General features: G+C 43.9%; 1 protein-coding gene across 1 annotated transcript; it reads right to left on the bottom strand.

Annotated features, from left to right (window-relative positions):
* Positions 1–22,444: 22,444 nt before the first annotated feature.
* Positions 22,445–71,248, bottom strand: baz1a (bromodomain adjacent to zinc finger domain, 1A). Its single transcript, XM_075448350.1, has 30 exons — positions 71,074–71,248; positions 70,627–70,760; positions 63,927–64,205; positions 63,549–63,707; positions 60,375–60,473; positions 55,906–55,993; positions 55,697–55,819; positions 54,180–54,422; positions 54,002–54,097; positions 49,756–49,894; positions 49,119–49,250; positions 47,721–48,041; positions 47,166–47,331; positions 41,083–41,190; positions 40,721–40,800; positions 36,556–36,659; positions 36,036–36,274; positions 35,708–35,925; positions 31,600–31,730; positions 31,345–31,499; positions 31,012–31,163; positions 30,504–30,575; positions 30,237–30,322; positions 29,965–30,129; positions 28,844–29,091; positions 28,649–28,768; positions 28,404–28,579; positions 27,857–28,044; positions 26,146–26,233; positions 22,445–25,740 (listed from the first exon to the last, which is right to left on the bottom strand). The coding sequence occupies exons 2-30, from the start codon at positions 70,737–70,739 to the stop codon at positions 25,565–25,567; spliced, it is 4,464 nt and encodes a 1,487-aa protein (XP_075304465.1). The 5' UTR covers positions 70,740–70,760; positions 71,074–71,248; the 3' UTR covers positions 22,445–25,564.
* Between the last annotated feature and the right edge of the window lie 653 nt (positions 71,249–71,901).

Raw genomic sequence — 71,901 nt, 5'->3', positions numbered from 1 at the left:
AAGATGTTTGTGCTTGTTGGGGTCCTCCATAGAGAGACCAGGTTAAAGCATTAAGATGTTTGTGCTTGTTGGGGTCTTCCATACAGAGACCAGGTTAAAGTATTAAGATGTTTGTGCTTGTTGGGGTCTTCCATACAGAGACCAGGTTAAAGCATTAAGATGTTTGTGCTTGTTGGGGTCTTCCATACAGAGCCCAGGTTAAAGCATTAAGATGTTTGTGCTTGTTGGGGTCTTCCATACAGAGACCAGGTTAAAGCATTAAGATGTTTGTGCTTGTTGGGGTCTTCCATACAGACCCCAGGTTAAAGTATTAAGATGTTTGTGCTTGTTGGGGTCTTCCATACAGAGACCAGGTTAAAGTATTAAGATGTTTGTGCTTGTTGGGGTCTTCCATACAGACCCCAGGTTAAAGCATTAAGATGTTTGTGCTTATTGGGGTCTTCCATACAGAGACCAGGTTAAAGTATTAAGATGTTTGTGCTTGTTGGGGTCTTCCATACAGAGACCAGGTTAAAGTATTAAGATTTTTGTGCTTGTTGGGTCTTCCATACAGAGACCAAGTCAAAGTGTGAAGATGTTTGTGCTTGTTGTGGTCTTCCATACAGAGACCAGGTTAAAGCATTAAGATGTTTGTGCTTGTTGGGGTCTTCCATACAGAGACCAGGTTAAAGTATTAAGATGTTTGTGCTTGTTGGGGTCTTCCATACAGAGACCAGGTTAAAGCATTAAGATGTTTGTGCTTGTTGGGGTCCTCCATACAGACCCCAGGTTAAAGCATTAAGATGTTTGTGCTTGTTGGGGTCCTCCATACAGAGACCAGGTTAAAGCATTAAGATGTTTGTGCTTGTTGGGGTCTTCCATACAGACCCCAGGTTAAAGCATTAAGATGTTTGTGCTTGTTGGGGTCTTCCATACAGAGACCAGGTTAAAGCATTAAGATGTTTGTGCTTGTTGGGGTCCTCCATAGAGAGACCAGGTTAAAGCATTAAGATGTTTGTGCTTGTTGGGGTCTTCCATACAGAGACCAGGTTAAAGTATTAAGATGTTTGTGCTTGTTGGGGTCTTCCATACAGAGACCAGGTTAAAGCATTAAGATGTTTGTGCTTGTTGGGGTCTTCCATACAGAGCCCAGGTTAAAGCATTAAGATGTTTGTGCTTGTTGGGGTCTTCCATACAGAGACCAGGTTAAAGCATTAAGATGTTTGTGCTTGTTGGGGTCTTCCATACAGACCCCAGGTTAAAGTATTAAGATGTTTGTGCTTGTTGGGGTCTTCCATACAGAGACCAGGTTAAAGTATTAAGATGTTTGTGCTTGTTGGGGTCTTCCATACAGACCCCAGGTTAAAGCATTAAGATGTTTGTGCTTATTGGGGTCTTCCATACAGAGACCAGGTTAAAGTATTAAGATGTTTGTGCTTGTTGGGGTCTTCCATACAGAGACCAGGTTAAAGTATTAAGATGTTTGTGCTTGTTGGGGTCTTCCATACGGAGCCCAGGTTGAAGCATTAAGATGTTTGTGCTTATTGGGGTCTTCCATACAGAGACCAGGTTAAAGTATGAAGATGTTTGTGCTTGTTGGGGTCTTCCATACAGAGACCAGGTTAAAGTATTAAGATTTTTGTGCTTGTTGGGTCTTCCATACAGAGACCAAGTCAAAGTGTGAAGATGTTTGTGCTTGTTGGGGTCTTCCATACAGACCCCAGGTTAAAGTATTAAGATTTTTGTGCTTGTTGGGTCTTCCATACAGAGACCAAGTCAAAGTGTGAAGATGTTTGTGCTTGTTGGGGTCCTCCATACAGAGACCAGGTTAAAGCATTAAGATGTTTGTGCTTGTTGGGGTCCTCCATACAGAGCCCAGGTTAAAGTATTAAGATTTTTGTGCTTGTTGGGTCTTCCATACAGAGACCAAGTCAAAGTGTGAAGATGTTTGTGCTTGTTGGGGTCCTCCATACAGAGACCAGGTTAAAGTATTAAGATTTTTGTGCTTGTTGGGTCTTCCATACAGAGACCAAGTCAAAGTGTGAAGATGTTTGTGCTTGTTGGGGTCCTCCATACAGAGACCAGGTTAAAGCATTAAGATGTTTGTGCTTGTTGGGGTCTTCCATACAGAGACCAGGTTAAAGCATTAAGATGTTTGTGCTTGTTGGGGTCCTCCATACAGAGCCCAGGTTAAAGCATTAAGATGTTTGTGCTTGTTGGGGTCCTCCATACAGAGACCAGGTTAAAGCATTAAGATGTTTGTGCTTGTTGGGGTCTTCCATACAGAGACCAGGTTAAAGCATTAAGATGTTTGTGCTTGTTGGGGTCTTCCATACAGAGACCAGGTTAAAGTATTAAGATGTTTGTGCTTGTTGGGGTCCTCCATACAGACCCCAGGTTAAAGCATTAAGATGTTTGTGCTTGTTGGGGTCCTCCATACAGAGCCCAGGTTAAAGCATTAAGATGTTTGTGCTTGTTGGGGTCTTCCATACAGAGCCCAGGTTAAAGTATTAAGATGTTTGTGCTTGTTGGGGTCTTCCATACAGAGACCAGGTTAAAGCATTAAGATGTTTGTGCTTGTTGGGGTCTTCCATACAGAGCCCAGGTTAAAGCATTAAGATGTTTGTGCTTGTTGGGGTCTTCCATACAGAGACCAGGTTAAAGCATTAAGATGTTTGTGCTTGTTGGGGTCTTCCATACAGAGACCAGGTTAAAGTATTAAGATGTTTGTGCTTCTTGGGGTCTTCCATACAGAGACCAGGTTAAAGTATTAAGATGTTTGTGCTTGTTGGGGTCTTCCATACAGACCCCAGGTTAAAGCATTAAGATGTTTGTGCTTATTGGGGTCTTCCATACAGAGACCAGGTTAAAGTATTAAGATGTTTGTGCTTGTTGGGGTCTTCCATACAGAGACCAGGTTAAAGCATTAAGATGTTTGTGCTTGTTGGGGTCTTCCATACAGAGCCCAGGTTAAAGCATTAAGATGTTTGTGCTTGTTGGGGTCTTCCATACGGAGACCAGGTTAAAGCATTAAGATGTTTGTGCTTGTTGGGGTCTTCCATACAGAGACCAGGTTAAAGTATTAAGATGTTTGTGCTTCTTGGGGTCTTCCATACAGAGACCAGGTTAAAGTATTAAGATGTTTGTGCTTGTTGGGGTCTTCCATACAGACCCCAGGTTAAAGCATTAAGATGTTTGTGCTTATTGGGGTCTTCCATACAGAGACCAGGTTAAAGTATTAAGATGTTTGTGCTTGTTGGGGTCTTCCATACAGAGACCAGGTTAAAGTATTAAGATGTTTGTGCTTGTTGGGGTCTTCCATACGGAGCCCAGGTTGAAGCATTAAGATGTTTGTGCTTATTGGGGTCTTCCATACAGAGCCCAGGTTAAAGTATGAAGATGTTTGTGCTTGTTGGGGTCTTCCATACAGAGACCAGGTTAAAGTATTAAGATTTTTGTGCTTGTTGGGTCTTCCATACAGAGACCAAGTCAAAGTGTGAAGATGTTTGTGCTTGTTGTGGTCTTCCATACAGAGACCAGGTTAAAGCATTAAGATGTTTGTGCTTGTTGGGGTCTTCCATACAGAGACCAGGTTAAAGTATTAAGATGTTTGTGCTTGTTGGGGTCTTCCATACAGAGACCAGGTTAAAGCATTAAGATGTTTGTGCTTGTTGGGGTCCTCCATACAGACCCCAGGTTAAAGCATTAAGATGTTTGTGCTTGTTGGGGTCCTCCATACAGAGACCAGGTTAAAGCATTAAGATGTTTGTGCTTGTTGGGGTCTTCCATACAGACCCCAGGTTAAAGCATTAAGATGTTTGTGCTTGTTGGGGTCTTCCATACAGAGACCAGGTTAAAGCATTAAGATGTTTGTGCTTGTTGGGGTCCTCCATACAGAGACCAGGTTAAAGCATTAAGATGTTTGTGCTTGTTGGGGTCTTCCATACAGAGCCCAGGTTAAAGTATTAAGATGTTTGTGCTTGTTGGGGTCTTCCATACAGAGACCAGGTTAAAGCATTAAGATGTTTGTGCTTGTTGGGGTCTTCCATACAGAGCCCAGGTTAAAGCATTAAGATGTTTGTGCTTGTTGGGGTCTTCCATACAGAGACCAGGTTAAAGCATTAAGATGTTTGTGCTTGTTGGGGTCTTCCATACAGACCCCAGGTTAAAGTATTAAGATGTTTGTGCTTGTTGGGGTCTTCCATACAGAGACCAGGTTAAAGTATTAAGATGTTTGTGCTTGTTGGGGTCTTCCATACAGACCCCAGGTTAAAGCATTAAGATGTTTGTGCTTATTGGGGTCTTCCATACAGAGACCAGGTTAAAGTATTAAGATGTTTGTGCTTGTTGGGGTCTTCCATACAGAGACCAGGTTAAAGTATTAAGATGTTTGTGCTTGTTGGGGTCTTCCATACAGAGACCAGGTTGAAGCATTAAGATGTTTGTGCTTATTGGGGTCTTCCATACAGAGTCCAGGTTAAAGTATGAAGATGTTTGTGCTTGTTGGGGTCTTCCATACAGAGACCAGGTTAAAGTATTAAGATTTTTGTGCTTGTTGGGTCTTCCATACAGAGACCAAGTCAAAGTGTGAAGATGTTTGTGCTTGTTGTGGTCTTCCATACAGAGACCAGGTTAAAGCATTAAGATGTTTGTGCTTGTTGGGGTCTTCCATACAGAGACCAGGTTAAAGTATTAAGATGTTTGTGCTTGTTGGGGTCTTCAATACAGAGCCCAGGTTAAAGCATTAAGATGTTTGTGCTTGTTGGGGTCCTCCATACAGACCCCAGGTTAAAGCATTAAGATGTTTGTGCTTGTTGGGGTCCTCCATACAGAGACCAGGTTAAAGCATTAAGATGTTTGTGCTTGTTGGGGTCTTCCATACAGAGACCAGGTTAAAGTATTAAGATGTTTGTGCTTGTTGGGTCTTCCATACAGAGACCAAGTCAAAGTGTGAAGATGTTTGTGCTTGTTGGGGTCCTCCATACAGAGACCAGGTTAAAGTATTAAGATTTTTGTGCTTGTTGGGTCTTCCATACAGAGACCAAGTCAAAGTGTGAAGATGTTTGTGCTTGTTGGGGTCCTCCATACAGAGACCAGGTTAAAGCATTAAGATGTTTGTGCTTGTTGGGGTCTTCCATACAGAGACCAGGTTAAAGTATTAAGATGTTTGTGCATGTTGGGGTCTTCCATACAGAGCCCAGGTTAAAGCATTAAGATGTTTGTGCTTGTTGGGGTCTTCCATACAGAGACCAGGTTAAAGTATTAAGATGTTTGTGCATGTTGGGGTCTTCCTTACAGAGCCCAGGTTAAAGCATTAAGATGTTTGTGCTTGTTGGGGTCTTCCATACAGAGACCAGGTTAAAGCATTAAGATGTTTGTGCTTGTTGGGGTCCTCCATACAGAGCCCAGGTTAAAGCATTAAGATGTTTGTGCTTGTTGGGGTCTTCCATACAGAGACCAGGTTAAAGCATTAAGATGTTTGTGCTTGTTGGGGTCTTCCATACAGACCCCAGGTTAAAGCATTAAGATGTTTGTGCTTGTTGGGGTCTTCCATACAGAGCCCAGGTTAAAGCATTAAGATGTTTGTGCTTGTTGGGGTCTTCCATACAGAGACCAGGTTAAAGCATTAAGATGTTTGTGCTTGTTGGGGTCTTCCATACAGAGCCCAGGTTAAAGCATTAAGATGTTTGTGCTTGTTGGGGTCTTCCATACAGAGCCCAGGTTAAAGCATTAAGATGTTTGTGCTTGTTGGGGTCTTCCATACAGAGACCAGGTTAAAGCATTAAGATGTTTGTGCTTGTTGGGGTCTTCCATACAGAGACCAGGTTAAAGCATTAAGATGTTTGTGCTTGTTGGGGTCTTCCATACAGAGACCAGGTTAAAGCATTAAGATGTTTGTGCTTGTTGGGGTCTTCCATACAGAGCCCAGGTTAAAGTATTAAGATTTTTGTGCTTGTTGGGTCTTCCATACAGAGACCAAGTCAAAGTGTGAAGATGTTTGTGCTTGTTGGGGTCCTCCATACAGAGACCAGGTTAAAGCATTAAGATGTTTGTGCTTGTTGGGGTCTTCCATACAGAGACCAGGTTAAAGTATTAAGATGTTTGTGCATGTTGGGGTCTTCCATACAGAGACCAGGTTAAAGCATTAAGATGTTTGTGCTTGTTGGGGTCTTCCATACAGAGACCAGGTTAAAGCATTAAGATGTTTGTGCTTGTTGGGGTCCTCCATACAGAGACCAGGTTAAAGCATTAAGATGTTTGTGCTTGTTGGGGTCTTCCATACAGAGACCAGGTTAAAGCATTAAGATGTTTGTGCTTGTTGGGGTCTTCCATACAGACCCCAGGTTAAAGCATTAAGATGTTTGTGCTTGTTGGGGTCTTCCATACAGAGCCCAGGTTAAAGCATTAAGATGTTTGTGCTTGTTGGGGTCTTCCATACAGAGACCAGGTTAAAGCATTAAGATGTTTGTGCTTGTTGGGGTCTTCCATACAGAGACCAGGTTAAAGCATTAAGATGTTTGTGCTTGTTGGGGTCTTCCATACAGAGCCCAGGTTAAAGCATTAAGATGTTTGTGCTTGTTGGGGTCTTCCATACAGAGACCAGGTTAAAGCATTAAGATGTTTGTGCTTGTTGGGGTCTTCCATACAGAGACCAGGTTAAAGCATTAAGATGTTTGTGCTTGTTGGGGTCTTCCATACAGAGACCAGGTTAAAGCATTAAGATGTTTGTGCTTGTTGGGGTCTTCCATACAGAGCCCAGGTTAAAGTATTAAGATTTTTGTGCTTGTTGGGTCTTCCATACAGAGACCAAGTCAAAGTGTGAAGATGTTTGTGCTTGTTGGGGTCCTCCATACAGAGACCAGGTTAAAGCATTAAGATGTTTGTGCTTGTTGGGGTCTTCCATACAGAGACCAGGTTAAAGTATTAAGATGTTTGTGCATGTTGGGGTCTTCCATACAGAGACCAGGTTAAAGCATTAAGATGTTTGTGCTTGTTGGGGTCTTCCATACAGAGACCAGGTTAAAGTATTAAGATGTTTGTGCATGTTGGGGTCTTCCATACAGAGCCCAGGTTAAAGCATTAAGATGTTTGTGCTTGTTGGGGTCTTCCATACAGAGACCAAGTTAAAGCATTAAGATGTTTGTGCTTGTTGGGGTCTTCCATACAGAGCCCAGGTTAAAGCATTAAGATGTTTGTGCTTGTTGGGGTCCTCCATACAGAGACCAGGTTAAAGCATTAAGATGTTTGTGCTTGTTGGGGTCTTCCATACAGAGCACAGGTTAAAGCATTAAGATGTTTGTGCTTGTTGGGGTCCTCCATACAGAGACCAGGTTAAAGCATTAAGATGTTTGTGCTTGTTGGGGTCCTCCATACAGAGACCAGGTTAAAGCATTAAGATGTTTGTGCTTGTTGGGGTCTTCCATACAGAGACCAGGTTAAAGCATTAAGATGTTTGTGCTTGTTGGGGTCTTCCATACAGAGACCAGGTTAAAGTATTAAGATGTTTGTGCTTGTTGGGGTCCTCCATACAGACCCCAGGTTAAAGCATTAAGATGTTTGTGCTTGTTGGGGTCTTCCATACAGACCCCAGGTTAAAGCATTAAGATGTTTGTGCTTGTTGGGGTCTTCCATACAGACCCCAGGTTAAAGCATTAAGATGTTTGTGCTTGTTGGGGTCTTCCATACAGAGACCAGGTTAAAGCATTAAGATGTTTGTGCTTGTTGGGGTCCTCCATACAGAGACCAGGTTAAAGCATTAAGATGTTTGTGCTTGTTGGGGTCTTCCATACAGAGCCCAGGTTAAAGTATTAAGATGTTTGTGCTTGTTGGGGTCTTCCATACAGAGACCAGGTTAAAGCATTAAGATGTTTGTGCTTGTTGGGGTCTTCCATACAGAGCCCAGGTTAAAGCATTAAGATGTTTGTGCTTGTTGGGGTCTTCCATACAGAGACCAGGTTAAAGCATTAAGATATTTGTGCTTGTTGGGGTCTTCCATACAGAGACCAGGTTAAAGTATTAAGATGTTTGTGCTTGTTGGGGTCTTCCATACAGAGACCAGGTTAAAGCATTAAGATGTTTGTGCTTGTTGGGGTCCTCCATACAGAGACCAGGTTAAAGCATTAAGATGTTTGTGCTTGTTGGGGTCCTCCATACAGAGACCAGGTTAAAGCATTAAGATGTTTGTGCTTGTTGGGGTCTTCCATACAGAGACCAGGTTAAAGTATTAAGATGTTTGTGCTTGTTGGGGTCTTCCATACAGAGACCAGGTTAAAGTATTAAGATGTTTGTGCTTGTTGGGGTCTTCAATACAGAGCCCAGGTTAAAGCATTAAGATGTTTGTGCTTGTTGGGGTCCTCCATACAGACCCCAGGTTAAAGCATTAAGATGTTTGTGCTTGTTGGGGTCCTCCATACAGAGACCAGGTTAAAGCATTAAGATGTTTGTGCTTGTTGGGGTCTTCCATACAGAGACCAGGTTAAAGTATTAAGATGTTTGTGCTTGTTGGGTCTTCCATACAGAGACCAAGTCAAAGTGTGAAGATGTTTGTGCTTGTTGGGGTCCTCCATACAGAGACCAGGTTAAAGTATTAAGATTTTTGTGCTTGTTGGGTCTTCCATACAGAGACCAAGTCAAAGTGTGAAGATGTTTGTGCTTGTTGGGGTCCTCCATACAGAGACCAGGTTAAAGCATTAAGATGTTTGTGCTTGTTGGGGTCTTCCATACAGAGACCAGGTTAAAGTATTAAGATGTTTGTGCATGTTGGGGTCTTCCATACAGAGCCCAGGTTAAAGCATTAAGATGTTTGTGCTTGTTGGGGTCTTCCATACAGAGACCAGGTTAAAGTATTAAGATGTTTGTGCATGTTGGGGTCTTCCTTACAGAGCCCAGGTTAAAGCATTAAGATGTTTGTGCTTGTTGGGGTCTTCCATACAGAGACCAGGTTAAAGCATTAAGATGTTTGTGCTTGTTGGGGTCCTCCATACAGAGCCCAGGTTAAAGCATTAAGATGTTTGTGCTTGTTGGGGTCTTCCATACAGAGACCAGGTTAAAGCATTAAGATGTTTGTGCTTGTTGGGGTCTTCCATACAGACCCCAGGTTAAAGCATTAAGATGTTTGTGCTTGTTGGGGTCTTCCATACAGAGCCCAGGTTAAAGCATTAAGATGTTTGTGCTTGTTGGGGTCTTCCATACAGAGACCAGGTTAAAGCATTAAGATGTTTGTGCTTGTTGGGGTCTTCCATACAGAGCCCAGGTTAAAGCATTAAGATGTTTGTGCTTGTTGGGGTCTTCCATACAGAGCCCAGGTTAAAGCATTAAGATGTTTGTGCTTGTTGGGGTCTTCCATACAGAGACCAGGTTAAAGCATTAAGATGTTTGTGCTTGTTGGGGTCTTCCATACAGAGACCAGGTTAAAGCATTAAGATGTTTGTGCTTGTTGGGGTCTTCCATACAGAGACCAGGTTAAAGCATTAAGATGTTTGTGCTTGTTGGGGTCTTCCATACAGAGCCCAGGTTAAAGTATTAAGATTTTTGTGCTTGTTGGGTCTTCCATACAGAGACCAAGTCAAAGTGTGAAGATGTTTGTGCTTGTTGGGGTCCTCCATACAGAGACCAGGTTAAAGCATTAAGATGTTTGTGCTTGTTGGGGTCTTCCATACAGAGACCAGGTTAAAGTATTAAGATGTTTGTGCATGTTGGGGTCTTCCATACAGAGACCAGGTTAAAGCATTAAGATGTTTGTGCTTGTTGGGGTCTTCCATACAGAGACCAGGTTAAAGCATTAAGATGTTTGTGCTTGTTGGGGTCCTCCATACAGAGACCAGGTTAAAGCATTAAGATGTTTGTGCTTGTTGGGGTCTTCCATACAGAGACCAGGTTAAAGCATTAAGATGTTTGTGCTTGTTGGGGTCTTCCATACAGACCCCAGGTTAAAGCATTAAGATGTTTGTGCTTGTTGGGGTCTTCCATACAGAGCCCAGGTTAAAGCATTAAGATGTTTGTGCTTGTTGGGGTCTTCCATACAGAGACCAGGTTAAAGCATTAAGATGTTTGTGCTTGTTGGGGTCTTCCATACAGAGACCAGGTTAAAGCATTAAGATGTTTGTGCTTGTTGGGGTCTTCCATACAGAGCCCAGGTTAAAGCATTAAGATGTTTGTGCTTGTTGGGGTCTTCCATACAGAGACCAGGTTAAAGCATTAAGATGTTTGTGCTTGTTGGGGTCTTCCATACAGAGACCAGGTTAAAGCATTAAGATGTTTGTGCTTGTTGGGGTCTTCCATACAGAGACCAGGTTAAAGCATTAAGATGTTTGTGCTTGTTGGGGTCTTCCATACAGAGCCCAGGTTAAAGTATTAAGATTTTTGTGCTTGTTGGGTCTTCCATACAGAGACCAAGTCAAAGTGTGAAGATGTTTGTGCTTGTTGGGGTCCTCCATACAGAGACCAGGTTAAAGCATTAAGATGTTTGTGCTTGTTGGGGTCTTCCATACAGAGACCAGGTTAAAGTATTAAGATGTTTGTGCATGTTGGGGTCTTCCATACAGAGACCAGGTTAAAGCATTAAGATGTTTGTGCTTGTTGGGGTCTTCCATACAGAGACCAGGTTAAAGTATTAAGATGTTTGTGCATGTTGGGGTCTTCCATACAGAGCCCAGGTTAAAGCATTAAGATGTTTGTGCTTGTTGGGGTCTTCCATACAGAGACCAAGTTAAAGCATTAAGATGTTTGTGCTTGTTGGGGTCTTCCATACAGAGCCCAGGTTAAAGCATTAAGATGTTTGTGCTTGTTGGGGTCCTCCATACAGAGACCAGGTTAAAGCATTAAGATGTTTGTGCTTGTTGGGGTCTTCCATACAGAGCACAGGTTAAAGCATTAAGATGTTTGTGCTTGTTGGGGTCCTCCATACAGAGACCAGGTTAAAGCATTAAGATGTTTGTGCTTGTTGGGGTCCTCCATACAGAGACCAGGTTAAAGCATTAAGATGTTTGTGCTTGTTGGGGTCTTCCATACAGAGACCAGGTTAAAGCATTAAGATGTTTGTGCTTGTTGGGGTCTTCCATACAGAGACCAGGTTAAAGTATTAAGATGTTTGTGCTTGTTGGGGTCCTCCATACAGACCCCAGGTTAAAGCATTAAGATGTTTGTGCTTGTTGGGGTCTTCCATACAGACCCCAGGTTAAAGCATTAAGATGTTTGTGCTTGTTGGGGTCTTCCATACAGACCCCAGGTTAAAGCATTAAGATGTTTGTGCTTGTTGGGGTCTTCCATACAGAGACCAGGTTAAAGCATTAAGATGTTTGTGCTTGTTGGGGTCCTCCATACAGAGACCAGGTTAAAGCATTAAGATGTTTGTGCTTGTTGGGGTCTTCCATACAGAGCCCAGGTTAAAGTATTAAGATGTTTGTGCTTGTTGGGGTCTTCCATACAGAGACCAGGTTAAAGCATTAAGATGTTTGTGCTTGTTGGGGTCTTCCATACAGAGCCCAGGTTAAAGCATTAAGATGTTTGTGCTTGTTGGGGTCTTCCATACAGAGACCAGGTTAAAGCATTAAGATATTTGTGCTTGTTGGGGTCTTCCATACAGAGACCAGGTTAAAGTATTAAGATGTTTGTGCTTGTTGGGGTCTTCCATACAGAGACCAGGTTAAAGCATTAAGATGTTTGTGCTTGTTGGGGTCCTCCATACAGAGACCAGGTTAAAGCATTAAGATGTTTGTGCTTGTTGGGGTCCTCCATACAGAGACCAGGTTAAAGCATTAAGATGTTTGTGCTTGTTGGGGTCTTCCATACAGAGACCAGGTTAAAGTATTAAGATGTTTGTGCTTGTTGGGGTCTTCCATACGGAGCCCAGGTTGAAGCATTAAGATGTTTGTGCTTATTGGGGTCTTCCATACAGAGCCCAAGTTAAAGTATGAAGATGTTTGTGCTTGTTGGGGTCTTCCATACAGAGCCCAGGTTAAAGTATTAAGATTTTTGTGCTTGTTGGGTCTTCCATACAGAGACCAAGTCAAAGTGTGAAGATGTTTGTGCTTGTTGGGGTCCTCCATACAGAGACCAGGTTAAAGCATTAAGATGTTTGTGCTTGTTGGGGTCCTCCATACAGAGCCCAGGTTAAAGTATTAAGATTTTTGTGCTTGTTGGGTCTTCCATACAGAGACCAAGTCAAAGTGTGAAGATGTTTGTGCTTGTTGGGGTCCTCCATACAGAGACCAGGTTAAAGTATTAAGATTTTTGTGCTTGTTGGGTCTTCCATACAGAGACCAAGTCAAAGTGTGAAGATGTTTGTGCTTGTTGGGGTCCTCCATACAGAGACCAGGTTAAAGCATTAAGATGTTTGTGCTTGTTGGGGTCTTCCATACAGAGACCAGGTTAAAGTATTAAGATGTTTGTGCATGTTGGGGTCTTCCATACAGAGCCCAGGTTAAAGCATTAAGATGTTTGTGCTTGTTGGGGTCTTCCATACAGAGACCAGGTTAAAGTATTAAGATGTTTGTGCATGTTGGGGTCTTCCATACAGAGCCCAGGTTAAAGCATTAAGATGTTTGTGCTTGTTGGGGTCTTCCATACAGAGACCAGGTTAAAGCATTAAGATGTTTGTGCTTGTTGGGGTCCTCCATACAGAGCCCAGGTTAAAGCATTAAGATGTTTGTGCTTGTTGGGGTCCTCCATACAGAGACCAGGTTAAAGCATTAAGATGTTTGTGCTTGTTGGGGTCTTCCATACAGAGACCAGGTTAAAGCATTAAGATGTTTGTGCTTGTTGGGGTCTTCCATACAGAGACCAGGTTAAAGTATTAAGATGTTTGTGCTTGTTGGGGTCCTCCATACAGAGCCCAGGTTAAAGCATTAAGATGTTTGTGCTTGTTGGGGTCTTCCATACAGAGCCCAGGTTAAAGCATTAAGATGTTTGTGCTTGTTGGGGTCTTCCATACAGAGACCAGGTTAAAGCATTAAGATGTTTGTGCTTGTTGGGGTCTTCCATACAGAGACCAGGTTAAAGCATTAAGATGTTTGTGCTTGTTGGGGTCTTCCATACAGAGCCCAGGTTAAAGCATTAAGATGTTTGTGCTTGTTGGGGTCTTCCATACAGAGACCAGGTTAAAGCATTAAGATGTTTGTGCTTGTTGGGGTCTTCCATACAGAGACCAGGTTAAAGCATTAAGATGTTTGTGCTTGTTGGGGTCTTCCATACAGAGACCAGGTTAAAGCATTAAGATGTTTGTGCTTGTTGGGGTCTTCCATACAGAGCCCAGGTTAAAGTATTAAGATTTTTGTGCTTGTTGGGTCTTCCATACAGAGACCAAGTCAAAGTGTGAAGATGTTTGTGCTTGTTGGGGTCCTCCATACAGAGACCAGGTTAAAGCATTAAGATGTTTGTGCTTGTTGGGGTCTTCCATACAGAGACCAGGTTAAAGTATTAAGATGTTTGTGCATGTTGGGGTCTTCCATACAGAGACCAGGTTAAAGCATTAAGATGTTTGTGCTTGTTGGGGTCTTCCATACAGAGACCAGGTTAAAGTATTAAGATGTTTGTGCATGTTGGGGTCTTCCATACAGAGACCAGGTTAAAGCATTAAGATGTTTGTGCTTGTTGGGGTCTTCCATACAGAGACCAGGTTAAAGCATTAAGATGTTTGTGCTTGTTGGGGTCTTCCATACAGAGCCCAGGTTAAAGCATTAAGATGTTTGTGCTTGTTGGGGTCCTCCATACAGAGACCAGGTTAAAGCATTAAGATGTTTGTGCTTGTTGGGGTCTTCCATACAGAGCCCAGGTTAAAGCATTAAGATGTTTGTGCTTGTTGGGGTCCTCCATACAGAGACCAGGTTAAAGCATTAAGATGTTTGTGCTTGTTGGGGTCCTCCATACAGAGACCAGGTTAAAGCATTAAGATGTTTGTGCTTGTTGGGGTCTTCCATACAGAGACCAGGTTAAAGCATTAAGATGTTTGTGCTTGTTGGGGTCCTCCATACAGAGCCCAGGTTAAAGCATTAAGATGTTTGTGCTTGTTGGGGTCTTCCATACAGAGACCAGGTTAAAGTATTAAGATGTTTGTGCTTGTTGGGGTCTTCCATACAGAGACCAGGTTAAAGCATTAAGATGTTTGTGCTTGTTGGGGTCTTCCATACAGAGCCCAGGTTAAAGCATTAAGATGTTTGTGCTTGTTGGGGTCTTCCATACAGAGACCAGGTTAAAGCATTAAGATGTTTGTGCTTGTTGGGGTCTTCCATACAGAGCCCAGGTTAAAGTATTAAGATGTTTGTGCTTGTTGGGGTCTTCCATACAGAGACCAGGTTAAAGTATTAAGATGTTTGTGCTTGTTGGGGTCTTCCATACAGACCCCAGGTTAAAGCATTAAGATGTTTGTGCTTATTGGGGTCTTCCATACAGAGACCAGGTTAAAGTATTAAGATGTTTGTGCTTGTTGGGGTCTTCCATACAGAGACCAGGTTAAAGTATTAAGATGTTTGTGCTTGTTGGGGTCTTCCATACGGAGCCCAGGTTGAAGCATTAAGATGTTTGTGCTTATTGGGGTCTTCCATACAGAGCCCAGGTTAAAGTATGAAGATGTTTGTGCTTGTTGGGGTCTTCCATACAGAGCCCAGGTTAAAGTATTAAGATTTTTGTGCTTGTTGGGTCTTCCATACAGAGACCAAGTCAAAATCTGAAGATGTTTGTGCTTGTTGGGGTCTTCCATACAGAGACCAGGTTAAAGCATTAAGATGTTTGTGCTTGTTGGGGTCTTCCATACAGAGACCAGGTTAAAGTATTAAGATGTTTGTGCTTGTTGGGGTCTTCCATACAGAGACCAGGTTAAAGCATTAAGATGTTTGTGCTTGTTGGGGTCCTCCATACAGACCCCAGGTTAAAGCATTAAGATGTTTGTGCTTGTTGGGGTCCTCCATACAGAGACCAGGTTAAAGCATTAAGATGTTTGTGCTTGTTGGGGTCTTCCATACAGAGACCAGGTTAAAGCATTAAGATGTTTGTGCTTGTTGGGGTCCTCCATACAGAGACCAGGTTAAAGCATTAAGATGTTTGTGCTTGTTGGGGTCTTCCATACAGAGCCCAGGTTAAAGTATTAAGATGTTTGTGCTTGTTGGGGTCTTCCATACAGAGACCAGGTTAAAGCATTAAGATGTTTGTGCTTGTTGGGGTCTTCCATACAGAGACCAGGTTAAAGCATTAAGATGTTTGTGCTTGTTGGGGTCTTCCATACAGAGACCAGGTTAAAGCATTAAGATGTTTGTGCTTGTTGGGGTCTTCCATACAGAGACCAGGTTAAAGTATTAAGATGTTTGTGCTTGTTGGGGTCTTCCATACAGACCCCAGGTTAAAGCATTAAGATGTTTGTGCTTAATGGGGTCTTCCATACAGAGACCAGGTTAAAGTATTAAGATGTTTGTGCTTGTTGGGGTCTTCCATACAGAGACCAGGTTAAAGTATTAAGATGTTTGTGCTTGTTGGGGTCCTCCATACAGAGACCAGGTTAAAGCATTAAGATGTTTGTGCTTGTTGGGGTCTTCCATACAGAGCCCAGGTTAAAGTATTAAGATGTTTGTGCTTGTTGGGGTCTTCCATACAGAGACCAGGTTAAAGCATTAAGATGTTTGTGCTTGTTGGGGTCTTCCATACAGAGACCAGGTTAAAGCATTAAGATGTTTGTGCTTGTTGGGGTCTTCCATACAGAGACCAGGTTAAAGTATTAAGATGTTTGTGCTTGTTGGGGTCTTCCATACAGAGACCAGGTTAAAGTATTAAGATGTTTGTGCTTGTTGGGGTCTTCCATACAGACCCCAGGTTAAAGCATTAAGATGTTTGTGCTTAATGGGGTCTTCCATACAGAGACCAGGTTAAAGTATTAAGATGTTTGTGCTTGTTGGGGTCTTCCATACAGAGACCAGGTTAAAGTATTAAGATGTTTGTGCTTGTTGGGGTCTTCCATACAGAGACCAGGTTAAAGTATTAAGATGTTTGTGCTTGTTGGGGTCTTCCATACAGAGCCCAGGTTGAAGCATTAAGATGTTTGTGCTTATTGGGGTCTTCCATACAGAGCCCAGGTTAAAGTATGAAGATGTTTGTGCTTGTTGGGGTCTTCCATACAGAGCCCAGGTTAAAGCATTAAGATTTTTGTGCTTGTTGGGTCTTCCATACAGAGACCAAGTCAAAGTGTGAAGATGTTTTTTGCTTGTTGTGGTCTTCCATACAGAGACCAGGTTAAAGCATTAAGATGTTTGTGCTTGTTGGGGTCTTCCATACAGAGACCAGGTTAAAGTATTAAGATGTTTGTGCTTGTTGGGGTCTTCCATACAGAGACCAGGTTAAAGCATTAAGATGTTTGTGCTTGTTGGGGTCCTCCATACAGACCCCAGGTTAAAGCATTAAGATGTTTGTGCTTGTTGGGGTCCTCCATACAGAGACCAGGTTAAAGCATTAAGATGTTTGTGCTTGTTGGGGTCTTCCATACAGACCCCAGGTTAAAGCATTAAGATGTTTGTGCTTGTTGGGGTCTTCCATACAGAGACCAGGTTAAAGCATTAAGATGTTTGTGCTTGTTGGGGTCCTCCATACAGAGACCAGGTTAAAGCATTAAGATGTTTGTGCTTGTTGGGGTCTTCCATACAGAGACCAGGTTAAAGTATTAAGATGTTTGTGCATGTTGGGGTCTTCCATACAGAGACCAGGTTAAAGCATTAAGATGTTTGTGCTTGTTGGGGTCTTCCATACAGAGACCAGGTTAAAGTATTAAGATGTTTGTGCATGTTGGGGTCTTCCATACAGAGCCCAGGTTAAAGCATTAAGATGTTTGTGCTTGTTGGGGTCTTCCATACAGAGACCAGGTTAAAGCATTAAGATGTTTGTGCTTGTTGGGGTCCTCCATACAGAGCCCAGGTTAAAGCATTAAGATGTTTGTGCTTGTTGGGGTCCTCCATACAGAGACCAGGTTAAAGCATTAAGATGTTTGTGCTTGTTGGGGTCTTCCATACAGAGACCAGGTTAAAGCATTAAGATGTTTGTGCTTGTTGGGGTCTTCCATACAGAGACCAGGTTAAAGCATTAAGATGTTTGTGCTTATTGGGGTCTTCCATACAGAGACCAGGTTAAAGTATTAAGATGTTTGTGCTTGTTGGGGTCTTCCATACAGAGACCAGGTTAAAGTATTAAGATGTTTGTGCTTGTTGGGGTCTTCCATACGGAGCCCAGGTTGAAGCATTAAGATGTTTGTGCTTATTGGGGTCTTCCATACAGAGCCCAGGTTAAAGTATGAAGATGTTTGTGCTTGTTGGGGTCTTCCATACAGAGCCCAGGTTAAAGTATTAAGATTTTTGTGCTTGTTGGGTCTTCCATACAGAGACCAAGTCAAAATCTGAAGATGTTTGTGCTTGTTGTGGTCTTCCATACAGAGACCAGGTTAAAGCATTAAGATGTTTGTGCTTGTTGGGGTCTTCCATACAGAGACCAGGTTAAAGTATTAAGATGTTTGTGCTTGTTGGGGTCTTCCATACAGAGACCAGGTTAAAGCATTAAGATGTTTGTGCTTGTTGGGGTCCTCCATACAGACCCCAGGTTAAAGCATTAAGATGTTTGTGCTTGTTGGGGTCCTCCATACAGAGACCAGGTTAAAGCATTAAGATGTTTGTGCTTGTTGGGGTCTTCCATACAGAGACCAGGTTAAAGCATTAAGATGTTTGTGCTTGTTGGGGTCCTCCATACAGAGACCAGGTTAAAGCATTAAGATGTTTGTGCTTGTTGGGGTCTTCCATACAGACCCCAGGTTAAAGTATTAAGATGTTTGTGCTTGTTGGGGTCTTCCATACAGAGACCAGGTTAAAGCATTAAGATGTTTGTGCTTGTTGGGGTCTTCCATACAGAGACCAGGTTAAAGCATTAAGATGTTTGTGCTTGTTGGGGTCTTCCATACAGAGACCAGGTTAAAGTATTAAGATGTTTGTGCTTATTGGGGTCTTCCATACAGAGCCCAGGTTAAAGTATGAAGATGTTTGTGCTTGTTGGGGTCTTCCATACAGAGCCCAGGTTAAAGCATTAAGATTTTTGTGCTTGTTGGGTCTTCCATACAGAGACCAAGTCAAAGTGTGAAGATGTTTTTTGCTTGTTGTGGTCTTCCATACAGAGACCAGGTTAAAGCATTAAGATGTTTGTGCTTGTTGGGGTCTTCCATACAGAGACCAGGTTAAAGTATTAAGATGTTTGTGCTTGTTGGGGTCTTCCATACAGAGACCAGGTTAAAGCATTAAGATGTTTGTGCTTGTTGGGGTCCTCCATACAGACCCCAGGTTAAAGCATTAAGATGTTTGTGCTTGTTGGGGTCCTCCATACAGAGACCAGGTTAAAGCATTAAGATGTTTGTGCTTGTTGGGGTCTTCCATACAGACCCCAGGTTAAAGCATTAAGATGTTTGTGCTTGTTGGGGTCTTCCATACAGAGACCAGGTTAAAGCATTAAGATGTTTGTGCTTGTTGGGGTCCTCCATACAGAGACCAGGTTAAAGTATGAAGATGTTTGTGCTTGTTGGGGTCTTCCATACAGAGCCCAGGTTAAAGTATTAAGATTTTTGTGCTTGTTGGGTCTTCCATACAGAGACCAAGTCAAAATCTGAAGATGTTTGTGCTTGTTGTGGTCTTCCATACAGAGACCAGGTTAAAGCATTAAGATGTTTGTGCTTGTTGGGGTCTTCCATACAGAGACCAGGTTAAAGTATTAAGATGTTTGTGCTTGTTGGGGTCTTCCATACAGAGACCAGGTTAAAGCATTAAGATGTTTGTGCTTGTTGGGGTCCTCCATACAGACCCCAGGTTAAAGCATTAAGATGTTTGTGCTTGTTGGGGTCCTCCATACAGAGACCAGGTTAAAGCATTAAGATGTTTGTGCTTGTTGGGGTCTTCCATACAGAGACCAGGTTAAAGCATTAAGATGTTTGTGCTTGTTGGGGTCCTCCATACAGAGACCAGGTTAAAGCATTAAGATGTTTGTGCTTGTTGGGGTCTTCCATACAGACCCCAGGTTAAAGTATTAAGATGTTTGTGCTTGTTGGGGTCTTCCATACAGAGACCAGGTTAAAGCATTAAGATGTTTGTGCTTGTTGGGGTCTTCCATACAGAGACCAGGTTAAAGTATTAAGATGTTTGTGCTTGTTGGGGTCTTCCATACAGAGCCCAGGTTAAAGTATTAAGATTTTTGTGCTTGTTGGGTCTTCCATACAGAGACCAAGTCAAAATCTGAAGATGTTTGTGCTTGTTGTGGTCTTCCATACAGAGACCAGGTTAAAGCATTAAGATGTTTGTGCTTGTTGGGGTCTTCCATACAGAGACCAGGTTAAAGTATTAAGATGTTTGTGCTTGTTGGGGTCTTCCATACAGAGACCAGGTTAAAGCATTAAGATGTTTGTGCTTGTTGGGGTCCTCCATACAGACCCCAGGTTAAAGCATTAAGATGTTTGTGCTTGTTGGGGTCTTCCATACAGAGACCAGGTTAAAGCATTAAGATGTTTGTGCTTGTTGGGGTCTTCCATACAGAGACCAGGTTAAAGTATTAAGATGTTTGTGCTTGTTGGGGTCTTCCATACAGAGACCAGGTTAAAGTATTAAGATGTTTGTGCTTGTTGGGGTCTTCCATACAGACCCCAGGTTAAAGCATTAAGATGTTTGTGCTTAATGGGGTCTTCCATACAGAGACCAGGTTAAAGTATTAAGATGTTTGTGCTTGTTGGGGTCTTCCATACAGAGACCAGGTTAAAGTATTAAGATGTTTGTGCTTGTTGGGGTCTTCCATACAGAGACCAGGTTAAAGTATTAAGATGTTTGTGCTTGTTGGGGTCTTCCATACAGAGCCCAGGTTGAAGCATTAAGATGTTTGTGCTTATTGGGGTCTTCCATACAGAGCCCAGGTTAAAGTATGAAGATGTTTGTGCTTGTTGGGGTCTTCCATACAGAGCCCAGGTTAAAGCATTAAGATTTTTGTGCTTGTTGGGTCTTCCATACAGAGACCAAGTCAAAGTGTGAAGATGTTTTTTGCTTGTTGTGGTCTTCCATACAGAGACCAGGTTAAAGCATTAAGATGTTTGTGCTTGTTGGGGTCTTCCATACAGAGACCAGGTTAAAGTATTAAGATGTTTGTGCTTGTTGGGGTCTTCCATACAGAGACCAGGTTAAAGCATTAAGATGTTTGTGCTTGTTGGGGTCCTCCATACAGACCCCAGGTTAAAGCATTAAGATGTTTGTGCTTGTTGGGGTCCTCCATACAGAGACCAGGTTAAAGCATTAAGATGTTTGTGCTTGTTGGGGTCTTCCATACAGACCCCAGGTTAAAGCATTAAGATGTTTGTGCTTGTTGGGGTCTTCCATACAGAGACCAGGTTAAAGCATTAAGATGTTTGTGCTTGTTGGGGTCCTCCATACAGAGACCAGGTTAAAGCATTAAGATGTTTGTGCTTGTTGGGGTCTTCCATACAGAGACCAGGTTAAAGTATTAAGATGTTTGTGCATGTTGGGGTCTTCCATACAGAGACCAGGTTAAAGCATTAAGATGTTTGTGCTTGTTGGGGTCTTCCATACAGAGACCAGGTTAAAGTATTAAGATGTTTGTGCATGTTGGGGTCTTCCATACAGAGCCCAGGTTAAAGCATTAAGATGTTTGTGCTTGTTGGGGTCTTCCATACAGAGACCAGGTTAAAGCATTAAGATGTTTGTGCTTGTTGGGGTCCTCCATACAGAGCCCAGGTTAAAGCATTAAGATGTTTGTGCTTGTTGGGGTCCTCCATACAGAGACCAGGTTAAAGCATTAAGATGTTTGTGCTTGTTGGGGTCTTCCATACAGAGACCAGGTTAAAGCATTAAGATGTTTGTGCTTGTTGGGGTCTTCCATACAGAGACCAGGTTAAAGTATTAAGATGTTTGTGCTTGTTGGGGTCCTCCATACAGACCCCAGGTTAAAGCATTAAGATGTTTGTGCTTGTTGGGGTCTTCCATACAGACCCCAGGTTAAAGCATTAAGATGTTTGTGCTTGTTGGGGTCTTCCATACAGAGACCAGGTTAAAGCATTAAGATGTTTGTGCTTGTTGGGGTCTTCCATACAGAGACCAGGTTAAAGCATTAAGATGTTTGTGCTTGTTGGGGTCTTCCATACAGAGCCCAGGTTAAAGCATTAAGATGTTTGTGCTTGTTGGGGTCTTCCATACAGAGACCAGGTTAAAGCATTAAGATGTTTGTGCTTGTTGGGGTCTTCCATACAGAGACCAGGTTAAAGCATTAAGATGTTTGTGCTTGTTGGGGTCTTCCATACAGAGACCAGGTTAAAGCATTAAGATGTTTGTGCTTGTTGGGGTCTTCCATACAGAGCCCAGGTTAAAGTATTAAGATTTTTGTGCTTGTTGGGTCTTCCATACAGAGACCAAGTCAAAGTGTGAAGATGTTTGTGCTTGTTGGGGTCCTCCATACAGAGACCAGGTTAAAGCATTAAGATGTTTGTGCTTGTTGGGGTCTTCCATACAGAGACCAGGTTAAAGTATTAAGATGTTTGTGCATGTTGGGGTCTTCCATACAGAGACCAGGTTAAAGCATTAAGATGTTTGTGCTTGTTGGGGTCTTCCATACAGAGACCAGGTTAAAGTATTAAGATGTTTGTGCATGTTGGGGTCTTCCATACAGAGACCAGGTTAAAGCATTAAGATGTTTGTGCTTGTTGGGGTCTTCCATACAGAGACCAGGTTAAAGCATTAAGATGTTTGTGCTTGTTGGGGTCTTCCATACAGAGCCCAGGTTAAAGCATTAAGATGTTTGTGCTTGTTGGGGTCCTCCATACAGAGACCAGGTTAAAGCATTAAGATGTTTGTGCTTGTTGGGGTCTTCCATACAGAGACCAGGTTAAAGTATTAAGATGTTTGTGCTTGTTGGGGTCCTCCATACAGAGACCAGGTTAAAGCATTAAGATGTTTGTGCTTGTTGGGGTCCTCCATACAGAGACCAGGTTAAAGCATTAAGATGTTTGTGCTTGTTGGGGTCTTCCATACAGAGACCAGGTTAAAGCATTAAGATGTTTGTGCTTGTTGGGGTCTTCCATACAGAGACCAGGTTAAAGTATTAAGATGTTTGTGCTTGTTGGGGTCCTCCATACAGACCCCAGGTTAAAGCATTAAGATGTTTGTGCTTGTTGGGGTCTTCCATACAGAGACCAGGTTAAAGCATTCAGATGTTTGTGCTTGTTGGGGTCTTCCATACAGAGCCCAGGTTAAAGCATTAAGATGTTTGTACTTGTTGGGGTCCTCCATACAGAGACCAGGTTAAAGCATTAAGATGTATGTGCTTGTTGGGGTCTTCCATACAGAGCCCAGGTTAAAGTATTAAGATGTCTGATGAGCTGGAGCAAAATGATGATACAATTGATTTGAACAACTTAAAAACTTCTTAAAGGGGATCAAATGTCAATAAAAACTTGGTGAGTATGAGCAGGCTGTTTAGAAAAACTCAGTTTATTTTAACATTAGAACAACAACAGGTGAGGAACAGGAAGCTGAGGGCAGCTAGTGGTCATAAATAAAGACAATGCAGAGACTTGAGACTAAATAAATACTGGACAGAGAGGGGGGGGGCACTGCAGCAGCTCCAGTGTAGTCTACAGCCAACATCCATCCATCCAATCAGAGAGGGACAGCTCAGCCAAACAGTGTACAAAAACTCATTCAAGCTGGAAAAGTTGCAGTAGTCAAAACAAGACATAAAAAACCATCCACAGAGGCAGCAACAGCTCAAGGTCTTAAAGGAACAGGTCAACATTTTGGAATGGTCTGCTCAGCTACAGAAGTCAGCATCACTTTGTGTTTCCAGGCAAATGTGAACAGTGGGAAACTTTCATTTTAACATGGTGGAAGGAAACCGCCTGCTGGATGCTGCACACTGACATGTTAGGGAACCAGCGTGGTTCTGCTGACCCTGCAGCTCTCCTGGAACATTTATTTTCCTGTTGGCTTTTCATGTGCTCACTGGGTTTTTAAACCTGAGGAGCTCATGAAGGCAAACATCCAGATTATCAGGGGGGTTCTGTTTGTCCCTGCTGAATATCAGCGTCAGTGTCCAGCTCCATCTACAGCACCACATCCCCTCTGAGATGTGCGCATTTCTGTCACAGCAGACAAAAAAAAAAAAAGAAAAGAAATGAAGCCATTTTTCTTTGGGAAATTTGTAAAAAAATAAATAAATCAATAAGTTGGTTCCATTTTTCACCCCCAAACAATTCCAACATTTTCTCAACACGATCTAACAGTAGTTTATTCTTCTTCTAAGAGCGGAAAGGAAAGAGGACGGCAAAGTGTGGAGCTGTTCATGTTCACAGTACAAAAGTCTGAGACTACACCTAAAATAACTTACTGGGAGAAAAGGACATTCCATTTCTTTGAAAAACATTTGAACTCTAAACTGTTCATTTCTCCATATGAAAATACAACTATTAAAAATTCAATTTAATCACACAAATATCCAGTTGACAGTTAATGACTTTCACCTGAACCTTTCTACTGACTTGGAAATGCAAAGTTACTGCCGTGATAAAAACCCTGCTGACACACCGACTCCAACAGGCTGATTCTGCTGAGTCAGCATGCACACATACAGCTGTGGGGTGATACAACAGTATCAAAAAGCATCACCTGAGCAAGAAGCCTGAGCATGTGCTGAGGCAGCAATGCCATGTTGTGCACTGAAGCTGATGAGATAGAAAATAACTTGGACAGGAAGTATTCCTCTCACTGTGGAAGACTCCCACTTCAGAAACTGAGAAGTGTTCAACAGAGCTTTTTTATTCTGGCAGTAACTTAACAAAACAGGAAAATGGGTTTTAATTTCCATCCTTTCATTCCTCACACACACTGGCATCTGTTCCCATTGATTCATTTAATGTTGACGGCCTCAGAGGTAGCCTCAGACGTAGCCTCAGACGTAGCCTCAGAGGTAGCCTCAGAGGTAGCCTCAGACGCAGCCTCAGAGGTAGCCTCAGAGGTAGCCTCAGACGCAGCCTCAGACGTAGCCTCAGACGTAGCCTCAGACGTAGCCTCAGACGTAGCCTCAGAGGTAGCCTCAGAGGTAGCCTCAGAGGTAGCCTCAGACGCAGCCTCAGACGTAGCCTCAGAGGTAGCCTCAGACGCAGCCTCAGAGGTAGCCTCAGAGGTAGCCTCAGACGTAGCCTCAGAGGTAGCCTCAGACGTAGCCTCAGAGGTAGCCTCAGAGGTAGCCTCAGACGCAGCCTCAGACGTAGCCTCAGAGGTAGCCTCAGAGGTAGCCTCAGAGGTAGCCTCAGATGCAGCCTCAGAGGTAGCCTCAGAGGTAGCCTCAGACGCAGCCTCAGAGGTAGCCTCAGACGTAGCCTAAGAGGTAGCCTCAGACGCAGCCTAAGAGGTAGCCTCAGACGCAGCCTCAGACGCAGCCTCAGACGTAGCCTAAGAGGTAGCCTCAGACGTAGCCTCAGACGTAGCCTAAGAGGTAGCCTCAGACGTAGCCTAAGAGGTAGCCTCAGACGTAGCCTAAGAGGTAGCCTCAGACGTAGCCTCAGAGGTAGCCTAAGACGTAGCCTCAGACGTAGCCTCAGAGGTAGCCTCAGACGTAGCCTCAGAGGTAGCCTAAGACGTAGCCTCAGAGGTAGCCTAAGAGGTAGCCTCAGACGTAGCCTAAGAGGTAGCCTCAGACGTAGCCTCAGAGGTAGCCTCAGACGCAGCCTAAGAGGTAGCCTAAGAGGTAGCCTCAGACGTAGCCTAAGAGGTAGCCTCAGACGTAGCCTCAGAGGTAGCCTCAGACGCAGCCTAAGAGGTAGCCTAAGAGGTAGCCTCAGACGTAGCCTCAGAGGTAGCCTCAGACGCAGCCTCAGCACCTGGAAACCTGCGGCTGCTCTACTGCCGTAAAAATCAGCTGCACTGAGAAAAACAGTTTCCATTCAGATCAATGCTTCTGTCCCTGAGCAAGCACGAGCAGCGTCATTGAGTGGTCTTCCTCACTGTCAGTGCAAAGATTCTTCAGTGGTTTTTGCTTTTCTGGGAGAAAGAAATATCAGTGAAATCAGCTGGGACTCTACGGATTCTACTCTCTACAGCACCACATGTCTGTGTGTCCACCGTGTGTCCACACGCACACACACACACACACACACACACACACACACACACACACACACACACAGAGGAAAGAAATGCCCTGAACACCAGCTGGTTGCAGGAAGGCAACCCCAACTTTTCTACATCTAATGAGCTCAAAGTAGCCTCAGCTTTATTTTTCTGATCAGGTGAGCATGTGAGAGGGGTGGAGCTAACGGTACGTGGCAGGTGAACTCCCATCTATACAAGCTAAGTTCTGGCCCTGTGGAACTTTTCCTGGCTAACATCATTTTAATGTTTGGCTCTTTTTAAGTGGAGGCCCTCATTACCTTTTACCTCTGCAGATGGCCTCCTAATGAAGTCCACATGCTCTCTGGGGTCACTGACACTAAACTAATAACACCACGTGTGTCCATCACAAAGGCGATTCTTCAACTTCTGCTCCAACCCCTGCAGCAGGGCGGGCAGCAGCGGGTCACAGGAGTGCGTTGGGTTCAGTGTCGGGGACGTTTGGCGGGTGGGCCGATGCAGCGTTCTGATAGGCCAAGCCTGCTGAGCTCCGAGTGAAAGAACTGCTGCAGGCGGTGTCCAGCCTTGGCCTCGTTAGTGTGGCGGGGATTATACTGAAGACAGTTGGAGAACATCAACTCCACGTCGGAGATGAACTCCCCTGCAGACAGAGGGGAGAATGCATTTTACTTTTGGTTTCCTGTTGTCAGCTGAGTGTCAGATATCCATGTTAAAGAGCCTTGTTAAGCCAATAACACATGGAGGATGCATCATGCTTCTGCAACGTGAGTCCAACTGTGTCATCAGAGTTGGTGGGCATAGTGAAGAGGGCACAAGCCGGTCTGTAAAAAGCTTCACTCTGATGTACAGCACAGTTAAAAAAACAAGAAAACTGTCAGGAGAGCACAGGAAACCTCCGAGGGGGAGACCTGCCCAGCCGGTGGGATCCTGCCTCTGAACGCCTGCAGCTGCTCTGCTGCCAGGGCCGATTTAACCCGAGCACCACACATATCATCAGCCTGATAAGTTCAGCTCTGCAGTGATGCCTTCACAGCTTCTTTCTTACCTGCCGTCTGGTATTCATAGTTGTTGACTTTCTCTCTGACGGTGCTCAGAGCGATCGGCTTCTTAATGATGTCGTAGTAGTCAGGAACCTGCGGACAGGCACAAACAGGACGATCACAGAGGGGAACCCAGCAGATGCATGCCTGGCCAAAGCTGAGCTCATGCCAGGAGTGAGAGCATCACAAGTAGTCTGAAGCTGAACAGCTACAGCACGGCCTCACATGCACAGCAGGAGCGTTCTGAAGGCTCCTCACACCTGAATGGGGGGCCGGTTATGAGAACCCTCAGGAAAAATATCACCCTTTCAAAGTAAATCCAGACGTGTTAGTTTCACATGTCTGGATTTATTAACATGTTTACAAAATCCATACAATTCAATACAACAAACCTTCACCTTCATTAACAGTTTATTCCAAAACATCTACATAAATGGGCAAAATGGACTCTGGTATCAGCCTCCAAGGAAGCATTCTGCAGCTGAGGACAAGCCCTTTCCATCCAACTGACAATATTAGATATCAAGTTATCATTTCCATCCAACTGACAATATTAGATATCAAGTTATCAATAAAGGTTCCCGAGGCTGTCAGAGCCGTTCAGCCCCAATTCCATGATGTCAGCTCTGGACAAACCTCTCACTTTCACTCACTGGCCAACATCTACAGTCTAAATGAAAAAGTCTGCTCATCAAGGTTACAAAAGAAAGAAGATCATGAGTTGGCCTCACAGCGCTCAACTTTTAACATCACTACTGAGCAATATTTAGTGAAATGGACTCAAAAAGACAATCACAGCCACTCATGGATAGAATTAAAACAAAACCAAACTCAGATTTATCCTTCCAAAACCCCTCCATTCATTTTCTATACAGAAAGAACCCAGCTGGGAACCCTGTTGCTGTGAGGCCATGTAACCAGGGCGCTAGTTCCTTCATAACCAACAATTATCATCAGAAATAACCAACTAAAACATTCAAAACCATCAGTGCCATTTCTAAAGGTTAACAGCTTATATTAAATTCAGATCTGTTTTCAATGACATCTGGAATCCATTTTTATAAAAAAATAAAAAAATAAAATATCATCATGATTAGCATCATTTCTCTTATTACTGAAAATGAATAACCCAGCGGCTGAAGCCAAACTAAAACTAAAAGTTTGTTCTGGATGTGCATGCTGAGACTGAGGCAAACAGAAACAGGCCTTAGTCTGGACCCCTCAGCATCAAATGTATCTCAGTGCTTTAACTAAACTCTGGTTTTACATCGGTCTCCAGTAATTTAGGATTTTTCTAAGAAATGATTTCCCCCGCTTTGTTTTACCATTATCATCCATTAATGCACTTTATCTGTAGTTCTGATCACCAGATTTTGCTTCATTGTTGCAACGTCTTATTTTAGCAGAATTTCCACATATAAAGCATTGTGTAATCATGTTTGAGGTGTCGTTTTCGGGGAAAATCAAACTATAAACCAGGGAGAAGAAAAAATTTTTTTTAACATTTAATCTTTATTTATGCGGTTTCAGCACTTGGAGAGACAGGAATGATTGATAACCCAGCCAAGGCAATTCCCATACAGGCTGATCAGGTCAAAATGCCGAAGAAAGGCTGAACTGCTCAGCTGATTAGAGAGCTGGGAGCCCCCCCGACCTTCAACACCACATCCACCATGTTTTAAAGAGAGAAGACGCAGTAAGTCAGCGTGTGCGTACCTGAGTCCTGGACACCAGCTTCATGAAGGGCCAGCTGTCTTCATGTCTGACCAGCTCAACGGTCAGCTGCTCGCAGGCTGACAGCTCGTGCACTCCCTGGTTCCTCCCAGAGGAGCGCCGGCTGGAGGACGACGACGACACTGGGAGAACAGGGAGGACGGTTCTGGATGCTTTAGGTGACACAACACCTGGGTGAACAGCAGAGGAGACACTGAGGTTTGACTCATGATGACCCAGCTTAGAGGATCAGCCACGTGGTTTCCCTTCATCCTGATCGGCTCAGTTTCTGCATTTCATCTGATTGTGCTCAACAGAAACCACAAAGTCCACCTGCCAGCAGCTGTTTAACTGCTGTGGAAGGAATATTTAGCATTTTGTTTGCTTGAAGATGGCAGGTAAGTGATTTTCATTTTGGGGCCCCAACTTTAGTTCCTGACTTTGCCAACAGGCATTCAAACTTACCTCCAAACTTGATTTCTGAAAGACTGTTCAGCTTTGAATTGGTTGGTTAGTGATGTTAGTTTCTTAGTTGATATTCAGTTTTTACCCGTTGGTCTCTTGTGGAACTCGCGCTGACCAGGTGACATTTTGGAGCTGCTGTTTGGTGCCGAGATCTCGTGGCTCACGTGGGCGCTGTTCCAATTCTTTGAGCGTGTCGGAGCTTTATCATTGGTCGTCATGGTTGCCTTTGATGTAGGCTGTGCGGCCTTTTTCCCTGAGGATCTGTGTTCAGTTGTGTGCAGTTAGTTAACTGTTCAAGATTATAGTTCAATCTGTTCCAACGGTACTCACTTGGCGGATGAGGAGTTCTTCCCTGAAGGTGCGGGGCTGTTCTTCGGTGTGGCCTGCTGACCTTTGGGAGTGGCCTGCTGGCTCTTGCCTTTGGGAGGCGGAGCTTGGCTCCTCTTGGTGCTGCAGAAAAGAACAACCTGCTTTTTTGAACTGCTCGCAGAACTAATGGACCCATCTAAAAGCTTCAACAATTACCTCCCCACGACCTCCTCCTCCTCATCCTCTTCTTCCTCCTCTTCTTCTTCTTCTTCTTCTTCTTCTTCCTCCTCCTCCTCTTCTTTATCCTCTTCCGACTCCTCTTCATCCTCAGACTCCTGCTCCTCCTCTTCATCATTCTCTTCATCTTTCTCCTCATCAATAGAGGATCGCTGTCGAGACGGAACACGGCTGGATCTTTGTTTGGGTCGGCAGTCTGGACAGAACCAGTCCCCCTCTGGAACAGACTGAAAAACGAAAATAGAACGACTGTTGGAAGAGTTTCCACAATGTTGTAGCTCTCATGAAAACGTTTAAAACCTGTGCTGCATCACAACGTGTACAGCGTTACAATAATGATTCCTGAACATGTGGGAAAATTATTCCTCAAGTCCTGCGTCTCAGGCAGTGAAAGAGACGAGCCGCTTTAAGCCTGATTTATGGTCGTCTAAGGAGAGCAAAGACCCTCCTGGAGACGCTCTCCGTCGCTTGCGTGCGTCGGCCAACATTCCTATCTATCCGTCGAGGAGACGGAGACTGGCGGAGACCACAAGGGTTGTGATTGGTCGGCTAACAACATCATTTCCGGAATCACTTTTCCGGTTTAGCTCCTTCCTCTCAGAACAACAACACCGCCATTTTTGAAAGAGTTTACTGTGTGCCGTTCAACATTTGGTCAAAGTTATTTGCATTTCTATATCAATAAGCTCCAACCCCAACAACAGTCTTTCTCTCTCGGTCGCCATCGTTCACTGTGAGGAGTGGAACGGAGCCAGAAGTGAACAATCAATAAACCACTTTCACCACAGACGTCGACAGATTGGGTCGATTGATTGGTCACAGATTGGGTCTAACAAAGCGCCGTCTACTGATTGGGAAGTGAACTGCCTTGGGTATCCGACATCCCGACGGAAAACTTTGAAAGGTTTAAAGCCTCTGCGTGACCACGGAGTCGGATTGACGGATAGCGACGGAGAAGCATACCGAGGCCTTTATGATTGAGGACCATTCTAGGGTTTTTCTGGGATACTTTTTGTTCTTATATTAAGATCTGCAATATCTTTCTTGTCTTTGCCATCTTGAATGTTTGGATCTTTAAAAATAAGTCAGACTTAATCTACCTTAAGACGGGGCCTCAGACAGTGCGTGTGGTGTCCTCGATCGCAGCTGTCACACAGCAGCATGTTGTCTGCATCCCCTTTGCGTCTGCAGATGCGACAGCGGGCATTGAGGATTGAACGGGACCACAGGATGCTTCGCTCCAGACTGGAAAGGTGAACGAACACCTGGGAACACATAAAACACAAGCTGGAAGTCAGGACATTCTTTAAATAACGTGCTGAACAGCTCCTCACAGCACAACCACCAGAAGCTGGCTTTGGGAGATTCTGACCTGAGAGATGCTGGAACAGGACTGCAGAGACTCCCTCCATCGTTCCAACACCGTCTTAATGACCCGCCCACTTTCACTGCCACCATCTAACAGAGGTGCAGAGTGAGAAGCACAGTGACTGTTTAGCTGATGATTTACACTAAGTGGATCGCTAATGAATAGACTGACAGAAAAAAAAAGGAAAAAATTTAAATATCTTGAGTATGATAATGATATTTAGTTCCATTTTTTTTATATCCTGTGACTGTAATTAGAATGAAATCATACCATCACTGGCCGGGTCCTCTTCTTTCTTCTTGTTTCTCTTCATCTTCTGATCTTTCCTCGACTCTTCATCACCTGCAGAAGGATGAGACAAGTACCACAAAAAACATTTTACAATGTTTAAGATGGAAAAATACGACTGTATTCATTTTACAATGTTTAAGATGGAAAAATACGACTGTATTCTTTAAATGTGATCAAACAACGGTCTTCTGCAGAAGGTCATTCCTGCCCACTGCAATAACATCACACAATGACTATTTCATTCATGACCGTTGGTTCTTGTTCGATTTATTTTTCTCCAAAGGATCAATTATTTATTATCAATACTATCACCTAAAATGCGACCACCATAAACTTCCCCTTTGGGAATGAAAAGTTTCGGTTATTATTGTATTCTATTCTGTCAGTAGCTCTTTAACCTCTGAAGTGTTCAGACACTGATCCTGCACAGCACTTTTATTCTTTTTGTTTCCATTTAAGATCGTTCCAAGAATGGAGAAAGACCCACCCAGTGGAGCTTTGAGGAAGCGCCTCTCAATGCCTTGTTCAATGTGACCAAGGGCCTGAGCCAAGATTCGTACCGAGCTGTTGACCACCTGAGGAGTCCCGCTGCCGCTGGTCCCACAGGCAGCTGAGGCATCAGACTTCAGCTCCTGCAGCCTGACACAAAACTACACATTACACATCCTGCACACCCAACACAGGAGCATGGACACGTGGCACACAGCCACGGTGAGCTCTGAGCACACCAAGGCTGACAGCTTATGTTGTTTTACTGTCATCATACTAACTATATAATCAGACTAAGCACCCAATGTCAACATGTCAGGGAAGAAACTACCTTTCAGTGCCCCGGTCTCTGCCTCTCATGTGGGTGGAGTCCACCTCCATGGCTTCCACCTGTCCATTCGCCCTTGCATGCTCTCTGCTATCAGAGCTGAGCAGCTCGTAGTTTCCTGCCTCCAGCGCTGAGCGCCACATCTGTCTGTCCATCACCTGAACACATGGACAGATTGACAGGTGAGTGACAGGTGAGTGATGCATCAACTGAGTCTGAAGCTACCAGTCATTTGACATCATCAGCAGCTTTACATACTCTCAGAGTTCCAAGGGTTCCCTGGTGGATTCGGTCTTCCATGTCCAGCACTAAGTCTCTCAGTCTCACCTCCATCAGGGTTTCAGCTGCAGCAGTGCATTCTGGGACAGTTTGGGAGAACTCAAGCTCATCTGGAAAAATGGGACAGTGTCACAGTATTTTTTAGATTGTCCACAGAGACGGGAGTGTGTGCCACCACTGAAGGCGCTCGCCTGCATGTGCTCGCCTGCATGTGCTCGCCTGCATGTGCTCGCCTGCATGTGCTCGCCTGCATGTGCTCGCCTGCATGTGCTCGCCTGCATGTGCTCGCCTGCATGTGCTCGCCTGCATGTGCTCGCCTGCATGTGCTCGCCTGCATGTGCTCGCCTGCATGTGCTCGCCTGCATGTGCTCACCTGCATGTGCTCACCTGCATGTGCTCACCTGCATGTGCTCACCTGCATGTGCTCACCTGCATGTGCTCACCTGTGTGCCTGTATGTGCTCGCCTGTATGCCTGTATGTGCTCACCTGTATGTGCTCACTTGTATGCCTGTATGTGCTGGCCTGTATGCCTGTATGTGCTCACCTGTATGTGCTGGCCTGTATGCCTGTATGTGCTCACCTGTATGCCTGTATGTGCTCACCTGTATGCCTGTATGTGCTCGCCTGTATGCCTGTATGTGCTCGCCTGTATGCCTGTATGTGCTCACCTGTATGCCTGTATGTGCTCACCTGTATGTGCTCACTTGTATGCCTGTATGTGCTGGCCTGTATGCCTGTATGTGCTCACCTGTATGTGCTCGCCTGTATGCCTGTATGTGCTCACCTGTATGCCTGTATGTGCTCGCCTGTATGCCTGTATGTGCTCGCCTGTATGCCTGTATGTGCTCGCCTGTATGCCTGTATGTGCTCACCTGTATGCCTGTATGTGCTCACCTGTATGCGCTCACCTGTATGTGCTCACCTGTATGCCTGTATGTGCTCACCTGTATGCGCTCACCTGTATGTGCTCACCTGTATGCCTGTATGTGCTCACCTGTATGCGCTCACCTGTATGCGCTCACCTGTATGTGCTCACCTGTATGCCTGTATGTGCTCGCCTGTATGCCTGTATGTGCTCGCCTGTATGCCTGTATGTGCTCGCCTGTATGCCTGTATGTGCTCGCCTGTATGCCTGTATGTGCTCACCTGTATGCGCTCACCTGTATGCCTGTATGTGCTCACCTGTATGCGCTCACCTGTATGTGCTCACCTGTATGCCTGTATGTGCTCACCTGTATGCCTGTATGTGCTCACCTGTATGCGCTCACCTGTATGCGCTCACCTGTATGTGCTCACCTGTATGCCTGTATGTGCTCGCCTGTATGCCTGTATGTGCTCGCCTGTATGCCTGTATGTGCTCGCCTGTATGCCTGTATGTGCTCACCTGTATGCCTGTATGTGCTCACCTGTATGCGCTCACCTGTATGCGCTCACCTGTATGCGCTCACCTGTATGCGCTCACCTGTGTGCCTGTATGTGCTCGCCTGTATGCGCTCACCTGTATGTGCTCACCTGTATGTGCTCACCTGTATGCCTGTATGTGCTGGCCTGTATGCCTGTATGTGCTCACCTGTATGTGCTGGCCTGTATGCCTGTATGTGCTCACCTGTATGCCTGTATGTGCTCACCTGTGTGCCTGTATGTGCTCGCCTGTATGCCTGTATGCAGCGCTCGAAATTAATGGTGTCCCGACGTCCCGGGGACCATAAAAAATTACACAGGGACACAACATTATCATATCTGGGACAATCGCGGGACCATGAGAAAAAAAACTTAAAAAAAAAAAAAAAGTTATTATTATTAGTTACTTATTATAAGCCCCCTCTGTCCATTCTAATTGTTTAAAAAGCTAACAGCGAAAAATACATTGATGTTCATGCATGTCGGTGCATCAGTACAGAGCAGCGCATTCTAGAATGTTTTAGAATCTTTGGCCCAAGTCTGCCCTCACTTGCTAGAGTTAGAACTAACGCTAGTACTAGGTCTACTACGTGCAAGACACAGTTTACAGAATCAAATCATTCTCACATGCGTGACAAGAGCTGAAGACTGAAAATGTTAAGGTGGTTAAAACGGGCCGTGACGAGCAGTCAAAACGGCAAAACCGGAAGTGCGTTACTCACTGCGGCTAGCTTTAGTAGCGCCGAATTCTGAAAGCTGAAATTGAATAACCTCTCAGAACGCCGCTCTGAAGCTGCTTTTAAAAACTTCCCACCTATCTGTTTGTTCTGTTAAGTACTGTGTTAAGGCACGTATTGTATGGCATATGTGGTGTAAAGTTGGCTAAGCATTTGAGTGAAGTTCTTTTGATGGGAAAACTCAGTAGTACTGAGTCTGCACTACTGTGTGGTTGTCGCTTGGGTTTGTCGTTGTCACAATGCATGCAACACAACTCTTTATCAGCAGTGCATTTCTGATATCTGCTTTACAGTAGCTCTTTTCCGTTAACGGGACGAGAGCAGTCAAAACGGCAAAACCGGAAGTGCGTTACTCACTGCGGCTAGCTTTAGTAGCATCAAATATTGAAGGTACAAGTAGATGAAATGAACATGAAAGGGGTGTTGTTTTCAACTATAGTGTAGTGCAGATGTTGTGAGATGAAACATTTTCTAAATGAGCTGTTTGGCTCCTTTAAATAAACAGGTGTCTATTCAGTGCGGTCGCCAAAGTTAAAAAAAACTGGAAATGGAATGAGTCTTATTTTGAAGAAGATATTGTATATGACAGGACATGTCATTTGCGTTTTGTAACTTTTATTGTAACATTGCAGTTACAAATATAGGCCTAATACAATATTCAGATGATTCTTAACCACTCCGCTCAATTTCAGACAAGAGAAAAATGGGGACACTATTGCTTGCATTCGGGACAATACAACACAGAATTCGGGACCACTGGGGGACACAAAGAAAAAAAGTTAATTTCGAGCCCTGCCTGTATGTGCTGGCCTGTATGCCTGTATGTGCTGGCCTGTATGCCTGTATGTGCTCACCTGTATGCCTGTATGTGCTCACCTGTATGCCTGTATGTGCTGGCCTGTATGCCTGTATGTGCTCGCCTGTATGCCTGTATGTGCTCGCCTGTATGCCTGTATGTGCTCACCTGTATGCCTGTATGTGCTCACCTGTATGCCTGTATGTGCTCGCCTGTATGCCTGTATGTGCTCGCCTGTATGCCTGTATGTGCTCACCTGTATGCCTGTATGTGCTCACCTGTATGCCTGTATGTGCTCACCTGTATGTGCTCACCTGTGTCTGTATGTACTCGCCTGTATGTGCTCGCCTGTATGCCTGTATGTCCTCGCCTGTATGCGCTCACCTGTATGCCTGTATGTGCTCACCTGTATGTGCTCACCTGTATGCCTGTATGTGCTCACCTGTATGTGCTCACCTGTATGCCTGTATGTGCTCACCTGTGTCTGTATGTGCTCACCTGTATGCCTGTATGTGCTCACCTGTATGTGATCACCTGTATGCCTGTATGTGCTCACCTGTGTGCCTGTATGTGCTCACCTGTATGTGCTCACCTGTATGTGCTCACCTGTATGTGCTCACCTGTGTGCCTGTATGTGCTCACCTGTATGCGCTCACCTGTATGCCTGTATGCGCTCACCTGTATGCCTGTATGCGCTCACCTGTATGCCTGTATGCGCTCACCTGTATATCTGTATGCTCACCTGTATGTCTGTATGTGCTCACCTGTATGCCTGTATGTGCTCACCTGTATGCCTGTATGTGCTCACCTGTATGCCTGTATGTGCTCACCTGTATGCGCTCACCTGTATGTCTGTATGTGCTCACCTGTATGTCTGTATGTGCTCACCTGTATGCCTGTATGTGCTCACCTGTATGTCTGTATGTGCTCACCTGTATGCCTGTATGTGCTCACCTGTATGCCTGTATGCGCTCACCTGTATGCCTGTATGCGCTCACCTGTATGCCTGTATGTGCTCACCTGTATATCTGTATGCGCTCACCTGTATATCTGTATGTGCTCACCTGTATGCCTGTATGTGCTCACCTGTATGCCTGTATGTGCTCACCTGTATGCCTGTATGTGCTCACCTGTATGCCTGTATGTGCTCACCTGTATGCCTGTATGTGCTCCGGTCACAGCTCTGCAGCAGCTGCTGAAGTTTGTCTCTGTCCTGCAGGAGCGCCTCCCTCAGGCTGCTCTCTCTGTGACCTCGAGGGTTCAAAGCTTCAATCAGCTGATCCACCTCTTCCAATGAACTGTAGAAGAACCACTGGTTGGGACGGCTGATTGGTGGGCCGGTGGGCCAGGGGGCTGGGCTTGAACCAACACTGTCAGGTTGTGAAAGCAAGGAAGGTTTACTTAGCGTTCTGTTAACGCTAAGGATTGGTCTCTACTCACTGGTTCAGAACTGGTTCAGAACGGGTTCTGAGTGACCCACCTTTTTCCAGTTGGTTCATTCTTAACAACGCCTTCCTTCTCCATGTTGGTCACTGTGTCTTCAGCAGGTTTTGGGCATGGCTGCAGCATGTCTTCTGTCAGGCCAAAGCAGTCCTGCTCCACAAACAGAGCAGAGGCCGAGGGGAGGATCCAGTATCTGCGGTACAGCCGGTCTCTGCCAAGAGGCAGCAGGCAGGTGCAGGCCGCAGCCCTCTGAATCCGCTCCTGCAGCTCTCGAACCTGCCGGGACGAGACATGTGAGCTCACCAACACTCACTGTTTTGATCATGTTACTGGGATTTTTTTTATGATTTCTGCTAAAAAAAAAAAAAAAAAAAAAAAAAGAAAGAAAATCTGACAAAAGACCCTACAAATGAATAAAAACAAGCTGGAACTGCTACATGGTAACACAGGGTGACCAGCACAATTAACTGTAGGTCTGTTATTTTACAGTTTGTGAGAAAAGAGGACATGAGTCAGCAGATGTGTACCAAGGTGAGCCTGCAATCTCCACTTCTGACCTTTTCCTGTTCTTTCTCCAGCTCCTCTGCAGCCAGGCTGGGAGGACAGGATGAGGGTTTGGGCTCAGAGTTGGCCTGTTTCTGCCTTTCTTCCTTCTGGTTACCTTCAACAGAAGAAAACAGGACAGCAAAATGAACACACGTTTCATACTGCACCTATCCAAACCTTTAATTGTTTTCCACACTCTGACGCTTGTGCACAATTAGTTTGCTGGAGAAGCTCATCATGTCAATGTCTGTATATGGAGGCACGCTCCTACATCATACTCACCCCCCCGAGTGGCAAAAACATTAAACAAGGCCACTGCTGCTAGTTGTGGGAATGGAAGTACATGTGAAAACAGATAGATAGCTGGATAGATACAACTTTATTGATCCCTCTGGGAAATTAAGGCTCCAGCAGCAGTGCAGCACCATAAAAAACACTCCATATAGACGATATAACAGAGAGAGTAGAAGCGAACAGTAAATATACATTAATTAACATATAATGGCATTGTTGTAGTATTCACTATGTTGGCATTTTGAACAACACAGTTTCTGTTATTGTGTTCTTATGTTACAAGTACATCTTTTGTATGCATCAAAGTCGAAGTAAAGCCTGAACTGTGGACGTGTGGTCGTACTAAAACCCGGAGGAAGTTAGAATGCAGAGGCCACGGTGCAGCCAGTGTTCTATCTGAGCAAAGTTGGGGCTCATGACACAGTTCAGTTGTGGGGGCAGACTTTTAAACTTTTTATTGGGAAGTTTTTGCTGGGTTTTCCACACTGACCTTCATTTTTTACTTTTAGAAAGCATTTTACTAAACCTGGTGATCGGTATTAAAGGACAATTTCGGTCGTTTACAACATCCAGCTGTATTGCCCAATCTACCCATGATTTAGCCATAGCAAAGACGCAAAAAAATGTCATCCGACCCTGACAGTGTTGCTTGCACGGAGATTTCGGACTGACAACATAGCCATGGGGGCATCAATTTATATTGTGTTTTAAACGCTATTTTTATACCTCTTCTACAGCTCCAAACAACATAACACTTACGTGGTAGTGAGTAGAGGGTCCCTAAAGCCAAACCGAAGTGTCCCGAGGTCTTCATGTGGTCGATATAGAGTCCAGAATGAATTCAATCAAGCCAGTACCTGCTCTCAATCAGAGCTCTTCCGTCAACATGAGGCGATCTCACGCGAGACGTCACGTGAGTCCGTAGTTGATTGCCGAGTGTGGAGTAACTTGCTCTGGAAAGTCACAATTTCGTTGCCGTTCTTTTTACAAACATAGTCCAGTATTTCTTTCGAAAGTGAAATGAAGTTGTATGCAACAGCAAAGCCTAGCTTACTAACAGGTTGGAATTTTGAAATGTCACGTGACGTGACACGTATTCCATGCTGGGAATATGGGGAGTAGAGACAGAGAACTATAAATAATGAAAATCAACTAAAAAATTTGTCGTTTCGTTGAGGCTCTCATCGAACATAAGAACGAACGGTGATTTGTTTACCTTGGACACCAGTTCCTCTTTAATATACACAGCTAAACCAAACTTGGCTATGTACGCCGTTTTGTCGGGACCACAAGTAATTGTGGCAGCGATGTCGGATTCGGGGAACATGCATTTAAACTACTCTGAAATACCCTCGTTTCCATTATATGAATGGTGTTTGGCGATTGTGTTAGGAGTCCACAACACCTCTGCTTTCATGGTTGGTGTGGACCCAAAAGCTGTTCGCAGATCTACTCTAGTTGCGGTGACGGTCGTAACTGGAGGGGCTGTACTAGCAGTAGGCTTGTTAACGTTATCTGCTAGCTCAGATACATTTATAGCTAACTGGCTAGCGTTGGCCGGTTGAAACACCCCGGCGATGGAAGGAGTTTGATCCTTCGCTTCGATATTATTCATTTGCTTGGAGGACTTGGCGTGAGACTCTAAAGCCTTCAAGCCCATAGTACCAAGCTGAATCCTCTTTTTGCACAGTGTGCAAAAAGCCTCGTATACATTATTGTCCACTGGTTTTAACCAGTGACAAAATTATTCTTTCTCGCGCCACGCTTCATTACATTTACATTTCCCCATAATCCCAGCAAGAAATGGGAAGCAAGGACACGCAAGCAAATGTTAAAAAACAACATAACGGCGTAAGTTAAACTTTCTTGTTTTCTGCTGAGATTTGCCTTGATTTTTCACGCTTCTGCTTGGCTTGTTGCTGTGGTCTGTGTCAGTGCTGTAGCAATGTGATCGGACCCGGGGCGGAGCGGTAGCGTTCTCAATGATTGGTTCCGCCACTCTTCACTTAGGCTACATTATTTAGGCCTTTCAAAATAATAGTGGCCTAGTTGACAAATGAAACGTTTGAGGAGAATGCGATACGGAGAAGTTACTGCACAAATTTTAAGACCAAGATATCAAAATTCAAGACTTTTTCAAGTCTTTTTAAGGTATTATTTCCAAATTCATAAATTCAATGCTTTTAAGACTTTTTAAGACCCCGCGGGAACCCTGCCCTGCGGACTTTCAACTCGCCTTAGGCGCGGTAATTGACGTTCAAGAGTCATTTCATCAGATAACAGCAATGATGAGCGAGAGTAGTAAAGAACAGACCAAAAATATGAAGAGAATATAGAAAAAATAGAAAATAGAAGAGAAGTAGACTTGGTCTTGGTAGTGTTGCCACCAAGCCATCTGGCGTGTTTATTGCATCGATAAATATGAAACGTCACAGACTTTTGCGTTTCCGTATGCACGCAGATTTTCACCCTAAAACGCTCGTCTAAATGCAAATTTAAAAGTGAAAACGAAACGCCACTTTTGCGTTTTGGTTTCAGATCGTTTCCGTGTAAAGGTAGCCTGAGTGTGCTCTGCCACTCCATCAGTGACCTACAAACAACACATCCAGAGTGTGTTTTCATTGTTGCCGGGGACTTTAACCAGAGGCTCAAACACACTGGACCGAGCCTACACAAACATTAAGATTGCATTCAAGGCAGCCCCCCGGCCCCTCCTTGGCTCAGACCATTTCTCTGTAACGCTAATTCCTGCATTCATGCCCCTGCTCACCAGAGGAAAACCCATGGTGAGGCAGGTGAGGGTCCAGCCTGAGGGATCTGTGACAGCATTACAGGACTGGGACATGTTCAGGAAAGCTGCAACTGAAAACCAACACATCAGTGTGGAGGGGTATGTTGAATCTGTGTCTGCGTGCATCCAGAAATGCATGGAGGATGTCTGCGTCACCAAGATGGTCACCACACGGGCAAATTAAGAAACCCTGGATGACCAATGAGGTACGTGCAAGGCTGAGGGTACGAAATGCAGCGTTCAAGTCCAGGACCAGAGAGGCACTCTGACCTGAACCGGGCCATCAGAGCGGCAAAGCGGGCCTATGGTCAGAAAATCCAGGGATTCTTCCACGACCCGACGAACACCAGGCGCATGGAGCAAGGCTACCATCACAAGCAAGGCGACCATCCCAGACTACAAGGCTGCTCCTTTACCCTGTGAGGACAACACAGACTTCCTCCACGCACTCAACAGCACCCCTGCCAGGAAATCCACACCTCACCGACATGAAGAGGCACTCAGACTTGAGAGAGCTGATGTCCAGAGGACGCTGAGAAGAGCCAACGCATGAAAGGCAGCGGGCCCCGATAATATACCTGGACGGGTGCTCAAAGACTGTGCTGACCAGCTGGCTCACGTCCTCATGGACCTATTCCACACCTCGCTGACCCATGCTGTCGTTCCATCCTGTTTCAAGACTGCCACCATCATACCAGTGCCCAAAAAACATAGATTTTCATCCCTCAATAAAAAAAAATAAAAAAATAAAAAAAAGTTTTCTTTTTTTCTTGGAGCCTTGCATGGTAATCTCACTCAATTGTACATTGTGAATGTGCTTTTGAATGACAATAAAGTCTGTCTAAGTCCAAGTCTACAGCAGCACTTTCCCAATTTAGATGTATGTTGACTCAGTGCGGCATAAATGAGAACAGTCACATGTCTAGTGACATCACATGTATACCCACCATAAGAACTAGGAAGAAAATGACAGTAAGCAGGCACGCTTTCTGCTTTTAGAAGCATAAAAGGAGACCTTTCAGAGGACAGACTGCTGAAAATATCCAATAAAGTGGAGTACTTTCATTTTAAATTCAGCTCAGGGGTTTTACCTTTTAATGTCGTCATCATCTTGTTGGATGGATTCATTTCCTCATCATTGTCCTCAGAGGGATGTTCCACAGGTTCTTCACTGAGGAAAGAGAAATATAGGATACCACCTAATAATACCACTGAAAAAGAACTTATTTCTCAACCAGTTTTAAGGCTACAAACTTCTATTTGTGCACTCTTTGGATGATTGCATCTACAGCCACACAACAGCATAAAAACAATGCCATAAACACTTGTTTTTCTTCTTATAAATGAGAAGCAACAAAAAACAAACACTCATTAAAGCAGTTGCATATCTCATATCTGAGAAGGGGCGTCTTCACCGAGAGTTACAAACTACTTTGTGTTTCTTTCTACATACCCATTTGTGTGGAACCGATCCTTCATCTCCTGTTCTTTTAGTTTCTCCTCCTTCTCTTTCAGCCTCTGCTCCTGCTCCCTGAGCTTCTCCTCCTTCCGAAGACGAACCCTAAACGTGAGATGAGACGCAGCAGGTCAGAAATTTCATCAAAATCACTCCATTTTTTGCACTCATACAGCTGTGATTGACAGAATTGACAAATGATCTTGAAAAGAAAATTATATTGCTGCAGTATAACTCACTAATAGCATATCTTTGATAATGTTTCCTGAATTTGAACTCCAACAATGAAAATCCCCATCATCTTAAAGCCATGGAGTCAAACAACACCGGTGGATAGTGGTGCAACGGATCAAAAAACTGACGGTTCGGATCGTATCACGGTTTTGAGTCACGGAACGGATCATTTTTCGGATCAGCAGAAAAACTAGACAAAAATATGACTTTGCTTTACATTTATTTAGTAGAACACTTATTGCAACCTTTTTTGTTCACTAAATAAAACATGTAACCCAAGATGTCAATTCAATGCTTAAATAAAATGAATAATATAAACACAAATTAAAGTACAATATAAGACATGACACTTTCATCCTTTAAATGGTCAGTGTACAAAAAACTCAAAGGGCAATTTAAGGCATGAAGCCTTATAAACATGGAGTTTAAATAAAAACTGACCTATGTATGCACACATCAAATAGAATGAAATGAGCAGAACTAAATCACATGTGCAAAGCACCCTATTTGTGGACCCGGTCCTGCCTCATTCACTGCGTTTATCTGATTTTAAGCATTATCTGTTGTGACTGGGATATTTGTATTGGGTCTCTCTATCCTCCACTCTGCCACGGCTTCTACCAGTACCTGAGCTAGATTGGAGCTTGTGTGACTCTCATAGAGGCGACGTGTCTGCAGCACAGGGCTTCGCATCTCCCTGTTCACTGTGATATAGTGAGCGGTCACAGTTACATAGCTTTCTGTTGCTCTGGAGGTCCACCCGTCTGTGGTTAGCGCAACAGAAGTAGCCTGGGACAATTCCGTAACAATTTTTAACTTTTCCTGCTCATACAGACTTGGCACAATCTTTTCACTGAAGTGGGTGCGCGAGGGAATTTCATAACGTGGCTCAAGCACATTGAGCAGTTGTTTTAACCCCTTGTTTTGCGCAACAGAGTATGGCCTCATGTCTGCAGCTATAAACACTCCGATAGCATTTGTTATAGCTTTGGCCCTGTCAGATTCTGCTGCTAAAGGGTGTTTAAATGTCGCTGTGATTAGTGGTTGATGCGCAGCACTCGTCTTGGAGCCTGATGCAGGAGCTAACATGCCAGGATGATGGCGCTTCAAATGCACTGCCATGCTGGATGCATTTCCACTCTCATATGGCTTTCTCGTGCCACAATGCCGACATACCGTACTTGTTTCATCCACCACCCTTCGTCCATCATCATTGTATGTGACAGGGAAGCCAAAATGTGCCCATACATGTGACTTAAATGATGCAGGGGGGTTTACAAGTACCTCTCCTCCTCCGCTAGCCATGGCTACCACTGTGCTTTTCTCCTTTAGGTTGAATAGACGCGCGGCCTCCACATAAACACGCCTCCTTATTTATTTATTTCGTCAACCAATCCGCGGACCACGTACGTACCGAACCGTAGAGAGAAATCCGTTCGGATCACGGATCAATTATGATCCGTTGCACCACTACCGGTGGATGCTTATTAAATCACCGTTTGTGATTAATAACCCTTTTTTTATAACCTACCGGATGTGCATGCAGGGGAGAACACAGCTGCAATGAAAAGCAACATCTCTTTCAAGATAAGTTGAAGATGCATTTCTTCCATCACAATCAAACCATAGAATTAAACAATGTCTTTTTTCCACCATCATATTTCTCTCATTTTTTAATAAGCCATGACTTCCTTTCACTATACAAAGCTTTTTACATACATACAGTCAAATAAAAACAGATTCTCCTGCAAAACCAGATGGCAACTCTTCAAGATCAGTGTGAAGATATGGAGGGGAGAATGAGCCGGAGAAACATCCCAATGGCTGGTACAGCAGCAGAAGGACTGGGAGATAAAGGTGGACCGCTCGCACTCAGTGCCGGACGAGCAGGAGACTGGGGGAAGCCACGGGTGATCAGACTCTGGCCAGACTACGGATCACATACCAGGATGAGAACAAAGAGTTTCAAGATCCCAAAAAGGTCATGTAGTATGTTCAGAAAATTATCCAGTGAGCAGAAAGCTGTGTGTCTCCGTCTGTGACGATGATGATGACGAGTCACTTTTATACTCTAATACTCTGTTGATACAGAACCGCTTTCTGCTTACCATTACCCCAACAGGTGCATTTAACCAGGTCGATTGTGCTCCATAATCTACATCGTTAAATGCACAATGAACAATGGATACATTAAAAATGATAAGCTATGATGTGAAAGGTCTTCATAACCCTGTTATGAAAAAGAAAATATTACTCCAATAAAAATAAGCATTTCCTTCATAACAGAAGAACTTAAGAAATATCTCAACTCAAGCAACGACATCCTTCATACTGTTGGACTGTGCCAAAGCATGTACACGGGGTCGCATCATTTCATTCACATCTGCAAGGAAAAGAGAGAGGGATGCCAGACAACAGGAACGGGTTGGAAGAAACTTAAAAATATTTGGAATATGGAAACCAGGCAAGCAGACTGATAGCATTTAAACAGAGGAAACAACAATCCTCTAATATAGTACGGAGAATAATGATATCACAAGAAACCACTCTCACAAAACCAGACAAAATAGCAGAACCATTTGCACAATATTACAAATCACTAACAAAGAACAGAGACACCTGCTGCATCAACGCAGAACTTACAGAGTTCCTAAATCACAGAACTAAATGATTCCACAACTCCAGAGAGAAACACGCCGATCAAACCCAATTCCACCACACGTCCAGGTCCTCACCACCCTTGGATTTTTGGCCACTGGAACCTTTCAGAGGGAGATTGGAGACAGATCGGGGGTGTCCCAGTCCTCTGTGAGTCGTGCGCTCCCCTTGGTCATCAAAGCTCTCATCCGTTTATCACCCGTGGTACATCAGATTCCCCTACACCGCTGTCCAACAAGTACAGATTAAGAGGGACTTTCATGCCTCGGCTGGACTGCCAAACATAATCGGAGCAATAGACTGAACACATATACGCATCAAAGCACCCGTGCTGTTGTGGAGCACACTGAGCTGAAGGCCAGGTGGGAGTGTCTCCATACAGCGGGGGGCAAACTGCTCTGTACCCCAGAGAAGGCATGCCAGATTTGCACAATATTGCCATGAACGAGGGTCTCCCACTAACCATTTCTTCTTTATTTCGGTGACATTAAGAACTACAGGTGACACGGAATTAACAGCACTTTAATAACTTCCCATTTCTTGGCTTTAGCAGGTCCCGTAATTCCACTGCTGACACTGCTGAAAATGACAGATTTTCCTTTCTGGATATCTGAAAGCAGAACTTCAGTCTCAGAGCCCCTAAAGTTGTTCTTTTTGCACCTTGATGCCATTCTCATGACTCAGCACTTCCTGGCACAGCAGAGAGGAAGCACAGCTTATATGGTATCATTTTGGGTGTGGAGTATGCAAATCTACTATCCTCGTGCACGTGCGCTTAAATACGCACGGGTGGCATTCATCATTTACGCAGGTCGTTTACACACTTTTTCCAAAGTTAAGAGCGTTTGTTGAATCTGACGTGGCGTGTTCGTACGAAACCTTCTTACGAAAAGTGAGAGAAATTTAGAATAAAAATACAAAAATCTTCTTTCATGAGAACCAATGTCTTTTTTCTGGCCACTCTTCACTAAAGCCTAGCTCTGTTTGTCCAGCTTATAGTGGTCCTATGAACAGATACATCAGCTTTCTCTGTGGAGCTTTCCAGCTCCTTAAAGGGATACAAGGTAGTTTAGCGGCAGTATAGCGATCTCTATTGGTCAAACTGAAATTCTACACTGTCGTAAAAATGCCCACCTGTACACACCCACTAACTAACCATCGTGGCGAATGCTGCCGTTGTGTTATTTAGTCAGTGCAGTTAGGTCATCTGATTCACAAGTGTAGACTGCCCACGTAAGATACTATAATCAGAGATTTTCTGAAGAGAGAACTCAAGATAATATGCTATAATCCTGTTGCTGGAGGAAGTGGCCGGGGACAGCTCGTCTGGGTTTCTCTGCTCAGGCTGCTGCCCCCGCGACCCGATCCCCGGACAAGCGGCAGATAATGGATGTATGGATGGACTGTTGCTGATCTTGAATGGGATTCTTCCCTCATCATGGTGTATTCGTGGAGTGATTCCTTTGTATTAGCAGACACTTACAAAAGTTACATCTTAGACAGAGATGCGCGCAGGCACTACCAACATACACGCCGCAATAAACGCAGACTAGCTCTACACTATTCCGATTACAATCACAAATTAATCAATTTTCATTTGTAGATAACAATTCTTGTTCGGATCAAAACGCTATTCTTATTCTAATCAGGTCAGTCCGTGTATTTCTGAAGCTAGGCTACGTCTCGAACTCAGGAGGAATTAGAGCACCGTCATCACCTGTCTCTTTACGATCTAAAACGCAGGTCACTATGGTAGATGAACAAGATCACGCTTGGAGAAATTTCACAAAGATGGGAAGTGCCAACATCGAACGTTTCATATTCAGTCTGTGAAAGGCAGAATATGAAACGCTTGGTGTTGGCTCTTCAACGCAAGCGAACACATAGCTACAACTACAGCTAGCATACAGTACCTAGCTAAGTGCCGTAAACACAAACGACTCTTCTCGCGCATCACGACACTTCAGAAGCGGGTCGCTCCTGCCGAAGTTACATATGGGATTTTCAGCATACAGACCCCTGCTGGGAGCGAGACAGGCTTCATTTGCTTACTATTGACTTGTTTAACCTTTGTTAAACTCCTGAAGGCTATAATTTTAGGTGAAAATGCTACCTAGTGCCCCTTTAAGGCTCATCTTTGGTCTCTTTAGCCGCTTTCGGACAGAGCCGTTCTAAGAACGCAGTTATCAGAAGTGTCCTACTCGAATTTGGTTCTGATAACTGTCCTTCCCCAGCGGAACTGTTTCAGTCTGCATTCGCACATGAGTCGGGACCAGGTCGGGACTGATGCGCCGCGCGCAGCCGTCTGCGTCAGTGACGTGTTACGTTAGCCGTTTAGCGCCACATTCAACAACAAAACAAAACAAAACAAAACAAAACCCGGTAAAAGTAAGGAAAGAAGAAAAAACACCACAAAGAAGCTAACATGGAGAGCGGGGAGGCCACTGTGTTCATGGTCTGCATGATGGTGATATTAATCATGGACGATCACATCAGGCGTCTAACATGGAGGCTGGAAGAGCACACAGAGAGAGTCAGGAGATACTTTTTCATTTCATGAAGGAAGAAAGGAGAGCAGAGCGCTGCAGACAAAGGAGACAACGTGTAAGTTTAACTTATTAAACACCCGCCGGTTGTGTCTGTGTCGTATGAGGAAACATTCCAGCCGTGATAGCATGACATGGGGCGTAGCTACCGACCACCAAACACCTCCGTCAGATGCGTTCTATAGAACCATGAAAAGACCCAGCTGAGGAGAAGGAGCTAAATGGTTATAGGAACTAAGGGAGATAGCCCCGAGTTCCTGTATGTCCGAATGCGGGAGAAAACGGCCCCGCGGATTAAAAGGTTATTAGAACTGCCAAAGGTTCCTACAGTCCGAAAGCGGCTTTTGTTGCCTCTCTGACTGACGGCCCTCTTTAGGCAGGTTTGTTGTGGAGCCATATTACATTTTGTAATGATGGATTTAATAGTACCCTAGGATTTTCAAAGTTTCTGTGATTTTTTTACAACCCAACCCTGATTTGTACTTCTCCAAAAGAACATCAATAGCAACATCAATACTTCTCAAAGAAACATCAATGTAAATGTAATGAGACAACTTGTATATGTGTGTTTTCCTTCAGTAAAAGAAATTTGAACATAGCCAGAATGGCACACAACATTGTGATTTTAATAAGTTTATTCACCTGTGTGCAGCCTCCTCCCTCTCTCTGCGATGTTGTTCAGCTCTGAGCTCTCTCAGTTCCTGTCTGGCTGCCCTCTGCTCCTCCACACAGTCCTCAATCAGATCTCTGCTTGAAGCCAATGTCAACAGTTTCCCGACCAAAGCCCGCAGGATCTTCAGCTTCTCCCCTGCAGACAGATAAATAAATTAATGAATGAATATCCATCATTATTCCGATGGGATTCCAAATTATTATATATACCAATGATCATTTGTATAATTAATCATATAATTGACATTATAGCATGTTTCTAGGTCTGCAAGGCTACTAAGCGAAGGCAACATCAATAACTACTCAATTAACTTATGAAAGGGATGTGGCCACTACCAAAACCATTTCTTAACTACCATAAAAGCAGCTAAATCGAATTTTCTTCTACCATCTGCTTGGTAGATTCTGTCTGGGATTCAGTTATGGTTCTAATAAAAAATTATCAATACACACACAAAAAGTATCTGATTGATTCATTGATTGAATCAAGACTTAAAACCAGCATTTGATAGGTCAGTTGCAGACCTGGTGTGAGGTCATACACTGGTGTGCATGACAGCCTTTTCAGCAGTGCTGGCTCAGCCAGGCGCAACTCCACACATGGATCATCTGTAACAGTAAACCCGCCCTGCTTCTGGTAGCGGAACTTGGCATTGCCATGGTTACAATCAGCGCCAGAAGCCAGGATATGCAGGCGCAGGATTTCCGACAATGTGCAGCTGTCCAGATCCAGCTGTTTGAGACTGCTGCCCAGATGGAGCTGAGGCCAGGCTGCAGCCAATGAAGCGACAGCACTCAGAGCTGACCGAGCAGGATCCGGGTCATCATCCAGAGACTCCCACAGGTCTGCAGAGACACAGCTTAAAGACATTTAACACATTCCCACTGTACCACTAATAGGTTCAACAACAACAGGTTTAAAGCAGGTTAACATCCCTCATTATTTGTTGGTAGAAGGATCAAAACAAAATTCCACAGAGCTGTTGCAAAGGTTATTCTTAAACATTTGCAACCTCTCCCTGCATTGGAGTCAAGATGGTTATGTGTGCCTTGGGAGTAATCTACTCATAGATCATAAAATGCAGAGTTGTTAACCAAGTTTCAACTTTGAGTAGTACTTCTCTCAATGTTTCTGTCCTATGAAATAATAATAATAAATACAGAAAAAGTAAAAAAAATAAAAATAAAAAAAGCAGAAAAGCAGCTTCAGTTTTGCTATGTTTCATAACTGTTGAAATCTTTCTTTTTTTTTCCATTCACCATTATGGACAATTTTCCTCAAAATCTTTGCTCCTTTAACACAATAAAAAAATTTGAAAAAAAAAAAACTAATGGGCATGTAACGAGATGAGAAACCTGATTTTTATTGAAGGTGCTTTAAAGCTGCAGTCGGTAACTTTTTTTTAGTCATATGAGCTTGAACTGTCATGGGATTCTGGAAGTAGAATATTAAATAGGCTGTTTAGGAAAAATAACGAAATCTGTAGCTCCCTCTGAAGCCTGTAATCATGCTTGCAAAAACCGAGCGCTCCCGGCTGTTTTTAACCAATCAAGTTAGGGTGGAGGAATCCTACCTGTCAATCACAGCTTGTGCACACGCTGCTGAGCGTGAGTCTGCCCCAGCTTGTGTGCGCTCACACTGGTGTGAACTCACGTGCACAACCTCGTCCACAGAGGGGGAGGGGTTTGGGGGGCGATTCGGAGCTCGTTAGAGGTTGGGGGAGGGACCTGAAAGTTGTATCAATTCGAATTTTCCGACTTGCAATTTTGAAAACCTGCCGACGGCAGCTTTAAATTATAAAGTAGTATTGATAAGTTCTCATATCTATAAGCAGGAAAACGCATCATTAAAGTCCTGATGATACTCATCCCTGGTGGGCATCTTGAATATTGCACACCCTATGTTGAACATGTTTGTCTGACCTTCAGCTTGATCTTTGGCCACCTCCTCTTGCTCCTCATCCAGAGCCTGAAAGATGGCTGTCAAGAAGAAGAATAGTAGCTCACACAGAGGACCTTCGGGATCAGAACTAACCAGAGCCTCCTCCAGAACCTCTGTGAAAAGAAATAAAATTGTCAAAGACAGCACTACCTCGGAGCATCTATCCTATGCCAGCGACTCTATGGCACGGCTCATAAAAGAAAAGGAAACTCTAAAAGGTTTACTCTCACAGAGTCTAAAACTGATCAAACTCAAGGTTCTTGTTGGAATAAATAAATGCCCTCCATGTCTCATACATTTTTAAAAAAAATATTTTTTTGGGGCCTTTTATGCCTCTAATGATAGTACAGTTGGAGAGAGACAGGAATGCAAGGGGCAGAGTGAGAGGGGAGACACGGAGCAAAAGGCCGCCCGGTGCGGGACTCGAACCGGGGCCAGCTGCAGCGAGGACCACAGCCTCCGTACAGGGGGCGGCCGCCCAACCCACCAGGCCACCGACCACCCCGATGTCTCATACATTTGATCAACTCACAGAACACTACCACCAGACTGAAACGGCTTGAGAAAACAATGTAAAGAACCAGTTCGTCCATCAGGGTTTATAAGAAATGTTCTAACCCAGAGAGATGCCATCAGGGAATTCGTCCTTGAGCTCAAAGGCCTCACCAAAGGCCCGCAAGAACTCCAGAACCATAATAACTTCTCCAAAGAGCTCAGCTGGAAGGCGAGTTCTCACTGGAACAGGACTGGGTAACTCCTGATGGAACAGAGACACAAAGATCCACATTCAGCAGTCATTTTAGCAAGAATTAACGATTTAACACTGATGATACAATCAAAATGTAAGTACTCAAAGTAATAACTACTATTTTTGCATCTTTGCAAAAAAAAATATATCAAAATACAACAGGGGATGTGCACAAAATGAAAAACTCCAAAACCAAGTCTAATCCTGAAGTCGAAACTGAACTGAACACAAGCAGAAAAGTCGATGGCTTTATCCCGTGTAATGGACCATGGAGGATACCAACTAATGCTGCATCTGGGATACCAACCAAGTCCCAACAAAAAGAAAAGACATTCAGAATTTAAACCTCCAGCCTTATAAGAAAAATAAGCTCATGGTGGCATTTTACTTAAGGAAGACTTAAAAATGCAAAGTTTAAAAGGCTATGCCCCACACACAATATGACACACAGAACCAGCTGCTTGTGTTTGAAATCTCTGTAAGTCTGCCATATTAGGATTCTTTTTAATTCATTTGTTTTTAGGGATTTATTTTGGCACCAGTGGCCTTTATTTAGCAAGAGCAAAGAGAGTGGGCCTCAAAGCTTAGCCAGCAGCAACAAGGACTTCAGCCCCCACACATGGACCAGCTGATAAAGTATCTTGAATTCAGGGGCTTGTTAGAAAGATCTTAAGCTGTAATTTAACCAGCAAAAAACAGCAAGTCACTAACCACCAACTAGTAATGATGCTGTGAAGAGTACATGCTCAATGCACGGGGAATTATATTAGGACAAGTCTAACTCGTTTACAGTGTGTGTTGGACTCTGCCAGGGCTGCCCCTTGTTACCAGTCTGATTTGTGATTTCCATGGACAGAATTTCAAAGTGTAGCTGCGTAGAGGAGGGCATATGGTTTGAGAAGCTCAGGGTTATATCTCTGCTTTTTTGTGAATGATGTGGTTCTGTTGGCTTCTTCAAGCCAACACCTTTAGCACGCACTGGAGTGGTTTGAAGCTGAGGATGAAATTCAGCCATTTCAAATCCAAGGCCATAGTTCTCAACTGGAAAAAGGTGGAATGTTCTCTCCGGGTTGGGGATGAGTCCCTGCCATAGGTGGACGAATTTAAGTGTCTGGGGATCTTGTTCACAAGTGATGGCAGGTTGGCGCGAGAGATGGACAGACCGACTGGGGCTTTGTTAGCTGTAATGAGGACACTGTGGTAAAGAGGGAGCTGACCTGGAAGGTGAAGCTTTCTATTTACTGGTCCATCTTTGTTCCAGACCTTAGCCTGGGCTCAGCCTTAAGGCTCTAGCATGGTTGGCTCGCACGAGCGGTGTTGATGACGTCACGATTCCGTGCCGGCTGAAATGCTTAGAACCTTGCCGGCGAAAAGAAGACGAAAGAGAAGATGGGATGTGTCTTCTCTGTGTTTCACGAAGTTCGTGAGCCAAGGTAATTCAGTTAATAGAGGTGAAGGTCTGAAGCCCCCGGCATCAACAGAGTGTCTGCCCTCTTCTTTGCCTTCACGTATCTGTCCCGTAGCTTCTTCCACACATTCTTACAGAACTCTCCCTCTTTCCCCAAAGTTCTGCCCATCTCTGTGCATCAGTTTTGGGAGTTTACGTGCTCCCTGTGCTGTTTCACTGCAGTTTCGTACAGCTGTCTGTACAAACGCACCTCCTCACTGAGCCTGGTCTCACATTGGTCCATCCGGTTTGTCGTTCTCAGCGCAGCCAAGTTACAAAAATCGACTGGTGCACGACACCGCACTGCGCCACCTTTTCATGGCGAGCACCAGGCCTTAAACGTCATTTTGACGTCACGAGCCGCCTGCGCCGTGAGCAACGGGTCAACTATAAATCCAGCTTTAGAGATGGGGTGAGGAGCTCGGCCATCCTGAGGGAACTACGAGTAGAGCTGCTGCTCCTCCACATCAAAAGGAGTCAGCTGATGTGGTTCAGGCATCTGGTTAGGATAACTTCTGGTCACCTCCCTTTAGAGGTTTTCTGGGCACATCCTATTGGGAGGAGGCCCTGAAGCAGACCCAAGGCTTGCTGGAGGGAGTATATGTCCCCTGTGGCCTGGGAACACCTCCAGATCCCCCAGGAGCAGCTTCAGAGTGACTTTGGAGAGAGGGATGTCTGGGTTTCTCTCCTGAATCTGTTGCCTCAATAGCAACATATAGCAATATAGAACAGAATTGTCAGCTAATCAGGACATAATATAAAACATTCAGGGCCTGTTGTCTGACATACTATCAGGAAAAAAGAGTGTTTAAATGTAGCTTTTTACAGACCATTTAATCTAAATCCCTGAGCATGATGTGCCCAAGAGCAGGCCATAAGTTTAGCATCAGTTACCATGTTGATCTAACAGCATAAAAGAGAGCCCAAAAAAACTGACCTTCAGCAATAATCGTGTTCAAATCCGACTGTCCCTGTAGGCACAATATCCAATCCAACTTTATTTGTTAAGCACTTTAAAAGAACCACAGTGGACCAAAGTGCTGTACAGGATAAATAAATAATATTGCAATAATATATGCAATATAAACGGCAGGGGTTACATAAAGTAATGAGTTTAGGTGTAGAACAAACTCAACTAGTTTAACAAGAGGAGCCAGCATAGACGTGTATATGTGCACTAAGTGATGACACATACTGCTGACCAACCATAAACTATCATTCCTTAGCCACAGGTAGAAACAAGAAACATTTACACTAAAAATAATTTCTATTTTCTTGATGGACACGAAGAAAATAAGGAAATAGTGCATATGAGTTCATGGTGATGATTAAACAAGTTCAACACAGCTTTGGAGGCGTAGCCTATACAGCACACATGAACCAGAGATTCCAGGTCACAGTTCTCGTCTCAGAGGAAAAAAAAAAATAGAAAAACAAATTCAGACAATCGGATTCTTTCTGTTTTTGATCTCAGCACAGAGAACAGCTTGGACTAAACTGTTTTCCATTGCATCTCATTTCATGTTTATATTTGCACAGTTTGTAGACCACTGCACAAGGAGGAGTTTCAAACGATAAATAGGAAGAGTTGTTTGAAGCGACATAATGATGCGGCATCTTGGCTGCAAGAAACCAGAGCAAGGCTTAGAAGGTTCTCCAAAACCAGCCCAGCACAAATAACCCATTCAAGTTGGTCAGAAAAGGGTCAAAGCCAACAGTCTAGCAACCTATTAGCATTATCTGGCCATTTAGCCTCTGGGGGAACAACTGTGGGCGGCCGTGGCTCAGTGGTTAGAGACGGTCGTCCAATAACCGGAAGGTTGGTGGAACTGATAGCTGGAGGGGTGGCAGTCCACCTCCTTGTCACGGCCGAGGTGCCCTTGAGCAAGAAATGGTACCCCCATGCTCCCCGGGCGCTGAATGGTTGGCATCTGTCCCTGAGTGTGTGACCCTGTGCATGTGTGTGTCAACAGGTGCCAACCTGGATGGTTTTAAAGCGGAGGACAAATTTCGTGTGTATGCATGTATGCATGACCAATAAATCGGATCTTAATCTTACGTTTTTGGGCATTCAGCATTTTCAGACTTTTCACAGGGTGGCTCTGGGAGTACCATCAATTGTGCATCAATGGAGTGTTATTGTTTGGAACTGGATCCTCTCTCCCACCCCTTCCACCCCCCCACCCCCTTTAGAATGGCTGCCGTCGCTTTAACTGGACGAGTTTCTGCAGCTTCTGAGGAGGAAACTTTGATGAGGAACTTCATAAAGAAGTTAACATTTTCAGATGATGAGTTATTAATGTTTTAATATCTGAATTGACTTTTCTATGAATTTTATATTTAATTTCCAAACTAACATTTATTTAGTCTTTTAAATTGTACATTGTCACATTTTTCAAATTTGTTTTCCTTCTTGATTCTAAATATATTCCTGTATTTGTGAATTTATTTTCATATGTAGGACTTTAAACTATGAATGAATGTTTACCTTAATGACAGTTATAGAGGAAGTGAAGGCATGCATGTCACATTAAAGTCATTTCTAACAGACTGAGGTGCTTTCATGTTTTTATTATTATAAATCGTTTAAATGTTCAGCACATCCAAATGTAAAAACTGTTTAATCACCGTGTGATCCTGAATGTATTGTTGAGACTTTGTTTACTGACCTTCAGGTCTTCACACTCCATGTCCTCTCTGGGTTTGTTCCACAGCTTCAGTCTTTGAGCATATTTTTTCTTCTCCTCCTTCAGTTTCTCTCGTTCCTATGAATCAGGTTCATAATGTCTTGACACCAACAGAGTCAAATCGAAAAAAAAAGCTTGAGATAAAATCAGAGTTACCTACCTTTTCCTTCTCCAGCTTCCTGAGCTCCTTCTCTTCCCTCTTCCTCTGCCTCTCTTCCTCAAACCGCCGCCTTTGCTCCTCCCTCACCTTGTCCTTGTCCTCCTTCTCCCTCCTCTTGGCCTCCTGGACCTCTTCCCTCTCCTTTCGCAGTCGAGCTTTGTCCTGAGCGGCAGCAACCATCTCTTCCCTCTTCTGCAGTAGCTTAAGCTTCTCCTCCACCGTATTTTGTGGCAATGGACCAGCCTGAAAACGTGACAGATTTCAGTCCTCAGAAATATTGATCCAAGCTATAATAACGAACAAATCATGAAAAACAATTTACAAGAGGGCAGGCATAAAGGTATATGAATAAGAAAAAAAACAAAAGGGCAACACCATGTCTCTCTTAAACCATCAGTATGACCTGTGGCCTGGATAAACTCTGACCTGCTTTTGAAATACATGAAAGATTTCAGATGATCATCTGTATGTCAGGGGTCGGCAACCCGCGGCTCCAGAGCCACATCCGGCTCTTTCATCCTTATGCTGCGGCTCCGCGTGGCTCGGGAAAATAAACTAAAAGGTATCCAACTGAAGTGTATTTTATTTGTGTTAGTTCGTTTTTTATTCTAGTTCTAAATTAGAATATTATTGTAATCTTTAAATAACATTATTTTTCTTTGCTCAAAATATGCGTCACACTCGCAGAAAGCCGGTATTTGCCCGCCAAAACGCTGTGCATTTATGGAGACTTTCAACCCCAGGTTGGCCAAGTATGGAGAAATGTAAGAAAAGAAAAATATCTGAAGAAAACAGAACATTTAATGACGCCTGGGCAGATTCATTTGCATTTACCTCTGAGGAGAGTGGCTTACTGGTAGCCTAATTTGTGGTGAGAAAGAGACCTTCAACTCAGCGTTTTTTTTTTGTTTTTTTTTTTTAGAATTATTACTATTTTTTAAGAGTTCAAAATGTGTTCATTACATAAATAAAATTTAATTTTCTCTGTAGCACTTAATGGATTTCATAAGCAACACACTATAGTTGTTTACACAAAGCGTAAAGTTAAAAAAATAATATCTTCATTTTAGATGTCAGAAAGTATTTGCTGCTCCCAGTTTTCTTTGGAAACCGGGTCCAAATGGCTCTTTGAGTGTTAAAGGTTGCCGACCCCTGCTCTGCATCATATACCAGAGGTGGGCAGCACGCTTTTGCAGAGGGCCACATAGACTCGTATTGAAATTCAAAGGGCCTCACGTTGAACGACTAAACTGAAACATCAAAAACTGAATTCTTAATCATCCTTATTTACTAGACAAAAAAAAAATAAATACATGGAGGGTCTACAACACCAGACAGGAATGAAAGTAGAGGCTGTGCAAAGAAGCCTCTGTCTTTTCTTTCAAACAAAACACAGCACATTGTTATTTCTGTACATTTTTAGCATTTAACACAATTAATGGAGCATCTAAAGGGAGTATTGTGCAACAGTCTTCAGACTTGATGCATAGCAACACACTACAATAATTATTACCTACCTGTCTGGGCGAGCCATGCCCTCCGCCATTAGAGGAGGGGCTGAAGGGGAAAAGGGGGGGCTCATCAGGGAAGAACTGAGAGAAAGCTTGTTCGGTCAGCCGGTACTTCTTTACTGTGGAAGGCTGTGAAGACACAACGAGCTGGTATTAACAACTGGGATCTGGTTTAAGTGATTTATTTGTAAAGCAGGCATCAGTAATGTTCTTACCTTGAGTGAGATGATCCCTTTCTTAGGCTCACAATGCTGCTTGAAGAGCAGCTTCATTCTCTCTCTGGACACAGTGGATTTCCTTCGACTGAAAGGCCACAAATGTTCATCAAATTAACGACTAATTTAGCTCTGAAACCAATGACCATCCTCTCAGGGCCCTGACAGATCAGGGAGATCTGACTGCTAAAATATGACCAGTCTTCACATTGATCAGCATGCTCAAGGAAAATCAGCTTTAAATCTAATTGATGCAGTTCATATAGCCAATTTTACCACAGCACAGCTTTGGGTCACTGCTAATTTTGTTGTAGAAGCACAGTCAAGGATTGTTAGGGTCCAGTGTTGTTTTTGACAACCATCTTAGATTTAGTCTTAGTCTTAGTCTTTTGGACTAAAATGCTTATTAGTTTTAGTCACATTTTAGTCACTTCTATATGTGATAGTTTTAGTCCAGTTTTAGTCGATGAAAACTCAAAAGGGTTTTAGTCTAGTTTTAGTCAAAAAAAAAAGAGAAAAAATAAGTATAGTCTACCGTGTTAAGAAAATAGTATGGTCTTAACTATCAAACAAGCAGAACAAAAATACATAGCTTATTAACTGACCCTATACTAAAGCTTTCTGATTTTTCATTCTGTACTGTGCGTGTGTCCCAACTTTACTGTAAGCGCACTAAACGCACAGGTCCTGGTTAGGGCTGCACAACGTCACTTGTGGCTTTTAGGCTAAAGCTAGCAGACTCTACGTATAACAGTAACTCGACCTGTTTAACATATCAAGTTACGTGCTGACAGAACGTACACACAAAGAGATAACCACACTGTCACTGAATGTAAACATGGCTAAACATGCTGCTAAAGTAACACACACATAATGAATTGACGTTAGCGTAAAAAAAGCTAACTTTAGCCTGAAGTTAGCAGCCCATTTGCGCCAGGAGTATGTGGAAAACGTACTAATGTATTAGCTTACTATGAAATTTATCGATTATGTTAACAGCATTTGTAACTTACCTTCGAAAAAATATCCCTATGGCGAGCCTTAAGGTGCCGCAGCAGATACTTTTTAGGTTTTAATTGACACACACAATAAGCAGAAATGTCACACATTTTAAACGTCTGACAGATCACCCACTAACATTTTCGTCCATTCTCGTCTCGTCAACGAAAACTCACACACGTCTCGTCATGTTTTCGTCATCAGAGAGCTATGTTTATCTTGTCACCGTCTCGTTATCGTCATGAAAAAAAGTGGCGTCAACGAAATGATTTCGTCATCGTCGACGAAAACAACACTGTTAGGGTCAGAACACACTGGCACTGGGAACCACTGGAATCTTCTCACTGTCCTATTTTGAAGTGTCGCTCTACAACCCTACCCTCTCTTTACAAATACACACAGGCTCCCGTCTCAAAGCAGCTCTGCCTCGATGCTGATTTCGACATCACTAAACTGTCCTGCCTGAGATGTTATGCATCAAGCAAAAGTTGGCAATAGGTTTGACAATATTTTCATTTAGAAAATGAAAACAAGATTATTAGTGTACTGCACTAAAGTATTGGCTCACCCATCCAAATAACTAAATTCAGGTGTTCCTTCCATGGCCACAGGTGTATAAATTCCAGCACCTCAGCATGCAGACTGCTTCTACAAACATCTGTGAAAAAATGGCTCGCTCTCAGGAGCTCAGTGAATTCCAGCGTACAGAGCGGGGTCAGCAGATGCTGAGGCGCATCGTGAGCAGAGGTCACCAACTTTCCATCTGGCAATCTGATAAAGGAGTCTGGGTTTGGCGGTTGCCAGGAGAACGGTACTTGTCTGACTGCATTGTGCCGAGTGTAAAGTTTGGTGGAGGGGGGATTATGGTGTGGGGTTGTTTTTCAGGAGCTGGGCTTGGCCACTTAGTTCCAGTGAAAGGAACTGAATGCTTGAGCATACCAAGAGATTTTGGACCATTTCATGCTCCCATGGAAACATGCTCTGTGGAAACAGTTTGGGGACGGCCCCTTCCTGTTCCAACATGACTGCGCACCAGTGCACAAAACAAGGTCGATAAAGACATGGATGAGCCAGTTTGGTGTGGAAGAACCTGACTGGCCTGCACAGAGTCCTGACCTCAACCCGATAGAACACCTTTGGGATGAATTAGAGCGGAGACTGAGCCAGGCCTTCTGTCCAACATCACAAATGGTCAGACACTGATATATTATCATGTTGACAATGATATCGTTTATCGGCACTAATTTGTAGGACAATATATCCATCCATTTTCTATACCCGCTGAATCCGTCGGTCGGGTCGTGGGGGGGCTGGAGCCTATCCCAGCGGTCATTGGGCGAGGGCAGGGTACACCCTAGACAGGCCACCAGTCCATCACGTGCATGTTTTTGGACAGTGGGAGGAAGCTCTCCCACCCGGAGAGAACCCACGCAGACACGGGGAGAACATGCAAAGTCCACACATAAAGGCCCCAGCCGGGAGTGGAACCTGGAACCTTCTTGCTGTGAGGCGGCGGTGCTAACCACCACACCACCGTGCAGCCGTGACAATATATCATCCAGCAAAATTTGTTATGGTCCCAGGCCTACTTAGTGCCCAAAAACATGCACGTTTATTGGCGACTCTGAATGATCCCTTGGACTGAGTGTGTGTGTGTGTGTGTGTCTGGTTCGTCTCTGCGTGGCCCTGTTTTGGACCGGCGACCTGTCCAGGGTGAGCCCTGCATCTCGCCTAATGACCGCTGGGACAGGCTCCAGCCTGAGTTGGATCGAACGGGTGTAGGAAAAAAAAAAAAACTAGAGAGGACACTTGCAACACATTACTTCAATGAAAACAGCCAGAACTACTCGTATTGGTACTTCACGCATGTTTTTGGCCTGCTTTGGCTGCAGCAGCCGTGTAGTTTTCAACCTCCATGCATCAACATGACTCATGTATATGTAGAGCGTAGTTTGATCTGAGAAATACTCTCCAGATGCTCGTTTGTGATTGGTAATCTGGTGTCAATACTGCCTAGGGCTGGGCGATATGGACCAAAAGTCATATCTCGATATATTTAGGTTGAATATCGATATACGATATATATCCCGATATTTTTTTCCGCAAAGTGAGAGCTGTGAAATGAAATGCTCAGTCAAAGTCAAAGCCAAATACGAGTAGTTTTATTAAACTCACTATAAAATGTAAACACTGTATAACAAAGCTCCGTAAGGTGCACATTTAAATAAAAAAAATTTCTTAAATAAAATTAGCCTATAAAATAAAATAGGTCAATCTTTTTCTGAGGGCAGCATTTATATATAAAGATATAACAAAATAAAGTGCACAGTTTAAGAAAAACGTTTTTAAACATCAGCTTGAGATTACCTGTTTATTTTTGTTAATGTAATAGCTTATCTGAACAGTCTCAACCAGTTGCCAAGCTGTTTTCATCTCCCAGTCTTGCATGAAGTGAACTGTCACGCTCATATAAGGTTCGCACAGGTTCTGCTTGACCACATGTCGCTGGTCAACGCAAAATGGGTGACGTTAGCGAGCCGGCCCGCAACGTTCTGTCTGACTTCACTATACATTTGCGGCAGTGCTTCTCGTGCAAAATAGTTCCGACTGGGAAGCTCGTATCTCGGGCCCAGCTTTTTAATTAGCTCTTTGAACCCGACCTGTTCCACTGTTGCAACAGGGACCATGTCTTTGGCAATGTGAAAGGACACTTGTCGCTTTTCTTCTCATACGGCACACAGCGGGAAAATGAAGCTTGCAGTGAGCTTTGTTTTGGGGCTGGAGCTTTGTCAGGTTGGGGACGGCTTGTGCCTGTGGCTTCTGCAGCGCGCAGTTTCACACACTCTTCATATTGCACTTTGTGCCACGTTTTTAAGTGATAAAAAAGATTCGTAGTGTTTCCACCACTGGCTGCAATGTGCTTATGGCACTCCCTACATATAGCTTGGTTTTGTTGCTCGTCTGACAATTTGTATCCGAACCATCTCCAAATGATTGAGCCACTGCTTTTTCTTTTACCAACCAAGGGGCTCTCCTCCGTACGCTCCGCAGGTGTTATTGTCTTCTCCATGTTTGTTTAAGAGTGCCGGAGTGTTCCTCCCCCTCCCCCCTCTGTGCATGAGAGAGGAGGGGCGGAGCCGGAGCGAGGGAAGCAGTGCAGAGAGCTCTGATCAACGGCTTGCCTGGAGCAAGTATTACAGCGCAAATTTGAACTATATCGATATATGCGATATGGTCTAATTCCATATCTTATTTAAAAATCTATCGATATATCATAAATATCGATATATCGCCCAGCCCTAATACTGCCCCTTTTAAATGAGAGCACACATATCCAAAACCAAAAGATGTGGGTTGACTTACAGAACTGAGCATCATTGTGACAGCATTTAGCATGACATTGATGGTTAGGGTTAGCTGAGGCAGATAAAAGGTACTGTGAATATGTTGAACATTCTTCAGCTTCTCACCTGATCTGATTGGCTTTGACAGTAAATGGCTCACTGTGTTCATCCTTCATCATCTGTACTTTGTATTTAAACACTGACGGACTCAGAAGCTTCTTCTTCCTGCAGACACAAATTCAAACACGGAGATATGGTTTCATCACTGGAGAGCATCCTAGCATTGGTGAACATTATGCACCGCTGTCGCTCAGTCCTATGAGGCCATATTCTTATACATTTCTTTGTAATCTGGGTTGGTTCTGATTGGATGTTCAGCATGCCCAGATAGCACATGAGAAGGGAGACAGCAGTGAAAACACAAAGCTAACAGCTAACTCAACATGTCTCACAAGCTCTTCACCTTAGAATTCTCTCAAAGTCAAATTGAAGGACTTTTAAAGCATTTTCCAATCCCTCACTGTGGCGATACATTTCCTACACTTAAATACTCAAAATAATCATTTCCCTTCCTCGTCACATGAAATCAGATGTTATTGTGCCATAAAGAACTAAAATGAGATGTTATGGCACTCTACAGAAGGGTGACAAATAAAAAGGAAACACAACAAAATTTAATTTCCTATCTTGAGGTGTAACTGCTATGTAACTTTTCCTACCTGTGTCACTGACAAATCTCCTAATTTTTAATAAATACTTTATTGAACATGTGAAAGATATGAGAAACGTCATGTTTGAGGGGGGCAGTCCATCAGCTCCTTAAGCCATCTTAATGAAAACAAAGCAAAACCAATCCACTTTAGCCGACATGGGTGCCAAAACAACCAAAGATCATCTATTTTCTGCCTGGTGCTCAACTTGAACCCTCAAATAGAAAAGTTCTGTGTGCACAACTATTAACTCCTCTAAAGTCAGGACTTTGTGAAGTCTCGTCTTTCTGAGCTCACCACATCTAGAGAACGGGATTTTTCTCTGTTCTTCAGAGCAAAACTGCTCCAGTTCCTCCAAGTTGGATAGCTTCTGCTGGTGTTCAGAATCTTTAAAGCTGCAGTCGGCAGGTTTTCAAAATTCCAGTCTAAAGTCGGAAAATTCGAACTGATACAACTTTCAGGTCCCTCCCCCTCTGTGGACGAGGTTGTGCACGTGAGTTCACACCAGTGTGAGCGCACACAAGCTGGGGCAGACTCACGCTCAGCAGCGTGTGCACAAGCTGTGATTGACAGGTAGGATTCCTCCACCCTAACTTGATTGGTTAAAAACAGCCGGGAGCGCTCGGTTTTTGCAAGCATGATTACAGGCTTCAGAGGGAGCTACAGAATTCGTTATTTTTGGTAAACAGCCTATTTAATATTCTACTTCCAGAATCCCATGACAGTTCAAGCTAATATGACTAAAAAAAAAGTTGCCGACCGCAGCTTTAAGTTATGCCAGATTCTCTGATGGATTGAGGTCTTTGACAAGACGTTTCCACTTCAACCACTTGAAGTGCTTGCTTAGGGTCATTGTCCTGCTCCTTCCCTCAATTCTGACCAGTTTTCCAGTCTGTACTGATGAAAAACATGATGCTGCCACCACCATGCTTCACTGTGGGGATGGTTCTCTGAGGGTGACAGGAGATGTTGGGTTCCCATCAGATGTGAAGTTTTCCTTGATATCCAAAATGTTCCATTTTAGTCTCAGATGGATGGATGGATAGTTTACTTTATTAATCCCTTTGGGAAATTGAAATCTCCATCTCACGCACGCTCAGCACTGTTATCTACATGTATTTTGGTGGACTTTCCTGTGAACAATGGCTTTTTTTCTGGCCACTCTTCAGTAAAGCCTTGCTCTGTGGAGTGTACTGCTTATACAGTAGTGGTCCTATGAACAGATACATCAGTCTTCTCTGTGGAGCTTTCCAGCTCCTTCAAGGTTACCTTTGGTCTCTTTGTGGCCTCTCTAACTGGTGGCCTCTCTAACTGGTGGCCTCTCTAACTGGTGCCCTCTCTAACTGGTGGCCTCTCTAACTGGTGGCCTCTCTAACTGGTGGCCTCTCTAACTGGTGGCCTCTCTAACTGGTGGCCTCTCTAACTGGTGGCCTCTCTAACTGGTGGCCTCTCTAACTGGTGGCCTCTCTAACTGGTGGCCTCTCTAACTGGTGCCCTCTCTAACTGGTGCCCTCTCTAACTGGTGCCCTCTCTAACTGGTGCCCTCTCTAACTGGTGCCCTCTCTAACTGGTGCCCTCTCTAACTGGTGCCCTCTCTAACTGGTGGCCTTCCTGCCCGGTCTGAGAGTTTTGGTTAACTGGCCTCTGTAGGCAGGTTTATTGTGGTGCCATGTTCTTTCCATTTTGTGATGATGGATTTAATGGTACTCCGTGGGATTTTTCAAAGTTTTTTTTTTCCATCAGGTGATGAAAAAGATTAGTGGTATTCCCCGTCTTTGTCGGAATATGTGCTCGACATAATTTGCAGTTCACGCTACTCTGTTAGCTCCCTCCACAGCACCGAACTTTTCGGGCCCTTGTTATCAACAATGTCATCAACATTATCATCCGTTACGCCTTGGACTGTGCCTTCCGTCGTTTCTTCAGAGGGAGTACTCATTTTCTTTTTTTAGCAGCAGCACAAACAAACACGCCACGACTAGCTGCTGGCATGGCTCTATGCCAGCCACGTGATTGGTTCAGTGCGGCGCAACTCTTGTTGTTATTGGCTATTTGTATTGTCTGTCAAAAGTTGGACGAAAGTAATCTATGGAAAAGTATATCGACCATGTTTTATATCTCTATCGAGGAAAAGTTATCGTTTTATCGCCCAGGCCCACTTCAGGGTGTCGCTTACTTGGTGCCTTTTTATTAGTGGCATTGCAGACTTTCAGAACATGGATAAAATACTAAGATATGACGATAAATTTTTAGAGAGTATTTGGTAGCACCAGATCTTATTTATGGGCTTCAAAGCAAAGGGGATATGTCTATACATGAACTCATACACAGACATGGTTGAAACAAGATTATATCATTAAAGGGTGTAAACCATATCAGTCAGTTGCATGTAGCACACTATAGAAAACCATGTGGAAACCTGGCATTTCTGATAGTTTCACATAGCTTTTCAAAAACAGGTGAAAGAAGATGGCTGTGACAGTTATGCAGACATTATTGAAATCATTTAAAAAAAAAAATCCCAATCATGCGATTATGCAACAAGCTGAGGAAGCGCATCGAAATCCAAGATGGCGTCTGATCTACTAACCCGTTGACCTGTGCTGTGGGACTCTGGAAGGCATGGCTCTCATCATCGCTGTCACTTATGACAATGGTGTCGACATCAGCTGCATTGATCCCGTTGGTGACCGGCGCTCCATTAGCACTGGAGTAAGGCGAGAGCACCTGCAGGATCTCGCACACATGCCTGAAACACACACAGAGTAGTCCGTGTTAAGCTGTGCATGCTTCCCAGTTATGCAGCGACACAAATCACTAAACACACTAACTCAGTGTTAACAAAGACGGCTGCTTCTGTTTGAGTTACAGAGTAAAAAGAGGAACTATGTTAACCACACACAAGGACTCACTTTGAAAATGTGACATAATATAACATAGAATTAAAATGAAAGTCAGTGCTCAGTACCTGGCTCCATTGCGTCTGCTGACATCCACTATCTCTCCGGGGAAGAAGCGGTCTTTGACGAAGCCGTAAACATCTTCGCAGAGCTCCGTCAGCCTGCTGCGGCGACTCAGAGCAGCCAGGTGGAGCAGGGGCACCACCAGGTGCTGGGGGAAGCTCTGAAGACTCTGCCTGGCCCGCTGCTCACTCTCCACCGCCTCCAGGTAAGTGAGGCCTGCTCGGCCCGTCAATGCACAGCTCCACACCAGACTGTTACAAAGGATGGTCCTCTCAAAAAACTCACTGTGGAGGGGGGCGGGGGTGGAGAATCAGATTTACACGCTCCCACAGACTCCTCATATCAGTTTAGTTTCCAGAAGCCCTCCTGTACCACAGACAGGAGGCCTCAGCGCTACAAACTCCAACACGCTGTCATTCAAACACAACCTTACTGAGGCATATGGGTTGAATTAATCTAATCAACTTCAATAATTCATCTATGACGACAAGTTAACAAGGATAATCTAAATGACTCTCAGAGTGGTATCTCTGTAGCTGATAAATCTTATTCAGACACAAATGGAGAGCAGCTGAAGAAGAGAACACAAAAACATTCAAATAACGAGAGAATTTGGCTAAAGTTTTGCCCCGACTGCCCTTTACAGATGTGGGATCCAACACAAAGCCCTACACATGCACAGCCATACAATCAATTTGTTGTCAAGTTGAAGAGGCCACAAAGACGCCATCAAAAGCCCCCCAAAGATCACGTGACTGTAAGGCAAAACTGGGTGGTGCCGGGCAACCAAAGTCATGAACTGCGGTATCACAGCTGGGAGGCGCTCTGAGGCAGCTCCAGGCACAGAACAAAAGGGAATGTTCCACAAAAAGAGTCCTAAGCTCATAGTTTTAAGGTTCAGAAGGAACAGAAGAAATGAACGGTTTACCCATGTACAACTGCTGGCACAAATTATGTAGTTCATTCAGCCTTTTTTTCCATTTGTAAAGAAACAAAACAGTTTGATCTAATAGCTGAACAATCTGGCTGAGTAAAGCATCTCAAAATATTAACAAAATTGACTTTTTTTTTTTTTTTTTCAGAAAAAATAAATTATGGAATCGCTTTGCAATTTGCATTTCTAAAACAAATAACTGCTAAAGTTTGAATATGCAAGTGAGTGTGCAGTTAAAGGAGAGTGCATGCAGGCTTAATGAGCTTCAGCACCCGACTGAACTACAGGAAACATGAGCCGCTTTCGGACTGTAGGAACCTTTGGCAGTTCTAATAACCTTTTAATCCGCGGGGCCGTTTTCTCCCGTGTTCGGACATACAGGAACTCGGGGCTATCTCCCTCAGTTCCTATAACCATTTAGCTCCTTCTCCGAGGTCGGGTCTTTTCATGGTTCTATAGAACGCATCTGACGTAGTTGTTTGGTGGTCGGTAGCTACGCCCCTTGTCATTAGGGGTGCAACGGATCAAAAATCTCACGGATCGGATCATTTTTCGGATCAGCAAAAAAAAAAATAAAAAAAAAAAAAAATAGACAAGACAAATAAACATGTTTTGTCTTTTTGTTTATTAACACTTTTAAATTATTAAATTGAAATATATAAAATCAACTTAAAGTGCACAATTAACATCTTCTTTTCAACATAATCAAAGAAAAACAACTTAAAGTGCAACATAAAAACACACCGATAGCGTTTGTGATCGCTTTAGCCCGGTCGGATTGTGAAGGAAGGGGCTGCTTAAACACCGCGGTGATGAGCGGTTGTTCACCCGCTTTCGGTTTCACTCCTGTCAGTGAAACACCGGGGTGATGTCGCTGCAAATGCGTGGCCATGCTCGATGTGTTTCCACTGTTGTGTGGCTTTCTTGTGCCACAGTGCCTACACACCGTCACGGTTTTATCCACCAACCTCTTTCCTTCTTCATTAAATTTGACAGGGAAGCCAAAATGCTCCCAAACAGGGGATTTAAATGACGTGGGGCGTGAAGCTCTTCTGTTCCTCCGCTCGCCATGACCATGCTGTGTTGCAGGTTAGGGGTTTTCTTTATGTTAGCTATCGCTATGTCAGCTACGTGTTATGTCTGTGTGGTAACCTAGGCGACAGGTTTGTGTGGCAGCGCGAGTATATGGAAACAGACGTAGCACTAGAGGCAGCAGTTATCGTTACAGTAGGCACCGAAGTCTAGCCTACTTTTATTTTCCATGCCCACTGTTCTACATGTTGTACGCTGAGGACAATAAATCACAAACGAGCCATAGGACTGTTTGCTTATTGAAGAGGGAACTGTTGCAGACTTTTACCCAGAGCGTGGAAAGTAGCTCTGTCCCTGGAACTAGCAGGAATGGTAACGGCTGTGTGAGGACTGAACATGCGCACAATTTTTTTTTTTCATAAATCAATCCGCGGATCATGTGTGTGCCGAACCGAAATAATTGATCCGAACGGATCACGGATCAATGATGATCCGTTGCACCACTACTTGTCATGCTATCACGGCTGGAATGTTTCCTCATACGACACAGACACAACCGGCGGGTGTTTAATAAGTTAAACTAACACTTTGTCTCCTTTGTCTGCGGCGCTCTGCTCTCCTTTCTTCCTTCATGAAATGAAAAAGTATCTCCTGATTCTCTCTGTGAGCTCTTCCAGCCTCCATGTTAGACACCTGATGTGATCGTCCATGATTAATAACACCATCATGCAGACCATGAACACGGTGGCCTCCCCGCTCTCCATATTAGCTTCTTGGTGGTGTTTTTTCTTCTCTCCTTACTTTTACCGGGTTCTGTTTTGTTGTTGAATGTGGTGCTAAACAGTGTTGTTTTCGTCAACGATGACGAAATCATTTCGTTGACGCCACTTTTTTTCATGACGATAACGAGACGGTGACGAGATAAGCATAGCTCTCTGATGACGAAAACATGACGAGACGTGTGTGAGTTTTCGTTGACGAGACGAGAATGGACGAAAATGTTAGTGGGTGATCTGTCAGACGTTTAAAATGCATGACATTTCTGCTTATTGTGTGTGTCAATTAAAACCTAAAAAGTATCTGCTGCGGCACCTTAAGGCTCGCCATAGGGATATTTTTTCGAAGGTAAGTTACAAATGCTGTTAACATAATCGATAAATTTCATAGTAAGCTAATAAATAGTACGTTTTCCACATACTCCTGGCGCAAATGGGCTGCTAACTTCAGGCTAAAGTTAGCTTTTGTTACGCTAACGTCAATTCATTATGTGTGTGTTACTTTAGCAGCATGTTTAGCCATGTTTACATTCAGTGACAGTGTGGTTATCTCTTTGTGTGTACGTTCTGTCAGCACGTAACTTGATATGTTAAACAGGTCGAGTTACTGTTATACGTAGAGTCTGCTAGCTTTAGCCTAAAAGCCACAAGTGACGTTGTGCAGCCCTAAACAGGACCTGTGCGTTTAGTGCGCTTACAGTAAAGTTGGGACACACGCACAGTACAGAATGAAAAATCAGAAAGCTTTAGTACAGGGTCAGTTAATAAGCTATGTATTTTTGTTCTGCTTGTTTGATAGTTAAGACCATACTATTTTCTTAACACGGTAGACTATACTTATTTTTTCTTTTTTTTTTTGACTAAAACTAGACTAAAACCCTTTTGAGTTTTCATCGACTAAAACTATCACATATAGAAGTGACTAAAATGTGACTAAAACTAATAAGCATTTTAGTCCAAAAGACTAAGACTAAGACTAAATCTAAGATGGTTGTCAAAAACAACACTGGTGCTAAACGGCTAACGTAACACGTCACTGACGCAGATGGCTGCGCGCGGCGCATCAGTCCCTATCAGGTCCCGACTCATGTGCGAATGCAGACTGAAACAGTTCCGCTGGGGAAGGACAGTTATCAGAACCAAATTCGAGTAGGACACTTCTGATAACTGCGTTCTTAGAACGGCTCTGTCCGAAAGCGGCTATGGTCCCAACCAGAGAGCTGTCAGTAAGGAACAATGGAAAGGATTAGAAAACTCCTCCACTCAGTGGGGCAGAAGATGGTGGTTGTTCTCAGTCAGCTGTGTCTGAAATGTTGTTGTAAAAGGGAAGCATACAGGTCAACCAAGGAAGAGGTCAGAGAGCCAGGATAGAACACTCAAAGCAATATGTCTGAAAATAGAAAATGTCCAACAGAAGAAATGAAACAGAAACAGGAGCCAATGTTTGTGAGAGAACTGTAAGAAACCGGCTGGAGGAAATGGGATTTCCATCCAGAGAAGCAAAAGTAAAGCATCAGTAACATCTGAAGAGAAGAGAAGCAGGTCCCAGTGGCTGAAGAGAAGCAGCCATGGACTGTGGATGGTTGGAAGGAAGAGAGACTCAGAGATTAATCACCAATCTGCTCTGGACAAGGAGATGATCCTTGGTCCAATGAAACATAGAAAGATGAAAACAAGCAGATTTCCTCCATCATGGATGATATGGGGCTGGTGATGGACCAGGGGAGATGGCAGCCATTAGCTCTGCAGGAAACGTGCAGGAGGACACTTTTCTCATCACATCAGTCAAGAGGTTTGGTGATGCTGAGCTCAGTTTTCAGGATGATGATGATGCATCTCTCCACAGAGCAGAGAGGGTTCAAACTTTTCTATAAGCTCAATGACATGGCCAGCAAACAGTCTGCATCTCAATCTGAGCTCCGTGATAAGGCTCCACCCTGCAGAGCTGATCCGTACTGCTGTACAAGAAAGCTGGAACCTGATGAAGAAGGATGTTTTTCATTTGTGAAGTCCTCAAAGAATTCAAAGTAGCAGGAAAGACAGAGGAGCTGAAACTAATGCTGTGTGTACACCAAGAGCGACCTACGCTACCTGAGCGTCGGAAATCATTATTTCTCTATGGAGAGTGAGCGAACTGGGCGACCAGAGCGAATTCCAGCGATTAAACTCAAGCTAACTTTATGGTAATGAGCTATGACGCGGTTCGGCGAAAACCAATGACAATCCACAGATTGTAGGGGTCCGACAATCCGCGGGGTTCGCGGAAACAGACGTGTAAACTTTGGTTCCTATCCAAACAATAATCGTTTAATCCTGAGACTGTTGCGATTGCCGTGTCGAGTGCTTCAATACAATAGTGTAGTAACCCCACGCATACCTTTCTCACTGCAATTAAGTTTTATTTCGGATTTTATTTCGAATTTAGTTTATTTTTCACAGCTGCCTCTGCTATTCCTGCTCTTCTCAGGTGTACCTAATGTAGTTTTACATAATTTGTAACGTGATGTATATCTTGTATAACAAATTGTAAATAACAACACGTTTATTCGTGTCCCTGCCCTCACTTTCCTCAAGTTTTTTTTCGCGGGGGTGCTGCACAGCCTTTAAAAATTGAACATTCTAAATGTGACGTCACGAGCGAACAAAGCAACCAAAGCAAATTCTCAAGCGAAGCTTCTCCAGCGACCTCCGAGGTCGCTCTTGGTGTACACGCAGCATAAGGGTTTCCTCTACTTCATCAGAGTAGGCCAGATTGTCCTATTATATCAAATGATCTGGTGTCAGATCTGTGTAAAATTAAAAAAGAAAAAAAACTGAACGAACATCCTCTCAGTGATGTGATTCTATCATTGCCAGGGACTGAACAGTTCATTAAAATACGTCTGACTGATACAAATCACTGGGATTATCTCAACACACCTCGAGCTGGAAACCATCTATTCTTCTTCTAAAAAGACGCCAGCTGAGCAAAACCGTGGCTTTTCTTACAGTTTCATCAGAAGGCCTTTTTGTATTTGTTTATTCATTTTTATAGACTATTATCCTTTTTCTTTATTATTCCCTCATTTATTGCTCCGATACAAAAAGGAAGGCTGTTCTTTAAGATCTCCTCCAAACAAAAGCCTGCTGGTACAGTCAAAGCACGTTTCTTTGTCACATCTCATCACTTTGAAAATGACACTGATTTACTGCATTTCTTAGATAAAAATATAATTTAGTATTAATTTTTCTCTGGTCAGATGAGACTAAAAATGGAACATTTTGGCTATCAAGGAAAACTACATCTGATGGGATCTCAGATCTGGATAAAATGTCTGTACACTCAACATGTAACTGTAGCTATCCAAGTTTCAGCTTTTATGGGCAATCTAATGTCAACACGGATGAAAAGTTCTTTCAGTGGGAAAGGGAAAAAACGTTGCTGAATGAATTTTATAGTTTCGGGGGGTATTTCTTTCGTTTTCGTATGATATAGTATTTAAAATTAAAGTAGAGCAACTTTCAAATCATACTAAACTCAAACTAGTTTTGCCTCTAAAACGGGTGTAACTACCCTTTAACTGGCCCTCTACAGAACAGCTTAACGGTCCGAGATTAAGTCTGGAGGCTCCAGCCGGACTAATGGCTCTGAGCTAACGGCTAAAACTTGCCGAGATAACCCCCTCAGTGGCAGCTTTGCTGCTAGCTCCTCCGGCTAACCGCTGCTTTAGCTCGTTTTAGCTAGCCAACGTTACACCTGTCCCAGGTCGGGCAGTCCTTCCCCAACACTCGCTACCTGCATTAGCCCGCTTTCTACCGGTGGATACTAAAACCAATGAAAGTTTTCACTTCAAATCAGACTTAAGTTATTTATTTATTTCTTTAAATGTGACTAGAAGTTTCCCAAACTGTAAGTCAAACAACATCCCAACGTTGCTTTCAGTAACTCAAACATATGAGCCAGCTGGGCTGGTAACTACTTACTCGTAGGTCCTGAAGATTTCGTGGGTGATTTTACAGAGAAACACTTCTTCCTCCGGCCGCAGGTCCGCCGGTGGTTTTTGTCGGATAAAGGCTTTTCTGTGGAGTAGCGGCATTTTTTTGGCTCCGCTTCCACTCTGGAAGGAAGAGAAGAGTAAACCGAGTGAGTCGCAAGATCAAATATCACCCCTAAACTCCGGCTAAACACGTCAAACTACAGCCCAAGCTAGGACGCTGCTCCGCAGACTGAGTGTGCCAGAGGCCGAACCGTGTGGCAGGAGTGAGGAGGAAAGCGGGTCTTTTGTTAGACGCGCCGATAATCTGTCCACATGGAAGTATCTCTCCTCACTATCCGAGCCAAAGCACTCAACTCTGGCCCGTCTAAGCACAAAGCCAAGATTAACCGACAACTACTGGGTTACAGGAAAACAATGTTCTGGCGGTCTTTACCAAGTTGTATAAAGACGAGACGATAACCGGCGATCCAAACTGAGGAGGAAGAAGTAGTCCGGGCTGAAGCGGCTCACGGGCGGCTTGTTGACCAAGTTTTCATTTACTTCACGGACTCGCACTCAGCTGGGAAATTTCAGTGCTTAGCTGTCGTTTGCGATGTGGCTGCACGCACGAGCACGAGACTTCACAAGAGCACGAGACTACACCAAACGAAAATACAATAAATAACACGATTGATGATCCAGCTGTCACTGTACTTTCCCCATTGAGAAAGAGCCCGTCTTGTTCTTTGAAAAAATCTTTATAAACGATTAGGCATATAAACAAACATGATGTTTAATGAATAGTTAGAAATGAATTATTGTACACTATAGTGGAAAAAAAGAGAAAAAAAAAGAGAGGAAGGAGTCCATGTTTAAGTTGAATAGTGGTTTTCAAGGCACAGAAATATTTAGAGTGCTTTCTGGCTTGTTAGTCTTTTTGTAACAACTAGTTGCTCAATGGGTGAATAATACATGTGAACCAGGTATAAGGACCTACACATTAATTAATTATAAATTAATCATAAAGGGTAACATGAGACATAGTTAACATTCACACGGTGTATGTCTCCCAATTCCCGTTTGCTAAATAATATAGACGACGGTATTGCAACAGGTCTTACAACTACGTCACCCATACGTGTGTGGTGCATCGCTAATTAAGGTCCCTTGAGCTACATAAGGTAACTAGGAACTATGAAGGCAAGGTTCAAAGCATTGGAGTACATTGAAACCGTGATTTAACGGAAAATAGAAAAATAACATGAACCAACGGACTCAGCTA

This window comes from Odontesthes bonariensis, chromosome 17 (assembly GCF_027942865.1).
Source record: "Odontesthes bonariensis isolate fOdoBon6 chromosome 17, fOdoBon6.hap1, whole genome shotgun sequence".
Classification (NCBI taxonomy): Eukaryota; Metazoa; Chordata; class Actinopteri; order Atheriniformes; family Atherinopsidae; genus Odontesthes; species Odontesthes bonariensis.
Note: the sequence above shows the minus strand (reverse complement) of the source record. Positions and strands in the feature narration are given on the sequence as shown.

Coding starts and splice junctions, on each gene's coding strand:
- baz1a (XM_075448350.1), bottom strand. CDS start 70,739: ATGCCGCTACTCCACAGAAAAGCCTTTATCCGACAAAAACCACCGGCG. Junction 36,660..40,720: donor GATGATGACGACATTAAAAG/GTAAAACCCCTG, acceptor CTTCTGTTGAAG/GTAACCAGAAGGAAGAAAGG. Junction 31,164..31,344: donor AGAGACCGGGGCACTGAAAG/GTAGTTTCTTCC, acceptor GTTTTGTGTCAG/GCTGCAGGAGCTGAAGTCTG.